Source organism: Alexandromys fortis, unplaced genomic scaffold (assembly GCF_014885135.2).
Source record: "Alexandromys fortis isolate MF-2015 unplaced genomic scaffold, M_Fortis_MF-2015_v1.1 scaffold_171, whole genome shotgun sequence".
NCBI lineage: Eukaryota > Metazoa > Chordata > Mammalia > Rodentia > Cricetidae > Alexandromys > Alexandromys fortis.
The window spans coordinates 3,353,488-3,419,884 of NW_026068066.1; the positions used below are offsets into that span (position 1 = coordinate 3,353,488).

General features: G+C 44.8%; 4 protein-coding genes across 9 annotated transcripts in view; 3 read left to right on the forward strand and 1 right to left on the reverse strand.

Moving 5' to 3' along the window:
- Window positions 1–10,832, reverse strand: part of Mre11 (MRE11 homolog, double strand break repair nuclease) — a 51,102-nt gene extending 40,270 nt beyond the window's left edge. Inside the window, exons 1-4 of one of the 5 annotated variants that reach the window (XM_050120596.1) lie at window positions 10,686–10,832; window positions 9,953–10,065; window positions 8,405–8,537; window positions 3,985–4,145 (exon numbers count right to left, since the gene is read on the reverse strand). In XM_050120596.1, coding sequence (XP_049976553.1) covers window positions 3,985–4,145; window positions 8,405–8,537; window positions 9,953–9,972 — 314 coding nt within the window. In that variant the 5' untranslated portion in view covers window positions 9,973–10,065; window positions 10,686–10,832. Of the gene's footprint in view, window positions 1–3,984; window positions 4,146–8,404; window positions 8,538–9,239; window positions 9,743–9,768; window positions 9,930–9,952; window positions 10,066–10,679 lie in introns of those variants that run through there. The other 4 variants (XM_050120597.1, XM_050120595.1, XM_050120598.1 and 1 more) reach the window with 4 other exon arrangements.
- Window positions 10,833–10,899: 67 nt separating this feature from the next.
- Window positions 10,900–15,952, forward strand: Ankrd49 (ankyrin repeat domain 49). 2 transcript variants are annotated; one of them, XM_050120620.1, is made up of 3 exons: window positions 10,900–10,966; window positions 12,583–12,929; window positions 13,938–15,952. In XM_050120620.1, the coding sequence occupies exons 2-3, from the start codon at window positions 12,672–12,674 to the stop codon at window positions 14,397–14,399; spliced, it is 720 nt and encodes a 239-aa protein (XP_049976577.1). In that variant the 5' UTR covers window positions 10,900–10,966; window positions 12,583–12,671; the 3' UTR covers window positions 14,400–15,952. The 2 variants fall into 2 exon arrangements, with proteins under 2 accessions (XP_049976577.1, XP_049976576.1); XM_050120619.1 differs by lacking the exon at window positions 10,900–10,966 and adding an exon at window positions 10,979–11,396.
- A 6,840-nt stretch (window positions 15,953–22,792) lies between these two features.
- Window positions 22,793–40,290, forward strand: CUNH11orf97 (chromosome unknown C11orf97 homolog). Its single transcript, XM_050120609.1, has 4 exons — window positions 22,793–23,118; window positions 26,774–26,878; window positions 38,440–38,565; window positions 40,055–40,290. Exons 1-4 carry the CDS (start codon window positions 22,995–22,997, stop codon window positions 40,057–40,059), a joined length of 360 nt encoding a protein of 119 aa, XP_049976566.1. The 5' UTR covers window positions 22,793–22,994; the 3' UTR covers window positions 40,060–40,290.
- Window positions 40,291–51,668: 11,378 nt separating this feature from the next.
- Window positions 51,669–55,694, forward strand: Fut4 (fucosyltransferase 4). Its single transcript, XM_050120578.1, has one exon. The coding sequence runs from the start codon at window positions 52,071–52,073 to the stop codon at window positions 53,394–53,396; it is 1,326 nt and encodes a 441-aa protein (XP_049976535.1). The 5' UTR covers window positions 51,669–52,070; the 3' UTR covers window positions 53,397–55,694.
- The last annotated feature ends 10,703 nt before the right edge of the window (window positions 55,695–66,397 follow it).

Sequence of the window (66,397 nt, forward strand, 5' to 3'; positions counted from 1 at the left end):
AAGAGACTCAGCAGTTGGCATGGAGACTGGAATGAGTACCTGGGAGTCCTAGGTAACTGCAATGTGCACTGAGGAACGAGAACTGTCTGCCTATCCAGTGTCCATGAGAAAACACTTCAGCCAGCTCATCTGATGCCTTAGAAATGAGACAGCCGCTCTCGGACAGGCATTAGCGCTGTTCCCATTTCTGTGCAGTATGTATACTCTCTGTCTACATTTTATAAACTAATGGACTTTATTAATCAACAGAAGGAAATATTCGTTTAAAAATCAGCCTTAATTTCTGTTGAGTTGTAAGTATTCTTCCTTCGTGACTATGACATTTAAGTTTGCTCTGAAATTCTTTTGGTGTAAATATATTTATTTTTAAGAAGACAAATGTATCAATCTCTTTTTTTCTATCTCCTGTGATTTTTACATGACATCTCAAATAAATTCAAATCACAAACAGTTGGTATGAATTGTATGAAAGAGTATGAAAGTAGTTGATTAGTGGGAAGTTAACAGGTCTCTAAGATTTAAAATCTTTGTAGAAGTCAATCTTTACAGCAAGGAAAGAGATCCTTTTACAAAGTCCTCTACCTAAAGACTTTCTTTCATACTTAATAATTCCTCATTGAACTTTCATTGAAACACAGGTATGTCCCCAAGTGTGAACTCTCACCTCCATCGAAGACTGCCTGTCTTTTATACGAGGCTCTTTCTGGAGTTCCTAGTCTGTGCCACCTCTCTGCCAGTTCATGAGTCACATGTTTAATTACTTATAAACTGATCAGGCTACTCGATCTTTCCTTATTTCAGAATTTCCCTTATGTGTCTGTCCATTTTTCCCATATGACTTAAGAAAACCATAACAGGAAAGTAACCAGAATGCAATGGAAAGAGATGACGTAAAGTTAGTGTTCATATCAAAATAGAAAGTAAAAAGATGAAAGCATTGAGGAAAAGAAAATGGGAAACTATTGTTTGAAAAAGTAACAGAGTCTGGCAGGGGTGGCGTAGGCCTTTAATCCCAGCACTCAGGAGGAGAGGCAGGCAGATCTCTGAGTTCAAGACCAGCCTGTTTACAGAGTGAGTTCCAGGACAGGCTCCAGACAGGCTCCTGTCTCGGGGGAAAAAAAAAAAACAATTTCTCAAAATATCAATTTTCCTTTCACAGAACAGAAAAAGTCAGAAAAGTCAAGGAAGGACCTAAAAATAAAAGCTCAAAAGTAGTTTGAACCAGGTAGTAGTGGCACACACCTTTAATCCCACCACACAGGATGCAGAGGAAGTCAGATCTCTGTGAGTTCAAATCCAGCCTGGTCTACATAGTGAGATATCCAGGCCAGCCAAAAGTATATAGTGAGACCCTGTCTCAAACGGGGGGGAGGGGGGGAGAAATGAATGTCCTGAAATTACTAAAAAAACAATTCTTAGATTAAAACAGAGGAGGAAGGACTGGGGACACAGCTCAGCAGTAAAGTGAGCCTGGCATAGGAGGTCATGGACCAACCCCAGCACCACTGCAGGAACAAGTGGACAGTAAAGTGTATGATGAAACCCAAGCAGATAAAGAATTCAACCCGCAGCTAATGGCTGAGGTAACAAATGCCTCAGTCCCCCGAGTGCTTTCCTAAGGCTGAAGACTACTCTAGGCAGTTTTCTCGCTAGCTCAATCTCCGTAACTTATGTGCCTAGCACGAGTAAGGAAACGACGTAGCCGTGTGACCATTAAATGGCAGAGCCATGCTCTAAACCGACACCATCCAGAATTTATGCTCTTTGGGAACTGGAGAGACCGGCTAGACAGTGCCTGGGTTGATGCCTGCCCACACAATCCTCCTGCCTCTGTCTCCAGACAGTGCCTGGGTTGATGCACACCCACACAATCCTCCTGCCTCTGTCTCCAGACAGTGCCTGGGTTGATGCAAGCCCACACAATCCTCCTGCCTGTCTCCAAGGTGATGAAATCATGTGTGAGCATAACCACATACAAGGAATCCATGTTCTTAACCACATGCTTCACTGGCTTTCCAACAATTAAACTAACAACAGATTCAACAGCAGTATTAATTAATTAATTAATAAGTAGGAACTCATCACTCACATATAACGACTTCAGGCTGGGCAGTGGTGGCACATGCCTTTAATCCCAGCAGAGGCAGGCAGATCTATGAGTTCGAGGCCAGCCTGGTCTATAAGACCTAGTTCCAGGAAAGGCTCCAAAGCTATAGAAACCCTGTCTCGAAAAGCAAAAAAAAAAAAAAAAAAAAAAAAAAAAAGGAGGGAGAGAGAGAGCAAGAGAGAGAGAGAAATGACTTCAGAGAGCAGGTGGTCTTGCACGGTAGTGCACACCTGTAATCATAGCTAACAGAGGCAATGAGGCAAGAAATCATAAGTCTGAGGCCAACAGGGATATGTAGAAAGAAGCTATGGAAAATAAAGGGGCTAAGGAAGGAGCTCAGTGACAAATACCCGTGAATACTCGGACATTCATCTCTCCAGAGGTAGATTTTAACCCTCTCCCATCGAGTATGGGCTGGCTTAGGGACCCACTCCTAACCAAGGGCAATGGAAAGAAAAACAGCTTTGCCTCGGAGAAACCTGAAGACATCTTAGCCTAATGACCAAGGTCAACAACATCAGTGAAGTCTTGGAGAGGTCACATACATCTAACACAAGGCTATCAGAAAAGCCCTTCGCTTCAGTGATAGTCTTCCCTAGCCCACAATCCCTGTCCAAAAGAAACAAGAGAGACAAGCAAATGAGAGGTGGTCTACAAACACTAGCCAGTCGGTACCAGGGCCATCAAAGACAAGGAAAGAAGAGAATCTGGCACCATGGTGACAAAGAACACATTTCACTAAAATATACTGTGGTGTCCATACAGTACCGAAAAGAAGACAACGGCTTGGGCTGGGGACATAGCTCAGAGGTAGAGTATTTGCTTAATACATACAAGGCCTGGAGTTCCATCCCCAACGTAGGCAGGTTAAAAAAAATAAACAAAAGATATCTTTACTATATAATGTTGTAGATTAATATAAGGCCTACATCAAAACTGTATCTGGCCACAACAACAAACCATAAGCACAGCCAAAAGAAAATGACTGAGGAAAAGCCTAAGCCTTTTACTAAGCCAAAAAAAATGGCTTAGTAGCTAGCATATATAAGTAACTTTCACAAATCATGTCAAAAAAAGATTTAAAAAAAAAAAAAAAAAACACTACCGGGCAGTGGTGGCACACACCTTAAAATAAATTTTAGCACCTGGGACTCTTCAAGTTCAAGGCCAGCCTGATCTACAAAACAAGTTTAGGACAGCCTGGGCTATTCCAGAGAAACTTGTCTGGGAGGGAGGAAGGGAGGACGGAGGGAGGAAAGGAGGGAGGGAGGAAAGGAGGGAGGGAGGGAGGGAAGCCTGGTCTACAAGAGTTAGTTCCAGGACAGGCTCCAAAGCTACACAGAGAAACCCTGCCTCAAAAAAAAAAAAAAGAAAAAAAGAAAAAAAAAAGAAATACAAATTAATAATATACAGAAAATTCAGAGAACTGCATTTGCTATGAAAACTTGCTAGAATAATGGCAAAAGAGCTAATTAATAGATAATGTGTTGGTTTCCTCAACATGACACAATCTAGAGTCACCTGGGAAGTCTCAGTGAAGGACTGTCTACTGGCCTACGAGCATGAACAAGGAAACGTTCTTGTTCATGGTAACTGATAAGGGAAGCCAGACCACTCTGACTAGCTAAGCAGTAAGCACGCATGTATTCATTCTCTCTCTGCTTTTGATTGTGGAAGCAACTAACTGCTTGAAGTTCCTGCCTTGGTGTTCCCAGAACGGTTGGCTGTAACCTGGAATTATAAGTCAAATAAACCCTTTTCTCTTCTAGTTTCTTTGTGGGGTATTCTGTCACAGCAATAAGAAAGAGAACACAGACTTATCTATTATACAGAAACCATGCCCAAGGAAACCTTTCCTTAAACGTAAGTGTACTTACCTACTGAAACCAAAGTTGACTGATTGGTCACTGATGATCTCAAACTGCACGGGCCGATCACCCATACAATACTTCCTAAGCAACTCCAAGCAGCTGTGCAGGGTTTTCCTCGAGGGCTTGTTTTCATGGAAAAGATCACCACCTAACAAAATAAAATCCACCTAATCAACAGAAAACGATGTTATAATTGGTAAGTTTAAGGTAAAAATTGTATAAAGCAAAGAAGAGATAGAAAAACAGATTTCATAGCCTGATGTGGTCACTTAAGGCCTCTCCTTTCAGAGACCAGCCTTGGCAACATAACTGCTCGATTTTTAAAATGGGAGAGAACAGCCTAGTGGTGTAGTCTGGCCTGCCATAGATGAAACCCATGGTTCAATCACAGCACAAAGACATGGAGATAAACAGAAAGGAACAAAGATTGCTAGCTTTTAATAGTTCAGAAGAATTATTAAAGAAACATAGATCTCTATGGCTGCACTAGTCAAAGGAACTTTATTAAATCAGATTCAGGTTCAGGTTTAATGAGAGACTCCCTCTGCATGGACACATGAACACATATACCAACATGCAATGTGCCTTGGCACGTGTGAGCACACACCCCCCAAGCCTCTCTCCCACCCCCCACTCCACCACAGAGCTATAAAATATCAAAGAATGTTGGGCAGTGGTGGCTCGTGCCTCTAATCCCAACACTCAGGAGGCAGGGGCAGGCAGATCTGAGTTCAAGGCCAGCCTGGTCTACAGAATAAATTCCAGGACAGCCAGGCCTAGTAGAGAAACCCTGTCTTGAGGGGTGGGAGAGGTGGGGAATCAAGGAACAAAGAAACAAAATAAAAATAGCTGGATAACAAGGGTCCGTATACAATAAAACTTAAAAGAATTTAGATTTTAAAATAATAAATACAGAAAAAAATTCTGAAAGACAAATATAATACACACTTGGACAGGCCTCCAGAAGTTTCTCTCACCTCAGGGAAAGAATCAGCTAAAACCAGCACATTCATCCAATTTCTAAGAGTCCCACAGCTGCCTATATCCTTTCAAGGTGCAAATTACAGAGTTTGAATCCACTGGGGAAGACCAAAGACTTAATCTAAACTTAGATTAAAATTCAATGACTTTCTTACTGCTAGCAGGACAACTGACAACCTTAGAACCAAACTGAGAGCATGTCACAGCATAAAGGGTTAGAGGAAGGGCACCTAATGGTGAGCATTACAGCACCTCTCTTCAGTGGACTTAAAGGCAGGCATTACAGCACCTCTCTTCAGTGGACTTAAAGGCGGGCATTACATCACCTCTCTTCAGTGGACTTAAAGGCGGGCATTACAGCACCTCTCTTCAGTGGACTTAAAGGCAGGCATTACATCACCTCTCTTCAGTGGACTTAAAGGTGGGCATTACATCACCTCTCTTCAGTGGACTTAAAGGCAGGCATTACATCACCTCTCTTCAGTGGACTTAAAGGTGGGCATTACATCACCTCTCTTCAGTGGACTTAAAGGCAGGCATTACATCACCTCTCTTCAGTGGACTTAAAGGTGGGCATTACATCACCTCTCTTCAGTGGACTTAAAGGCAGGCATTACATCACCTCTCTTCAGTGGACTTAAAGGTGGGCATTACATCACCTCTCTTCAGTGGACTTAAAGGCAGGCATTACATCACCTCTCTTCAGTGGACTTAAAGGTGGGCATTACATCACCTCTCTTCAGTGGACTTAAAGGCAGGCATTACATCACCTCTCTTCAGTGGACTTAAAGGTGGGCATTACATCACCTCTCTTCAGTGGACTTAAAGGCAGGCATTACATCACCTCTCTTCAGTGGACTTAAAGGTGGGCATTACATCACCTCTCTTCAGTGGACTTAAAGGCAGGCATTACAGCACCTCTCTTCAGTGGACTTAAAGGTGGGCATTACATCACCTCTCTTCAGTGGACTTAAAGGCAGGCATTACATCACCTCTCTTCAGTGGACTTAAAGGTGGGCATTACATCACCTCTCTTCAGAGGACTTAAAGGCAGGCATTACAGCACCTCTCTTCAGTGGACTTAAAGGTGGGCATTACAGCACCTCTCTGCAGTGGACTTAAAGGTGGGCATTACATCACCTCTCTGCAGTGGACTTAAAGGTGGGCATTACATCACCTCTCTGCAGCAGGCTCCAAAGCTGCTTGGAACAACTGCTTTCCTCCCCTTCACTGTCTCTCACTCCCATCACACAGGACAGAGGACACTGCTTTGCCCTTTTCCAACAGTGAGTGGCTTACAAAAGCCGGAGCAAGCACGCGATTATCTCGGCAGGCACACTGCTCTTTCACTCTTATGTCACAACTGGAGCATCATTCTGGGGAGGACACAGGCGCTAGGAGCCCCTGGGAATTTTAGGGCAAAGATCAACAGCCAGGGGTGACTGGTACAGAGTTCAGCTTTCTTAGGTATTACTAAGCAACAGAAAGACTTCACTGTCACAGAATCTCTCCCATAGGGGAACACAAGTAAGCGATGGGTAAACAACTTAATCATTCTACATGAGATCATTACAAAAAAGCAGCATAATGTCACGGAGTGCTCGGAGGTATAAAGGAAAGCCTCTTCAAAAAGGTAAAATATGGTGACAAGTGTCTATAAGTCAGCATTTAGGAGGGGGAGGACCAGAATTTCAAGGTTGCCCTTAGCTACATTATGAGTTCAAAGGCAATATCAGCTATGAGATCACCTCAATAAACCCCCATCCTACTCCTCCCCAAAAAATTAAGATGTGAAGTGAGAAGTCAACCCTGCCTTAATCCAGTTGGTAAATCAGAAAAGTTGACCTATAAGGTCCCAGAGAACACATTGGTGTGGAGCAGGCAGGGCAACCAAAGATCCTGAACCCTGGGAGGACCAGTGTCAAGTTACAAAGATCCAGACACTTAGGAGGAACCTGCAGCATTCATTGTAAGGATCCAGAGCCCTGGAGGGGCCAAGGTCAAGGTACAGCATTATATGTGAGTCTGAATCTAAATTCAGAGGAAGGCTATTAAGATTTTGAGGACAGTGACAGGATCTACTTATGGTATCAAGTTTGCTTTGGCTGTGATGCTGACAACACACAGGAGGCGAAGTGTGAAGTAGAAAGACCCCTAGGAGCTACTGCACTGCAGGACAACTGAGACAGAAGCTACACGGGTACTGTTATGGGCCTACCAGGACAGCAGAAGGTGGTAGACAGTCAGGGGCTGAAGGGAAACTGCTGGGCAGGCAGGGCACCCTCCTGGACTCGGGGAACACTCCCCACTCCAATCTCCACCTCTATCCTGGTGTTATGTCGGAGTTCCAACACCCTCCCATATGACAGACTCCCCTTCAGTAAGGCGGTTTAAGAAATGCCACCATCATCCACCCAGGTTCATCAGATTTGATTCATTTCCAAACCCTGCAAATTAACATATGTACACCTTCTCTTTGTAACTTCTCACATATTGACTTTGTCTTTTCCAGTTTTTAAAAGCATTAAATGCTCTCCAGTGTCAGCTGCCAGAAGACATTCCACTGCACAGAACAAGAGTCCGACATCTGCAGCTCCCCTCATCAATACAGTTCAAATGCTCAGTTCTAGCCTTTCAGCAATTTTTTTTTTAAAAATAAAGTTCTCATTCATGTAGTTTAAGCTGGTCTCAAAGTCACTGTAGTAATTGAGAATGACCTTGAACTTCCTGCTCAAGCCTCTCAGTGTTGGGATTAAGATGTGCCACCGCATTCAAGCTTTCTATGCTGCTGGGCATCAAACCCAGAGCCTTGTGCATGGTACACAGCACTTTACCAACTGAGTTACAGGCTCAGCTCTCTTCAGTGCACACATGGCCCACAAGCGAGCCAAACCAGTCACCTAACATACTCCATGCTGTCTTATACCTGTGCCTTCATTTCTGCTTCACACTGAAAGGCCATTCTGTGAACCTAGAATTAAAGGCTGCTTCTCCTTCAACACACATTAAATGTCACCTTCTTGACTCAGTTCATGTGACTAGTCTCATCTAAACTCCAATCTCCTCTACCTCTGAAGTCTTAGGAAATGGCGCTTCTACGGGCCTCTTTCTACAAATAATGTTGTACTTGAATGTTTGGGATATTTGCCTCAAATTCCGGTTGGTTATATGTTCTTTGAACACCAACAGCCATCTTTTTATTAAAGGTAGGAATCACGACAGCTTGGTGCATCGTTAAATACCCCTTGTTTCTAAATGTGAAGGTTATTTGTCAAGGCAATTTCTGCTCAAATTATGAACACAAAGTACTCGAATTTTTAAGTATATTGACATTTAGCCAGAAAATGTGAGTGTATGAAGTTTGGCAATCAACTCTAACTCAACAGAAAAGAGGCTGTTACTGAGGAAGTACAGAAGAGCACACACAAATGTAACCCGAGCTCACTTCATTTTCCAGGCCAAGTCTTAAAATTTCATCAAACGTCACAAACGTGTCATTTCCTCTAACTGCATCCTTCTCCATAAACCCAAGGTGGATATCAGTGGCAACCAGGATTTTAAATGTGTCTTCATCGTCACTGTATGAAAAAACAAAATTCAATGCTATGCATTAAAAGGACAGTCAAGCAAATGGAGACCTAAACATAAAATAATAACTAATAGCAACTATAAAGCAAATCATTTTCTAGCATCAGACTTGGCATGAAAGTTTGCAGTACTCAACAGATCTTTAACACCATGGCTCTCCGTTTCGATTAAACACATAGCAAAGGTGAGTGACATTTGTAGGTGTTTGCTATGAAAATTCATAGCCTTGATACAAACAGTTTTATACACTCTCAGATCTGTTCCCCACTTTGCTAAACAAAAACCCAAAAGGCTTTGCTCCCTTGCTATTATATGACTGTACACTTTTCTGAAAAAGTCATTTAAAAGTCTTCCTCTATATTTAAGAGCAGATTTTATACGCATATAGTAGTTGCTTACATTCCAAACCCTGAAAATATCTGCCTGACTCTGCTCTTTACAGAATTCTCCAATAATAAATTTGACCAAGTCACAAAACAGAGCTGTTCAAATCCAAATGAAATTTGATAAAGGTGTTTCCATGTGAACCAGCAGCTTAACTGTTATTAACACTCACTAAACTTAGCATTAAGTTTAGTTCTTTACGATACTTTCATAGTTAAGATGTAATCTCAGTCCCCACAGGGGAAAAGGCAGGCAAAGTCACTATCTCTGGAAAACAAGAAGGCCAGACACAGAGATAACCCACTCACCACACTAGCAGGAGAATCAAGACTAGAGGGCATAAAAAAGTCAGGCTCTCTTCGCTGGACCACTAGGAATTCAAAATGTATTCTGTACACAACTGCACAACCCAGAAGCTCCATCAGCTGCACGCATGGGGTCCTGGATGCCCCACAAACTTCTCAGATCACAGCCACACCCTTCCAGAGTGTGTGTATTTTCACATAAATTCTCTCAGACCTCAAAGGAGCATTATCATTCTAGCTAAGCAAACAAAAAAAAAACAAACAAACAAACAAGGCGAGTCCAGGGAATTGCTGACCTTCCTAACACCACACAGCTAGTTCTGATGGAGAACTTGAAACCAGAAGTGGAAGATTCCACTCATGTTCAAGCACCCCCACACACACACCTAACTTCTAAAGTTCTTTTATAGATTTCCATTTCGTTCAAATTCATTCTAATTTACTCAATATTAAAGCAACTTCCTCTAAAAGATTATTTATAGAGTTAACAGTTTAAAACAAATCAGAAGTGAGTTTTCTTGCATGGCCATACAATTGCTTAACACATTCCTCTTCAGCTCCCGACCATCTCTCTGCTAAGAAGCATAGAGGACGAGCTTTTAAGCACGGCAGGCATGTTTTTGGTGACATTCTATTCACTATCAAGTTTTGTTGCTGTTTTTGTTAAAGTGTCCAGTTTTCTCTTAAGATCATCACCGTCAATGAGTCAGTCTTACAGTGGATCTGTGGGGCTCATTTTTACGGTAGAGCTCTTCTGGGGCCAGGTTCCTCTCCAAGTACGCTGGGGGTCTGTGTTCAGGTATGTCAGGGAAGTCACCCGATTCAAATTCTAAAGATAAATATCAAAACACACATTTTATAAAGGTTGCACATATTTCACCAACGGGAGTTCAGCTGCAGGGTAGGCTTCTTAAACAAGCACCGGCAATTTTGACAAAGACTAGTTTTCATCTTACTGTAATTGTTTCACGACCTAAGGGTAAGTCACATCCTCGAATGAGGCCCTAACTGCACTATCATGACTACTTCTCTCCTGCCTTCCTCAGGAGATTGGTGGGTAGTAAATCCCTGGACAGAGAGGATCAGACGTAATTCTTTCCGTGCGTACATTTAAGCTACACTACCTAGGGTTTTGGAGAATAGGCCACCACATACATTCAACATTAACAGGGCTTTAATGGGGTAGCCCACATTTAAAGCCAGAATAAATAACCAAGCACGTGGTCTGCGTGGAACGACTCTCAGAGCCAAGGTGACAGAGTGGTGACTGCGAAGGCGGCGCAGCCACCGAGGACGACCCTCCACCCGAGGCACTCCGGGTCGGAACGCAGAGCCCGCACCCCTCCCGGTCCACCCGGCCCACCCGGCCCTTCTTCCTCAACGGGCCCAGGAGCTAGGGGCTTCCGCCGTGAACCTCCACGCAGAGAGTGAGGCCTAGGTTACCCCAACCTGGACTCGTCAGAGTCCACCGGCGAGACCACAGATCATCTCCAGCACGGGGCAAACAGAGCGGGAGTGCCCAGAACAAGAACACCGCGAGCAGAATCCTGAATTAGGCGCGGGACAGCCGCCGCCGTACTTCTCGCGAGATTCACTGGTGACGCCGGCGTCACATGTCCTCCTTGCTCTCTCATTGACTAAAGAATGGCTCCGCCCCTGCACGCAGCCAATCATCGTCAGCGGAGGGGCGAACCCGGAAGCGATGCTCTCGGCGAGGTTCTCGGTGGAAGGTGAGACGAGCGTCCGGAGCGGCGGGGCGGGCGACCGTGGGTGGCGGGCCACGTCTTAGGTAACGCCGAGGCAGCCTCTCCGGTGTGGGCATCGGAAGCCCTCCCGCTAGACCGGAGAGAGACCTTTCTTCCCTCTTCCCCTGACGATCGCCCCAGGATCCCCGGTCACCACTTGTGCCTTACTTTGTGTGCTGAGAGAACCGTGAAGAGAGTGGAGTAAAAATAATGTGGAGCGTTGAACTAAATCAGACCCCAGAAAGGTCCTGATGCTGATGCGGGGCAACTTGTCTTAAACTGTCAGAGTCTCAGCGCAGTCCTCTGAAATGGGACGTGGGGCTCCATCTCACTGAGATGAGAATTGGAACAGTTCGTATCTCTCTAAAATGGAGTGTTGCCTTTAAGTTAAGGAACGCCCTATTCCTCCATAATGGTATGCATAAAGTTTTATGCCTTAAAGCAGGAGATACATCTGGGTTTTACTTTTAAATATACCAAGACAGTTATATGTAGCTTACATCTGGAACGGTAAAGTCAGAGTTAATATGAGTTTTCGTAACGAAAGGTGTGGGAAGGGGGCTGAGATCTGTGCTGTGTTTTGGTATTGACATGTTAAGCGGTTAATGAATTGACGTGACATAGTAATTTTAGAAAATAGTTTTAAGATGAAAGAAAACCTTGAAAACTGCAAGAAAATAGTTCTGATCGCTCTCTTAAAAAATGACAGACCGATCAGACCTTAAAAACGTCAGTGGGATTTTTATATTTTACAATACAGCTATAGGCCCTAGGACGTTGCTGGTCATGATTTTGTTGCTCTTGTCACTAGTAATGAAGCTTACTAGGGCAACAGAATGGTGAACACATGAAATTAAGTAGAAAAACACCATAAGGAGTATGTATAACTGATAAGTTCTTAGAGGCCATTCAAAGGAAAGTTAAATGATAGGTCTTAAATTTAATGATACAAATAGTTCTTAATACAAGTTACATACAAACGGCACAAGAATCTGAGCTGAAGATGGCCTATTCTTCAAAGGTTGATGGAAGAACAATGTAAGACATAGCACCTAAAAGAATAGACAGAGAAATATAATCGGCTCAACAGAGAATGAAAGTTGTAACATTTGAAAATAGCAATGAAAAATGGCAGAGTTCAAAAAATATTGTTAAGAAACTGATAAATGGTTTTCAACGTAACTTCTTGTTTTCTTAATTGAGTCTTACATTCTGGTTAACTCTTCAAGCTGATGTCAGTTTATAAAGTAATATGGCAGGCTACCGGAGTAAACATCTCTGCCCACAGGAAAACTTTAATCTTTTAGTACTGGGTGAATCACAACCCTTCTGTGTACTGAATGTACCTATACTCCACCTGTCTTAACATACCTAAATTAATAGATTAAAATTAAGATAGTTATTACCATTTACATAGTAAAAGAAAACATTTTTTATAAAAGATAAAAACTATAAATGATCATAGAGAACAGAAACCTAATGGGTTATAGGAGAAAACACCAAAGACAGTATGGCAATTTATTTGTCTTGTTTGCAAGGTTGGTATCCTGTTGATGATGCCTAGTTACCAATGTCTAACATTGTTGTGTTTGTGTTTTCAGATTGGAATGACCAAACAATGCAGATGTAATCTGTCTCTAGAAAGACTGTCCCCTAGTGCTTGAAATGCTTTTTTAGAATAGTAGCAAAAATGGAAAAAGAAAAAGTAAGGGATGATGAAACACCAGACCCAGAAAACTCTTTGGACTTTTCTGAACAGTTTAATCAGCTCGAATTGTTGGAAACCCATGGACACCTGATTCCCACTGGTACTCAGAGTCTCTGGGTAGGCGATTCTGATGAAGAGGAGGAGCAAGAAGAAAAACACGAAGAATGGTATCAATTGCAAGAGAAAAAAATGGAAAAAGATCCAAGCAAATTGCTTCTTTGGGCTGCTGAAAAAAATCGGGTAAAAAAAAGAAACCATTATATAGTTGGAAAAGCATTTGGTTTGGAGCCCAGATACCTGGTCCTGACCTCTGTATCTCTGGGCATATTCCATCATTTCTGGTCCTTTTAATTTCTTGTCTTTAAAAATGGCAGCTTAATATTTGTCTCATTTATGTAGGAGTGTCAAATGAAATAGTATATATGAAAATGTACACTACATTATAAACCGACTAGATGTCGGGAGGTTTGGGGGTAATTATAAACAACCCTCTAATTAAATCATTAGGATCACTCCACAGGTGAGTATTGCTAAGGATGGGTAAGAAGGAAATTAACTTAGATGACCGGTCCATCAAGTGTCTAACTGCTCTATTTACTCCTCACAAAGTCCTACGAGGAAGGCCAGGCAGATTTGTCATCCAAACATAGTACCCAAAAATCAATTCTTCCCACTTGACCCATTTGTGCTTAGTTTACTAAGTCTTCCCATGTGTGTCGGTAAACTGAAAACTGAGAGGGTTTTACACTTTATGATTCTTTTCAATCCCAAAGCACAATGTATTCTGTCAGAGGTCCTTGATGCCCAGCAACATGACATGTCTCTGAGCTTGTCTGGAGGAACTGAGCTCTTTAGTCTCTAGGTTGCTTTAGCATTCACTTTATTCTACTGTTAAAAGGGTTTTTTTGGTTCCTATGCCGTGTAGATTGATATACTGTTACAGGAAAATTAGGTTTGCTTTACAGGTGAAATAGAAAATACAGTTAAACCCTTTATTCATCTAGGGTCAAAGCATTTGACAATAAGCGTTTATTAGAATGGGTTAAATGTGTGGTGTGATATTCAGAGAATCAGATTCTTTAGATGCACCAGAGAGTGATGGGCTGTAACTTGTTCAACGTTAATCATTACTGTCTCCTCCTTTAGGGAGAATCTTGAAGTCTAAAGCCACTGGATGATGTAATTGCCTTTGTCGATTGTTTTGCTTTGAGTTGGACTTTTTTTAAGTTCTCTTCCTTTTTTCCTTAGCTTGCTACAGTGCAGAGGCTACTTTCTGAGAAGGCCACTGAAGTGAACACTAGGGACGAAGATGAGTACACCCCTCTTCACCGAGCAGCCTACAGTGGACACTTAGATATTGTTCGTGAGCTGGTGGCTCAAGGGGCAGATGTTCATGCAGTGACTGTGGATGGCTGGACACCACTACACAGTGCTTGTAAGTGGAATAACACCAGGGTGGCCTCCTTCTTACTTCAGCACGATGCAGACATCAATGCCCAAACAAAAGGCCTCTTGACCCCTTTGCACCTTGCTGCTGGGAATAGAGACAGCAGGGACACCCTGGAACTCCTCCTGATGAATCGCTACATCAAACCAGGGCTGAAAAACAACTCACAAGAAACCGCTTCCGACATTGCCAGGAGGACAAGCGTCTATCACTACCTCTTTAAAATCGTGGAAGACTGTACCAACTCTTCACCTCCGTCTTAATGGCTCTAGTCATTTTCTTAAGCTTCAAAGTACCAGTGCCTCCTATGTATGAGATGTAAAATATCCCCATATACAGAGAGCAGATGTCTCACTACAGAAATTTTGTTGGATGAATCACAGTTTTCTTTTAAGTGACCTGCCTGACCTTGGTGTCAAAGTGTATTTGAGAGGTGTCTGGATGCAGCTGTGGTGAATGCTACAGATATTGTGATTTTTATCAGAGGTAATTTTAACTGGACATGGGTAATAGAGAAGCTAAGGATATTTTTTGGTGCTGATCCAAGAGAAAAGTATTTTTTAAATATCCCATACCCTGGGTCTTTGTTCAGTGTTCAGCATATTGACTTGTATTTTTATAAGCTAAGATAACTCCAAATTTTCATCTTCAACATACTGGTGCAGTTCCGCTGTCTTTTCTGCATCTCCAGTTGCTTTCATTCTAAACAAGAAACACTAACATATTCGTGACTTACATCTTCGTAAGTTCAAAAAATAGTGAAATATTTAGGTGTATTGTAAGATGTAGCCATTCTGAGGAAAGCAGTTAGGGAGATGTTTAATCCTGGAATGTTTTACACTGCCTCCCCCACCACATTCCTCATAATCCTGTGGACAGTCCTACCTCACCCTGGTCAACCCATGTGACCCTTATTGTTATGGCCAGTCAGTGTCACTTTGACATGCACAAAACTGTACCTTGGTCCAAGAGATTAAAACTGCCCTCTGAAGGGTTGACCCGTCTCTCTCTCCCTGCTGGTTTGGGCACTACTTACCTAGACTCAGTGAGTTCCAGGAAATGTCCACCGCTACCCCTCAGCCCTCATTTTCTACAAGCCATGACAAAGGCAAAGGCACACAGAATCGTAACAGTGAGGAGTGATTATCATATGGGACCAGAACAACAAGTGGCTCAGGCTTTCTTACAAAAACCAAACAAGAGACAAAATATGGGTAGTGACACAGCATAACTAGAAATAGAGTAGAAACTGACAGTGCAGAAGGCGTGAATTCTTCTTTAACTGGCACAGAACTTCACTGGATCTGGCACCTTTGTTCAAGTTCAAGCTGCATTAACTTTTCTCTTCCTGGTGCCTGCAACATAGTTTGTGATGGACTCCCTAGCCCCTCTGTATTCCCAAAGAGTCTTCTCACCACGAGAACTCGAGTCCAAGGGAAAGACCACGAGGGGCTCATTGTCCGCGTCAGCTTAGACTCACCCAGGAGTTGGCCTCTAGCGTGTCTGGAAGGGAATTAATAGAAAGGTTTAGCTGAAGAGAGACTGCGTGTCCAAATGTGTGTGGCACCGTCGCATGGGCTCAAGTCCCAGATTAAATAAAAAGGAGAAAGCAAGCTAAGAACCAGTGTTTGTGTCTGCTTTCTCACTGGGTACAGTGACAGCTACTTCACACACACTGCTTTGCCTTCCCTACCACAGTGACTGCCTCTTACACCATAACACTCAAGTGTTTGGTCACAGCGAGAAGAAAAACAGCTGTCCTTTCCAATGTCATTTTTAAATGTCGACCTAATTTCGTCTTTTGGGCCAACCCACATAAGTCAGTCGACTGAGATTCAATAGTGGTTTAATCGGGTGTGTGGAGCTGAAGGGAGGAGTCCTGTGAAGAGCATGGCTGCTCTTCCAGAAAATCCAGATTCAGTGTCCAGCACTCACAGCCATCTGTAACTCCAGTTTAGGAGTACATGCTTATTCATGACATTGTAGTTCCTGCTGCCACTATTTCAGGAAGACATGCCCTTCCCAGCCTGGGCATTTGTACCCTTGGAGACTGACAGTAGTTCTTTCCCGCTATAGTTTTCTCTCATACATTCCCAGTAAAATTAGCAACATAGAGCTTTTCTCAATAATTCAAGCAACTGGACATTTAAAAAATTCTACCCCAGTTTCAAAGGTTCCAGCTATGTATCAAAGGTTTCTTCAACAGAAAAATTGGAATAAGCAAAATAAGAAAAAATTAAAGGAAATAATTACAAGGACTGGAGAGAAATGAGATTCTGAGAGAAAATGCACCTATGGGGAAATGCCAGGTTGAATGGGTTATGGCTCATTCTGCTTACATCTTTCTGAAGCACCCCAATGCCTTATTTCCCCCCCTTTTTAGGATGGGTTCCTGTTAATACTGAGCAAATGAGAAAAAAAAATCCATAAAAGCATTCATTTCTGGTTCGTCATTTTATCCATTGAAAATTCGGGTTCATTTAGTGTCCTCATCGTGGACCTAATGACACGGGCGCTTCCTCCAGTCCGTCTCATCACTGCAGCAAGTTTTGTAGGTTCGAACCCGGCTTACTGAAAGGACTAGCTCTCACCGTCCAAAAGCAAGCTGCCACCTAAATTGTTTTACTTTCCTTCCTTTGTAAGTACAATGGGCTGGCTCAGCATTTCATCTGAGAGGCACTGTAGGTGAAACTGGAAACACTGGAGAATTATATTGAGCTCAGGAAGGACCCGGACCCTTTGAGATGCCATGAGCTACAATTTCACACACAACTACCCTAATGGAAGCGTTTTATAATGAAAACGGAGGGTCTGGGGAGGTGCTTCAGAGGGCACCTGCATCCCGTGCAAGCAAAAGGAGCCGAGTTTGGATCCCCAGAATCCGCATAAAAGTAGCATAATGGCACACACCTGTCACCCCACACTAGCAAGGCAGGGTCAGCAGGGGCCCGGAGCTCACCGTGGTCAGTCTAGCAGTGGCCCAGGGCTCACCGTGGCTAGTCTAGCAGAAAGGCTGTCTCTAGGTTAAGTGAGGCACTGCCTCAAAAAATAAGGTAGAACATGATACAAAGAATATATCCAAACTTGACTAATTGGACAAGGTCACATGCATGCACACATAAAATACAAAAGAGACCTTTCTTTCCTCGGTTGCTTTTTGTCAGGATATTTTGTCATGGCAACAGAAATAAACTTAAGACAACCATTATATACTTTAAAAATTAGTAATCATTTCTTATATTTCATTGCTTAACTCATTTAAATACATTCAAACACAAAGCTAAAATATATAGGAAAAGAGACCTGCCTAGTACGAGGTGTTATTGGGGAGAAAATATTCCCTACTCCTAATTTTGGTACCTGGAAATTTTAAGTCAAATGAGTTTAGTTTTAGAAAATTCTAATTTCTATGGTTCGGTGGAGGTCACAGCTACATATGATTTTTAATAGTTTGCATGATGGAAATGCCAATTTTACTATATAGCTGGACAAAGTTGCAATGAATTTTCCAGACTTGTCTTTTCAAAAAAGAAAGCTAAAATATTAACCGACTATAAGTATATGTTACTAGTTAGTCTGCTAGTACACAGAGTGGAATCTATACCCTTTAACATCATCTTACAGTAGGTTGAAGACATAGAAAATCAGGAAAAATGTATTTACTTGTAAAGGTTTAGTGGGTATATTTTAGGATTTAATTTTATTTCACAATTGTATATGTGTGTGTGAGGGTAAGTGCCCAAAGAGCCAGAAGAAGCCAGAAGAATGTGTCAGATTCCCTGGAGCTTTGGCAGTTGTGTCCTGCTGACTGAGGTGACTGCTGGGGACAGAGTAGCATATATTCTAAACACCCGAGCCCTCTCTCCCAGCACCTAGACTTTAAATATGTATGCCCCGGGACCATATGTGAAATATGCATTTTATGTAGGTCACAAACGTGTTGATTTTATCTCTTCTCTACTTCCGTGTAAAATGCCATGCTATTTATCTTCTATGTAAAAAATTCCCCTTTTGTCGTAGTTGTTATGAGGAGAACATTTATCATAAGGCTTGTAACTGTTTGCTCAATTTGGAAAATAACCAGGCCAGCTTAAAGACAAACAATTATATTTTTAATTGTTATAAGGGGAAACTCACACCACAAGAATGGGAAGTCCGAGTTTCGCTGTGTCTTGCGGGAATCACCCAGAGAGAGCGCACCTGGTCCACCCTAGTTTTCTTCCTGGGCTCCAGGTAGCCACGCCTTAACTAGGTTCCACTTCTTAAAGGTGATTGGTTAACAGAGCTTCCCCCCATCAAAGGCTAGCCCTCTTAAAATATCGAGTGCATGAACAGAACAGCGTCTCTATCCGCAGGCACAGTGCTGCCCAGTAGATATCCTGAATGCAGGCAGACATTTTCATAGCCGATGCATGATGCACAGTGAACATCTCTCCTCCCCATTCCCCTCTATGTCCCACCCTGGAAACTGCATTCCCACCCCGCACCAATGAGCTTACTTGTTTTAACCACCTCACATAAGTACAAGTACACAATAAGAAGCAATTTTCACTTTGTGGCATAGAAACACAAAGAAGTAAAAGTCATTGCAGTGAAAAACAGCTGGTGACTTACCGACCTGGTTTCAAGATTAGTAACAGAACAGCCCTGGGGTATTAGTGGGAGGCAGCCATCGACGTAATAAAGTCGGAATACATCCAGATGAGTTAACAAGTTGACTTTTTTCCTTCAAATGACTATTTCTCGGGGTTGGGGACGGTGGAAGAATTCACTTGTAGACAGCAGGACAAATCCTAGATTCGCCTAGCGACATGGTCAACAGTTGGGTTGCAGAATGGCTGGACAGGAATCTCAAGTCTGGTTGGAACTTTCTACCTGTTGATGATGGTGGTATTTAGGCAGGCTTGACTTTTGCTTCCACAGTCCTTTGAGCAGGATATAAGTCTTGCACAAAAAGCATATTGTAATTACATTTGTTTCTTTAAATGGTTTTGTGAGACAGACCCTCCTATAGGCCAGGTTGGTTTGACCGCATGGTTGTCTGCTTCTGCCCACAGAGAGGGCTGAAATTACAGGTATGGGCCACCAACCCCATTTTCAGTGAGGATGATTTCTGCAGGTAGACATCCAAGAATGACTAATTTTGTCCTTTTATTTTTCTATAGCAAGTAGGATACATGATGACCTCCTCCAAGTTCTAAAAAGTGTATTTTCTTGGAGGCTTTTTGGATCTTGTAAGTTACCAAATAACTGCATTTTACCAATTCACTGGAGTTTTAAAATACCAGACCAAAAAAAAAAAGCACTTCTAAGAAGAAGAGTCCCCATTAACAGACAGATGAGGACATTAAGACAATTGTCCCCCAAATTTAATCCACTTGGAAACATTCAATAAATTTGATATGATGGCTGCTTACTATAGAAGGAGTATTGGCGGAGTCTGAAACTAACTTAAGACTGTAGGAACTGAGCTGAGACCCTGAAGCAAGTATAGGATATACTTCTCTGAAGAAACGCAACAGCAGGAAGTTCCCCCCCCCATTACTTTGTCAGTGTTCAAAACCTAAGCAAACAGGTAAGAGCTCTTGAGATTTGTTGTAAAACTAAAGAATTAAACATACAATGTTAAATATATCACCTAGATTTATACTTAATACTACTGTCATGTGATTTAATATATTAACTTTGATAATACAATAGCTTTTTTTTTTTTTTTTTTTTGCTGTGCTAGTAGATCAGGTCTTTGATTTTGTCTCCACCTAGTGGACATTTTGGTCTTTTTCATTAAACTGCAAAGAGGATAAACCAAGTACCCCATTTTTACAGCTAAAATAACATATTGTATACTTTTTTAACCAATAATTTATACACAAAAGAATTTGAAGTGGCATACACATATTGTGATTGGAAATTTTAAGAGGCAAAGCCATAGAAGAGAAAAGAAATAAGCTACCTAAATTAATGCAGCTACTGCAACCAAAAATTTACCTCCAGGTTTTTGATGTTGGGGAAAAGAGGAAACAAGAATTGTGTGATTCCTTATTATTTAATCAAATAAATGACATTGTTTTTTATGAGTAAAATTTCAAACAAGCTTTTGTTTTATAACTAAAATATAAAATTAAAATATAAAATTATATATAAAATATAAAATGCTTGTTAGCTTGTGGAGATATACCATACACACAACAAAGTTTAGAAACCTTGACAAAATGTACAAACCTTGTAGCTACCCTCAGATCAAGGTGCAGAATACAGCTGGGGTCCCTAAAACCTGCTTTACACCCCTCAGTGTTTCCTCAAAGCTAGCCACTATTTTTACCTCATCATCTTAATTTTTACTACGCCATTGAATAATTTAAAATGTACAACATCATATCTGTGGAATTCTCCCACGTTTCTACATAAAAAAGTTTGTGCTTTTTCCTTGTGATATTCTAAGAACACATGATTAACGGGTCACCTTGTTTCTAATTCCTTTACGAGTCTTTGGGGCTTTGGTGAATGGTGTCACTGGGAGCACTCTACTGTGTGGCTTTGGTGCCCTGCTCCATAGTTTAGTACATGTCTGATGTCTGTGATATTAGAACATTCCTCTTTAGTAAAAGCAGTAAAAACAGCTCTTCAAATTAGTCACATAAATTTACACTTTCGTTTTTGACAGACTCTCACTGTGCTGCCCCAGCTGGTCACAAACACTCCTGCCTAAACCTCCCTGGCCAGCTCAGGAGGCACTCAACAGTAAAGGATGAGAACCCAGCTGCCATGTGCCCTCCAACCATTGCCACTGCTCCGGAAACTGTTTCCTGTTTGTTGGTTTAGCAACCAGGCTAGCGTGGGGGAGGTAACAGCTCCTTGCCGCTTCCATTGCTTGGCCTGGTGACAAATGTGTGGGACAGTGTCTCAGTGTCCGTCAGCTGTTGGGATCTCTTCTGTCGTGTGTTCATTTGTGTGTCTTCCCCCCATGCTCTACTGAGTTCCATACCCTACTCACACTGATCTGTGAGACTTCTTTATGGGTCCTGATTATTTATTTATGGGTCCTAATGTGGTTCGAAAATGTTCTCCCAGTCTGTGACTTAACCCCTACATTCTTTTTTTTAATTAATTAAGTTATTTATTAAAGATTTCTGCCTCCTCCCCTCCACCGCCTCCCATATCCCTCCCCCTCCCCCATCAAGTCCCCCTCCCTCGTCAGCCAGAAGAGCAATCAGGGTTCCCTGCCTTGTGGGAAGTCCAGGGACCACCCACCTCCATCCAGGTCTAGTAAGGTGAGCATCCAAACTGCCTAGGCCCCTACAAAGCCAGTACGTGTAGTAGGATCAAAACACATTGTCATTGTTCTTGACTTCTCAGCAGTCCTCATTGTCTGCTATGTTCAGCCAGTCCGGTTTTATCCCATGCTTTTTCAGACCCAGTCCAGTGACTTTAATCAAGAGATTATCTTAATTTTTATGTTCTCTAACTTAATGTTTTCTTTTGATTTATGCCTTTTATTGCTTACATAGGAAATTGTTCCCAACACCCAGGTCGTGACCATGTTCAACGGATACCACCTAGAAGCCTTGGCCTTCCCTTTATGACTACGACCATCTAATCTGCTGCTTGTGTTTACTATACGCCAGAAGTCAAGGTTCAGGGTTTTCTTCCAGATGCACATCCAATTTATATAACACCCGTGCCCAGAAGGTTCTTCTCTCTCAGTCGCACCCCACGCCCACACCCACTTTTGTTTATATCTGGTGCTAGTACATGATTAAGTCAGTTTCGAGACTATTCTATCCCACCAATGTGGTTTAATGGCTACAAACACGAAATTAACAACCAAGAATAAAAGCGGGGGCTGGGCGTTGGTGGCGCACAAACTCGGGAGGCAGAGGCAAGTGAATGTCTGGGCGCAAGAAATGGCAGGTGTGCAGGGCACTCGTGGCAAAGGTTTGTTTTGGAATTTAAAGATCGAAGACGGGCATGGTGGCACACGTCCTTAATTAACCACAACGCAAGGGAGGAAGGTGGACCTCTTGTGAGTTCAAGGTCAACCTAGTCTACAAAGAGAGTTCCTAGACGGCTAGGACTGCACAGAATCCCTGTCTCAAACAAACAAACAAAGAAGAAAACAACAACAAAAACCGGAAGAATAAAAGTGGTTGCAACTGGGATTCAGTGAAGACAGACATATTGGGGGGGGGGGGAGGAATATCCTGAATTTGTTAAAAGTCTTATCGAATTGTTTAACTTTCTAAAAAAGTAATGCAACTTTTTAATGACTTAAAAAAAACGAAGATAACCGCTGCTTCAAACAAACTCGATTTTCTGACTCATTTTTCCAATTCTGTAGGTTCGTCACCTGTAAAATCGGTGACTTTGTGCGCTGACATAGACAGTGGGTATCGAAGTCGTAAACTACAGTTGTTTAGTAATTTACAGCTCCTAAATTGTGAATTTATAGTAGGGAATCACCGGTCCCGGGCCTGTGGCCCATCCCAGCACTCAGACCTTCCCTGTCCCAGCTGGTGACCAATTCTTGGGGCTTTGGAGCAGACTTTGCTGAGTCATACCCCAGTTTTGTGGCCTTGGACACTTTCCCAAAACTTTGTGACTCTCGGTTTCCCAGTCACACAACGGAAGCACCTCTCTTGAGAAGCTGGGTCCTTTGAGTGGGTCTGTATCTAAGGAGTCGCAGCGCCTGACTGCACGCGGTGCGTCGCCGTCACTCGGGTCCTAGGAGAAGTTAGCAGAGCCCTGGAGGCCCGGAGCATCCGCGGTCACTATGGCAACCCCAGACGCCTCGCGTTCCAGAGCAGCCGGTGGCGGAGTTGAGAGGCCTGGTGGGCCTGGGCCCGAGAGACCCCAGTGGCATGAGGCGGCAGGAGGCGCTGGTGGGGACGGCAGGGACGGCAGCGGAGGCGGGCCGCGACGGGGAGCAGCCTAGGCCCCCAGGGCTGGGTCGTACTGGCGGCCCCCAAGAGCCCCGCCAACCATGTAAGTTCAGCTCCAGTTTTAGGCTGTGGCCGTGGGGCCCTGGGGCTGTGGGGCTGTGGGGATCAGTGGCAAGGCTGAGGACCCCAGGGAGGAACTGGATGGAGACCTGAAGATTTCTAGGGAAGGGGCGGAGAGCCGCTATTTGGCAAAGACAGAGATAAAGAAACTGGCAGAAAGCACCCCTGATCTCTTCAGGCCAAGGGTATAGAAGGAAGTCTTTTCCCCTTCACCACGGACTCCTGAACCCAAGCACTGGATATCACCTTCACCTGAGATGGTTCATGAAGGCATTGATTTTTAAAGGGACCGAGAGCGCCCTAACACAGCTGTCAGGAAGATGGGTGAAAACAGGGCCAAGGAGGAATGCCAGCAGCTTCCCAGGTGCTGCTCAGAGCTTCTTTGATTGCCTCTCTGGTGAGGGAGCCTCCACCAGATGCTCTAGCTAATCCCCAGAGGCAATCAAGGAGGGGGGTGTCATTCCCCAGGTTCCATCCAAGTTTTATTGCTGATCTGGAAGTTTTTCTGCAGGACAGGCTAGACTGGCTGAACTACTGGCTGACTGGCTGGCCAGTGAGCTCCAGGGATCAATATGCATGCCGCCACACCAGGCTTTTCTTAACATAAAACATAAACAGTTATTCTCACCCACAGGTAACTGTGAGAAAAAGAAACACAAGTAAGATGCTTAGGTTAAAAAAAAAAAATCAGTATCAACTGTTGTTAGAAGTCAACAAGCCTGCCAAACCTTACTCCAAAACAAAGCCCAGAGCTACAGAGGTCTCTGCAGCCCTTCCCCCCTGCCCGGCTGTCCTGCACATGACAGCTTGTTAACCAAATCAGTGGAGCAGCTCAGGCACAGTGAGTGGACTTCTCTGCCTTATTCTTCTTTTCTCTGTCTCCTGTCCCTCTCCCTCCCACCTGCCCTTTCTCCTTCCACAGTTTGCTCTGTGGATTCCCTGACTGCCACACCGCAGTCTGCCAAGGGGCAGGCAGTTCTCTCTGTGCTACAGTATGGACTTAGCCTCCTTCCCTGTCAAGCCATTTCCTGTGAAGGTCATGATTATTCAGAGAAAGTCTAAAACAGGATAAAGTAAGGCTGCTTTCTACTCCCATGAACCCCAACTTTTAGGAAACAAGAATAAGAACCCAGACGTGTCTGGTTGTACCTTTTCTGAGTCTTCACCATCAGAAGTGGGGCAAGGTTACTACCCAAAGAGCTTGTCACCTTTGGGCCAGTCTGCACTCAGGACAAGTACACTTCTGCTCTCTGTTGGTAAACTGGGAACAAGAGGAGATGCCTGCCATATCTTTGTGAGATTAACATCAAATCTTAAATATCTAAAGACTTGGCTTGAGTTCCTCATGGCTCCTTGAGTTGTGACAGGAAGCCCTTGTTCTCTGGTGGTTGAAAGGCTGTGTGGACAGACAGGTATGCAGCAGCTCTTCTACCTCAGCACACCTCTGCTGCCCATCCCTTACGCCAAACTCGGCTCTAATAATCCAACGGGTGGAACAGAAGGACTTCTGCCTTTATGTATTGATGGCTGCCTTTACGAGACAGATATTAAGCCACCATTAAACAGTAATTGTATGCAAATATGCAAATGAAACAAATGAGGAGAGAAAGGCTACTAGGCAAAAAAGAAAGAAAGAAAGAAAGAAAGAAAGAAAGAAAGAAAGAAAGAGAAAGAGAGAGAGAAAGGAAGAAAGAAAGAGACAGTCCTAGGCTGCAGAGCAGGGACTGCTTCTCCAGGAACTGAATGCAGTAAAGCAAGAGGGGCAGTTACTTCAGCAAAAACTCAGAAGAGAGACTGGTCAGGGAGAGGGGACATGCAAAGGTGGGGTCAGGTGGCAATGGGGCACTGAGCACAGAGAAGCCAACAGTGAAGTCAGTCTGAAGACACATCCCAGGTGCTTTTAGGGTTCTGTTCTCTGGAGAGAGCAGAAAGAATGCTGCAAGGCACCGGGGACAAAGACCAGTCCTGGGCTGGGGCAGCAGTGAGAGATGGGGCTAGCCTTAGAGGCCACAGAAAATCCTGGACCTTAATCTGTGGTTAATGTCTATGGATCTAATCTCTTGTTTATTTTCAGATTAATTTTATTATTTGTTAGTGTGTGTACATGTGTGTGTGTGTGCGTGTATGTGTGTGAGAGAGACCACAGTGTCCAGAAAAGGGCATTGGGTCCTCAGGAGCTAAAGTTCCAGGCTGCTGTAAGCCTCCCTGTTGGTGTCAGAAGCAGAATTCCAGTTTTCTGCAGGAGCATCAAGCACTTGGTTGATGAGTCATCAGTTGTAATCTTAGGGAAGGAAAGCTAGGGATGCCACGGAGGTGAGACTGGGGAGGGTGGCCTAAACACTTGCTGTGCAAGCATGGGAAGACTGAAATCTGAGTGTCCTCTCACCTCCACATACATGCTGGAGCATATTGATGTTATACACACACACTCACGCATGCATGTGTGCACACACACACGCATGTATGCATGTGCATGCACACAAACACACACATGCACACACACACACATCTGTACTGTTCTTGTTTTTTTTTTTTTTTTTTTTTTTTTTTTTTTTTTTTTTTTTTTTTGGTTTTTCTAGATAGGGTTTCTCTGTGGTTTTGGAGCCTGTCCTGGAACTAGCTCTTGTAGACCAGGCTGGTCTCGAACTCACAGAGATCTGCCTGCCTCTGCCTCCCAAGTGCTGGAATTAAAGGCATGCGCCACCACCGCCCGGCTCACACATCTGTACTGTAAGATCCAGACACAGATCTGTCTTACCCTTTGCTTTGTCCTCGTCTGATGGAGGAGGGTCATCTGTCTATGTGTTACTTTCATTGGTTAATAAAGAAACTGCCTTGGCTTTTTGATAGGACAGGATTTAGATAGGTGGAGTAGACAGAATAGAATGCTGGGAGGAAGAAGGCAATGAGGCAGTCGCCATGATTCTCCAATCTGAGATGGACGTAGGCTAGAATCTTTCCCGGTAAGCTACCACCTCATGGTGCTACTCAGATTATTAGAAATGGGTTAAGCAAGATATGAGAATTAGCCATTAAGAGGCTGGAACTAATGTGCCAGGCAGTGTTTAAATGAATACAATTTGTGTGTTGTTATTTCGGGTGTAAAGCTAGCCGTGTGAGAGCCAGGACAAAAAGCAGGCCTGCTCGCCTCATCACTACACTCATCCCCAAAGGAAATGTCAGGAACAGAGTAGGTCTTTAACCAGCAGTCACATGGTGGTGCATGCCTGTAATTGCAACACCAGGAGGCTGAGGCAAGATGGTCTCAGGTTCTACAGCAGGCTGGGAAACACAGGAGGACTTTGTCCCAAAACAAAGCCAACATCCAGCCCCAGACCCTTTCCTTATTGATAATTGAAAGTTCACAGAGGTCATGAGGATGTTTTATATATTTCCTCATTATACCTAAGAGAGAGCCCTGAAGCTTATTCCACATCCTCAGGAATTACATGGAAGTATGAAGTCCTCCAAAGCAGAAGTTGTGACAAAAGAGATCATCTCAAGAAAAAGTCTGCAGGGCAAGCTGTCTGCTGTCTCTAAGGGATGACAGGCCAGTTTTCAGAAAGTTATTCATATAGGAACAAGTGCTGGAAGGCTGGGCAGGGTTGGTGATAAGTCAATTGTGAATACCTTTCCAGGGAAGACATTTTTATACTGCGAGCCCCATAAGAGAATCAAGGAGGTTTTGGAAGAAGAACTTTCCATCAAGAGGGATGAGTGCCACGTGAAAAGCCCACCTGCAGGTAATCTTAGCCACAAGGAAGTACGTTTGATAAATGACTCTGAGTTTGTTTATTTGATGGCAGGGTGGTTAATTTATTTGTGATGAAATGCTAACTTACATCCAGAGAAGAATGTTCCTGGGAAATCATAAAACTTTATTTTGCCTTTGTCCAAATATAGCACTGTGTAGTGGAAAGTGTATTAGATCTTCAATACATGTTTTGTTGTCCATACTTGTGAATGGCGTTCTTTCTCATTAATAGTAAGTAAGTAGAACGTTTGCACAAGCCTGGGACACACAGTAACACTTCAGATCACCAACACTGATCTGCAGGAGGAACAGGGGTTCCCAAATGTTACATTGTTTCGCTTACCCAGGAGCGTGTTAAAGCAGCTTCCTGGCGGGGAAGCCTTGAGTTCCCAGGTGATTGGCATTACTCCTCAGAGACCCTCCCTGCCAACACTGTTCCGGCACTGTGAGCCACTGAACTAGGTCAGATCTCCCAGGGATTTCATTTTAGAAAAACACAGTTCATGAGTGACGCAACTGGTCACTGATAAGCTCTCGGGATAGTTCATGTGATGCCCACACTTCCTCACAGACATCATTCTCAGAAGACTGGCACCGTGTGTCTATGATTCCTTTTCAGCCAGGATCACTGAGAAACTGTTTCCAGCCTTTCAAATAACCAGGCTTTCATTCCAATGTTAATGGGGCCCTGAATTTGCTAGAGAAAATACGTAAGTCAGCAAGGTGGGGTAAAGCACCTGCTGTGAAAGAAAGCCTATTGACCTTGGAAGTTCAGTCCCTGGAACTCACAATCCCTAAAGTTCCTGCATGGTCCTGGTGTACAATACCCTGAGAAAAGTGACGTCAGCAGAGGAGGCTTACATAACTTTCAGTTCTGAGTCAGTTCACAGTGAGGACATTAAGACAGGAACTTGAAGCAGCTAGACAGATCCACAGTCAAGAGCAGAGAGAGAAAGCGCATGCATGTTAACCTGATTTTAACAATCCCTCATTGAGACTCTTCTAGGCGATTCTAGGTTGTGTAGAGTTGACAATTAGAGCTAATCATTACACCATATAAAGGTGGAGAGAGAACCAATTCCTCAAAGCTGTCCTGTGCTCCGCATGCTGCAGACATACACCCACCATGCACACATACCATACCAATAAAAAGTAAAATAAATGAAAGAATCATGAACCTCGGACTCCAGGGTTCAGAGACCTGGATGTCTTCTGGGTGGACTGTTCTGGGAGGTGGGGCCCAGTCCCTTTAGGAGTTTCTAAGAAGAGATGCTGGCAACCTCAAGGCGTATCATCCAGACTCCAGCCCATTTAAGTTTCTAAGTAGCCGTAGTGTTTACTTTGGGACTGACTGTATCACCAATGACACAGCGCATCTTCAAGAAAAGCTTGGCGTCTACTCTCCACGCTGTGAATAGATGTAGAACAGCCTGCCCAGCCTATGTGCACTATGTTCTTGGTGATTAAGCAACTTTTTCCTGAGTTATTATAATAGTTTGGATTCAGCTTCATAGGTTTTTAAGGACCACATAGAAGCTAAATAACATATTTGCCATTCTCTGATGAGGAACAAGTGTTGTATCTTTCTTACTGAGTGCATTTGACTGTGAGACGGCCTAAAAGAAAAGGAAATAAATATTCATTTTTCTCAGTATTTTCAAATATTCACTTAGCATTCTGCTGTCTGGGTTGCATTTTTATAGCACCCAACAGAGGGCACCCAAAGGGATTATTTTACCTAGAGAAATTTCTGAATGTTTTAAAGGGTGTCCAGGATAGGGAACTAGCACCCAGAGAGAATGACAAACTCTTCCTGCCTGGCAGCAGTGTGGGCAGCCCCTAATTAGCCACTGGGCCTTCTAGCAGGGAGTGCAGGGTCACTGGTCTTTAAATTCCCGACAACAGCCATAGCTACTCCTTTCCAAAGACACACATCGTCACAGCAGCCCAGATTCTGCATCCAGCTTCCATATGCAGTAGCTCTCTGTGGACACTAAGAGTGAGTGCACATGGCGGGTTGCCTCAAGCCGGCACTCATCCTTTGGTCCTCCTCCTCCCTGTTGTCAGTACACTGTGGTCCCCGAGAGTTTGGAAACATTTCCAGATAGCAGATAACTTCTGACGGCCAAGGCCTGTGGCTCCTCACGATGTAGCCATTTAGTGGTGTGTGGCACATGTGTCTCCTTTTTTCCTCTGAAAGCTCCAAGATGGCCTTGAGGACAACAAGCCCCACTCCCCTGGCTCTGCTTCTTTCTCTTTGGCCACCTTTTCTCCCTAACTTCCTGCCTCCAACTGGCCTCCAAAATATGAATAACTCACCCACCCACACTCCTTTTTTTCAAGGTAGGTTCTCTTTATGTAATTCTGGCTGTCCTGGAACTCTCTGTGTAGCCCAGGCCTGGCCTCAAGCTCACTGAGATCCTCCTGCCGCTGCCTCTTGTGTGAGCCACTTCTCTCATCGTTCCGGTCTTTTTCTCCGTCTATTACATATGACCCTACAATGATAACCACCCCAAAACGTGCCATTTCCAGCTTTTCTCTTTCCCTTCTCATACCTTGGCCTGCTTGACTTTGCAAATGGCTGCCTGGTTGCCCTGGTGGGATAGTGGTGGACGTGACTGTCTTCCAGGTCTGACTGACCTCCCTGAGTTAACACGCCCTGAAGAGGGCTCTCATTTTGTACGCAGACATCTTATTAACCCACGCTTCAGGGGCTTCCCACATCAAGAAATATCTCACAGTCCACCTACCTGATTAGGGCAGCATTTAGAAGCCAGGTCCTCAAGCCCCATTCCAGACGGCCGGCTGAATCTGCTCACTCTGGTGTGAAAGAACCCCAAGTTTCCCCATCTGTGCCCGTCACGCCTCCATCTTCCTCCTCCCCATCTCGAGCTCAGCAACAGCATTTGTAGCTACCTCCACTGTGGTCTCCTCAGTCTGTTCTCCAAGAAGAAGCATGTCACCTACGCACTCAAACCTCTCCTGTGTCTTTTTACTGTTTAAAATTAAATTCTATCAATAGGGAGGTAGAGGCAGGAGGATCAGCAGGTGAAGGGCATCTTTGGCTATATCACAAGTTCAAGGCCAACCTGGACTACAGAATACCCATCTCAAAAAGCTGAAACAAGCAAACACTGAAGTAAATCACATTCTCCTGCTCACGGGGTCCTGAGAGATTTTTAGGAGGTCTAGATTTATGCAATGAGTGGCAGACTCGGACTCCAAATTCGAGTCTGACTCCAAACCCATTTTCTTTCTACTCAGGATGGTGTCTCTGGTGACACACAGTCAAGCCCAGCAGGGAGTGGGCCATTCTCACTGACTGAGAGTTCTCCCTGGAACACCTTGTTGTTGTTGTTGTTCCTTAAGAACTCTTGCTCCCCACTTTGCCCAACCTTTGAGTTATACAGGATGATGCCTACCATCTTCGAATCTTGTCCCATTAGCATTAGCTCTCTCTGAGTTCCTCCACCGACATCTTACTAGAACACACCTGACCTTCGTGTCTCTAGGACACACCTGACCTTCATGTCTCTAGGCTCACTGTATGCTGAGTGTCTCTTAAACATTCAGGATTAGCCAAGTCTAGAACAAAACTCTTCCCCTTAACCCCACCCCACCTGACCATTTTACTCCTCCCCCTGCATCAGCATTCACCAAATGACAGGGCCGCTCCAAAATCTCCTCTCTCTGCAGGCAGCCAGAACTTATATCTAACAAGGCTTAGTTTGGATTAAGATCTCAAATCATTGAACATATGCCAAGTTTACCCTTCAAATATTCTATTTTTTTCTGTAGCATATACTTTATCAGTACCAGTTGTCAACATTAAAAAAGCCAGGCCCATGCCTGTAATCCAAATACTTTATTTTATTGATATTTATTGAGCTCTGTATTTTTTCTCTGCTCCCCTCCCTGCCTCCCCCCCCCCCCCCGCTTCAATCCTCCCCCAAGGTCCCCATGCTCCCAATTTACTCAGGAGATCTTGTCTTCTCTACTTTCTATTTCCCATGTAGATTAGATCTATGTGAGTCTCTCTCAGTGTCCGCATTGTTGTCTAAGTTCTCTGGGATTGTGGTGTGTAGGCTGGCTTTTTTTTTTTTTTTTTTTTTTTGCTTCATGTTTAAAAACCACCTATGAGTGAGTACATGTGGTGATAATTGTCTTTCTGTGTCTGGGTTACCTAACTCAAAATAATGTTTTCTAGCTCCATCCATTTTCCTGCAAAATTCAAGCTGTCATTATTTTTTTCTGCTGTGTAATACTCCATTGTGTAAATGTACCACATTTTTCTTATCCATTCTTCGATCAAGGGGCATTTAGGTTGTTTCCAGATTCTGGCTATGACAAACAAAGCTGCTATGAACATAGTTAAGCACATGTTCTTGTGGCACGATTGAGCATCCTTTGGATATATATACCCAAAAGTGGTATTACTGGGTCTTGAGGAAGGTTGTTTCCTAATTTTCTGAGAAATCGCCACACTGACATCCAAAGGCGTTGTACCAGCTTGCATTCCCACCAGCAATGCAGACGTGTTCTCTTTTCCCCACAACCTCTCCAGCATAAGTTGTCATCAGTGTTTTTGATCTTGGCCATTCTTACAGGTATAAGATGGAATCTCAGAGTTGTTTTGATTTGCATTTCTCTGATGACTAAGGATGTTGAACATTTCCTTAAGTGTCTTTCAGCCATTTTAGATTCCTCTGTTGAGAGTTCTCTGTTTAGGTCTGTACTCCATTTTTTTTTATTGGATTATGTGATCTTTTGTTGTCCAATTTCTTGAGTTCTTTGTATATTTTGGAGATTAGACCTCTGTCTGATGTGGAGTTAATAAAGATCTTTTCCCATTTTGTGGGCTGTTGTTTTGTCTTGTTGACCGTGTCCTTTGCTTTACAGAAGCTTTTCAGTTTCAGGAGGTCCCATTTATTTGTTTCTCTCAGTGTCTGTGTTACTGGGGTTATATTTAGGAAGTGGTTCCCTGTGCCAATGCGTTCAAGTGTACTTCCCACTTTCTCTTCTATGAGGTTCAGTGTGGCTGGCTTTATGTTGAGGTCTTTGATCCATTTGGACTTGAGTTTTGTGCATGGTGATAGATATGGGTCTATTTTCATTTTTCTACATGTTGATATCCAGTTACGCCAGCACCACTTGTTAAATATGCTTTCTTTTTTCCATTTGAATTTTTTTTTTTTGCTTCTTTATCAAAGGTAAGGTGTTTGAAGATGTATGGATTGATATCCAGGTCTTTTATTCAGTTCCATTGGTCCTCCTGTCCATTCTTATGCCAATACCAGGCTGTTTTCAGTACTGTAGCTCTGTAGTAGTTTGAAGTTAGGGATTGTGATGCCTCCAGAAGTTCTTTTATTGCACAGGATTTTTTGGGCTATTCTGGGTTTTTTGCTTTTCCAAATAAAGTTGAGTACCATTCTTTTGAGGTCTTTGAAGAATTTTGCTGGGATTTTGATGGGCATTGTGTTGAATCTGTAGATTGCTTTTGGTAAGATTGCCATTTTTACTATGTTAATTCTGCCTACCCAAGAGCATGGAAGGTCTTTCCACTTTCTGGTGTCTTTTTCAATTTCTTTCTTCAAAGATTTAAAGTTCTTGTCATACAAGTCTTCCACTTGTTTGGTTAGAGTTACTGTGAGACATTTATGCTATTTGTGGCTATTGTGAAGGGTGTTGATTCTCTGATTTCTTCCCCAGCCCTTTTATCATCTGTGTACAGAAGGGATACTGATTTTTTTGAGTTAATCTTGTATTCTGCTACATTGCTGAAAGTGTTTATGAGTTGTAGAAGTTCCTTGGTAGAACTTTTGGGATCACTTATGTAAACTATCATATCATCAGCAAATAGTGAGAGTTTGATTTTTTTTCTTTTCCGATTTGTATCCAAACAGAAAAGAATATACCTCTTCTCAGCACCTCATGGAACCTTCTCAAAAATTGACTACATACTCGGTAACAAAACAAGCCTCAACAAATATAAAAAAATTGGAATAACCCAATGTACCTTATCAGATCACTATGCTTTAAAACTAGAAGTCAACAGCAATACTAATTCCAGAAAACCCACAAACACATGGAAATTAAACAATGCTCACCTGAATCATCAATGAGTCAAGAAAGAAATAAAGGGGGAGATTAAAGACTTCCTAAAATTCAATGAAATGACCACACAACAGTGTCCCATAATTTTGGGTAGTATTGTTCCATGAGGTGCTGAGAAGAGGTATATTCTTTTCTGTTTGGATGGAATATTCTATAGGTGTCTGTTAAGTCCATTTGATTCATAACATCTGTTAGTGCCCTTATTTCACTGTTGATTTTTTGTCTGATTGACCTGCCCAGTGGTGAGAGGGAAGTGTTGAAGATTCCCACTACTAGTGTGTGGGGTTTAATATATGATTTAAGTTTTAGAAGTATTTCTTTGACATATGAGGGCGCTCTTGTATTTGGAGCCTAGATGTTCAGTATTGAAATTTCCTCTTGATGGATTTTTCCTGTGACTAATATGAAATGTCCTTCTTTGTCTCTTTTGACTGATTTTAGCTTGAAGTCTATTTTGTTAGATATTAGCATGGCCACATCCACTTGTATCTTAGGTCCAGTTGATTGGTATTTTTTTCCCAACTTTTTACTCTGAGACGATGTCTGTCTTTGAGGTTGAGATGCATTTCTTATATGCAGAGGAATGATGGACTCTGTTTTTGTATCCAATCTGTTAGCCTGTGCCTTTTTATAGGTGAGTTGAGTCCATTTATATTAAGGGATATTGGTTGCTATGTCCTGCTAATTTAGTTTTCATCATTGGTGATGTTAATTTGTGCATTTTTTTTCTTCTTCAGGATTTGCTGTAATGAGATCATCAATTGTGTGTGTTTTTGTTGGTGTAGCCATCTTCCTTGGGTTGGAGTTTACCTTCTAGTATTTTGTGTAGGGCTGGGTTTGTGACTAGGTATTGGTGAAATCTAGATTTGTCATGGAGTATCTTTTTTGTCCTTCTTTGGTAATTGACAGTTTTGCTGGGTATAGTCGTCTGGTCTGGCATCTGTGGTCTCTTAATATCTGTATAATGCTTGACCATGACCCTCTGGCTTTTATTGTCTCCAATGAGAAGTCAGGTGTAATTCTGATGGGTATACCTTTATATGTTACTTGGCCTTTTTCCTTTGCAGCTCTTAATATTCTTTCTTTACTCTGTTATTTGGTGTTCTGTAAGCTTCTTGCGTCTTCACAGGCATATCTTTCTTTAGGTAGGGAAAGTTTTCTTCTATGATTTTGTTAAATATATTTTCTGTGCCTTTGAGTTGAACTTCTCCTTCTTCTATACCTATTTTTCTAAGATTTGGCCTTTTTATGGTGTCCCATATTTCATTAATATTTTGGGTTAAGCTTTTATTAGATTTGTTTTCTTTAACTGATGAGTTCATTTCCTTTATTGTATCTTCAGCGCTTGAGATTCTCTCTTCTATTTCTTGTACTCTGTTGTTCATGCTTACATTTGTGGTTCCTGATCTTTTTCTCATGATTTCTGTTTCTAAATTCCTTCAGCTTGTGTTTTTTTTTATTTTTTCCTATCTCAGTTTTCAAGTCCTGAATAGTTTCTTTTATATGTTTGAGTTCTTTTTCCTGGTTTTCTTTAAGTGATTTGCTGATATCTTCCAATTTTTTGTTTGTTTTTTTCTTCCATTTCTTTAAGGGAATTTCTCATTTCATCTTTAAGAATTTCAAACATTCTCTTGAGATTATTTTTTAGATCACTTTCTTCTGGTTCATCCATATTTGGTTGTTCAGGTCTTGCTTTTGTAGGGTCTTTAGGTTTTACCGGTATTGTGTTGCTCTTTGTGGTGTAGCATGTGATTTTACCTTTTCTACTCATCTTTTCCTCTAATAGGTGTGGGTGGGGCTGTCTGAGATTCTGTGGAATAATCTTCTAGGTGTCAGTGAATCCAAAGCTCAGATGGTTGTTCCTCGTGGAACAGTTCTAGTTACCCCATTGGTTATTCCTGTTCCTGGAGGTAGCTCAGTGCTCCTGTGCTTTGGTCTGCTCCCTTGGAGTTTGCTGTCTCAGGCCTACTTTGGCCTAGGCTGCTGGCTTTGATCTGTTTCTGTAAATCTTGGTCTGGATCTCCTCCTGAAGAAGTCCCTGGCTTGGAGTTGGACCTGTTGTGGTGGAGATCACTGACTTTGGATATGGTCACTGGCTCAGTCCTGATCTGTCAATGTCCTGGGACTGGGTCTGCTCCTGGTGGAGCTTGTTCTAATCCAAATACTTGAGTGGAAGCCATGCTAATCAAGGAGTTCAAAGTCATCCTTGGCTACACATAGGGTTTGAGGCCAGCTTGTGTTATATTAGACACAATATATATTTTATTGTCTTAAGTAACCAGAAAAGGTGGGCTGGAGAGATGGCTCAGCTGATAAGAGCATTGACTTGTTTTCCTGACCACCAGGATTCAATTCTCGATACCCACATGGCAGCTCACAGCTGTCTGTTACTCCTGTTCCAGGGAATCTGGACCCTGTAGGCAAAATACCAATACATATGAAGTAAAAATAAATACTTTTTAAAAAACAGAAGAAAAAGAACTAAAAAGGGGGCTGGGGATACAACTCAGTCATAGAGAACTTGCCTAAAATACACAAGGTCCTGCCTGGGTTTGATCCTCTGCCCCCCAAAGTCCTGTCAGATCTGTGTATCTACAATGTATACAATGTAACCCCTTGGGTTATTACCTACCAACTGGCAGGCCAAGGGCCTAGAAGTCACTAAGTAGAAATTACAGTCACTTGAAGTTTTGCTTTCCCTGGTCTAAGCTCTGAACATGTTACACAGGGAAGTATGGCTCCACTGCCTTCCAGGCCCTCCCACTCCTCACTCAGTCCACACAGCCAAGAGGATCAAAAACAAAATCAACCCGGGGAGATTGGCTAGATTCTCTAGGGGTTATGGAAAGCATGTGTGGTCTTATAATGTTTAAATTTAGAATAAAAATGCACAGAAAAAGGTCTCTGAATTGGAATGATCAAGGACCCAAGGAAAGAAAAGATCTCTAGGAGGTTCTAGGACAGGATTTGGGTCTCTAGTGCCTGCTGCTCTTTTCCCTTCCTATCTGATATGCCAACTCTGAGGCCTTCCTGGCTCCGCCCCTGCCTTGTCATCCTGCTACCTTCTTAAAGGTGCCTGCATGCCTGGAACACAAAGAGGTCACTTCCCCCAAGAGGGGAGCTGCCTCTCAGGCCTTCAGTGCCTTGTTCTTCTCGAGTATTTCAGCTCTGGTAACCTCTTCACCCAAGTGTCTCATCAAATAGACACAGTGTTGTCGATAGCTTCTCTCTCAGCCCTCATCATTGAAAGCAGTGATCACTTATGCACAACTGTATTTCACTTTGAGGTTTTAACTACTTCACATCTGTGTGTATATTCTGAGTGTTTTCTGTTCAGCTGTAACCTTCAGCACTCCTCTAGGTGGATCAGGAAGACCAGAGCAAAAGCTGGCTGGTGAACACTTTGACATCCAGTTCGCTGTGGCTGTCTGCAGAAGCCTGGCTCTAGAGTCTACACTGATTTCTGCCTGCTAGGGCTTTGCCGATGCATAGGGCAAATCTCCAGCTGTTTTATTGATCTCTCTACAGGCTGTCTTCACCTGCATTTGGGAGCAGCAGCTGGAAGGGCAGCTCTCCCTAGACAGGACAGAAGAGGAAACTGGAGAAGAGAAGGGAGGAGAGATTTAGGTTAGATGCGAAGAACTGTTTTAGTTTTGTAAGATCTCAACAGGAGGCGATTGTGATGTCTTCCTTTAAGGACCTAGAGAAAGGATGACATCTTGATTGGCGGCTTCAGCTACACACACACACACACACACACACACACACACACACACACCCTACCAACTGTAGCACTCAGCTTGGCAAGCCCTCCCGCGGCAGCCCTGGAGTCTGAGGTCTGAGTTCACCCTCAGACAGCAAAGTCACTGTCCTTGTGAAGACTATAGCCACTGTTAATTGAACACAAAGCACTCTGCGTCTGTTTCATCCACATCCGAGAGGAGCCTTCCAAGGTGGGATTATTAGGCCCACTACAGATCTAAGGAACTAGACACAGTGGGTTAAAACAATTTGCCCAGGGCTTACGGCTGGTGATGGGCGAGCTGGGCCTGAAGCCCCACTCTGTTCTGAGCCCAGAGATTGCGCTCCTTCCTAGGCATTACTTAGAGCAGAATCTTTTATGGAGGGACCAAGTGTCACGAGAGTGTCAGTGAGACTGCTCTGGGTGGGAAGCCCTGGGTCTGTGAAGAGTATTCAGCAATACAATTTACATGCTCAAAATCAGACCAAGAAGTCATAGTGGCTCACCTGAGCTCACTAACTCAGTCAGCGTGGGTTGTGCCTTCCTCTATAGTTAAATTGTCTTGCTCAGGGTTGCTGTCGCTGTGATAAATTCCATGACCAAAGCAACCTGAGGAGGAAAGGGTTATCTATATAACTCTCAAGTCACACTTCATCAGCAGGGGACGGCAGTGCTGGCTTACTCAGTGTGCTTTCCCATAACCCCCAGCGCCACCTGCTCAAGTTTGGCATCACCCACAGTGAGCTGGGCCCTCCCTCACCTATCACCACTCAAGAAAATTCCCCCACAGGCCAACCTAGTGGTGGCATCTTTTCGGCTGAGATTCCACTTCCCAGATGACAGGCTGTGTCACACTGACATAGAAGTAGCCAGCACAGAGGTTAAGGAAATCCCTAAACAGACAATTTAGGATGGATTCAAGCACAAAGCACTGATAATGCTTTGGCACGTGCTGAAGGCAGACATCCTCCTGCCACCTGCCAGGTGACAGTGCAGACCCCATTTCCCAGGGGCTCAACACTCAAACAGCAGGAGCCAGTGAGTGGCCATGGAATTTTAAGACACACCTGGAACTTTAAGATACACCTGGCTCATGGCTTTTAAGAGATTCTTCAGTCTTGTAAATAATTTTCTTTTTTTTTTCTTTCTTTTTTTGGTTTCTCAAGTGGCTTTCTCTGTGTAGCCCTGGCTGTTCTAGAACTCGCTCTGTAGACCAGCCTGGCCTTGAACTCACAGAGATCTGCCTGCCTCTACCTCCCCAGTGCTGGGATTAAAGGCGTGTGCCACTGCCTGGCTGTGAATGGTTTCCTCATCTGTGGAAATATTTCTTCTTATTGAAGGAATTAAATTAGAATCAGATGTGGAAAACCGAATAATATGCAGAATTTGTTTTTATTTATTCTTGATTTTTTTTGTTTTGCCATATATATTACTGTATTGACTTTTTATGTCTTTGTGGAGACTCGAGCTTAACAGCATATTGTGGTTTAATTCCACGCAGTAATAGATGGATGCATGAAATGTATTAAAGATTAAAAAGATGAGAAAGTCCTAGGGTGGCTTGATTAAGCCAAATATACCTTTATCCGATGAACTGGAAGCATAATCATCAAGGAAAAGATGTTTGAAACGCTTCGTGCTGGGAAGGGAATGCCCCGCTCACTCTCACTGCCTTGTTTTTAACATGTTCACAGTGGCCCTGGATGGGATTTGGAGCATCAAGAGGAACCTGCCTGTGGGAGGCATGATGCCAGGACAGCAGAGCAGAAATAGTTCACTCCCCCAAGCCAAGTACTACTCGAGGCATGGAGGGCTGAGAAGTAAGACCCTGGACCCTGGACTCCCACGGGCACCACAACAAGTGGCCCAGGGCTAAGAACCTCAGCTGAGTCGGCCTCCCCGGCTTGCTTCTGTCAGGTCACACTTTGTCATCCTGGGACTCAAGCAGTCCGGCTAAGCAGCACACCTCTACAGACACCAGAGAGTTCACACCTAGGCTTACACGTCTATTTTCTTTACTTCTTATGCACAAGAGATTCTTGTACACAGCCAGGCCCTCAGGGAGGAATCATGTGCTTTCCTTTCTTCTAAATGTGATGAAGGGAAGGTGAGGGCAAGTCTCCTGTCTGCGTCCCTTCGTGTCTCCTTATTCTTGGCACATGTCAATGTGGTGTGCTCTTCAGAAGACAAGCCGTGCTCATCCTCACTTTCCTAGTGTCGTGTGTCACATATCTGCCACAGAGTATGGAAGAGACAGGGCTCTTGACACGGGAGCAATGCACAGCTAGTGTGGGGACCACGGAGCTGGCACTTGAATTCTGAATATCTGTCTACACTTGGGAGGGGACCCCGGGGGAAAATAGCAGCACATAGAAGCCAAGCATGGTGTCCTTTTCTCCTTTTCTTTTCTTTTCTTTTCTTTTCTTTTCTTTTCTTTTCTTTTCTTTCTTTTAAAAGATATTTTAGAGGGGTGTGTGTGTGTGTTTGCTAAGTGCCCACAGAGGTCAGAGGTACACCTCACATGTGGAGCAGGACAGCAGGCACCCATAACTGTACAGCCCACGTGATCAAAAGTTGAGGATAATAAGCTCCACCTCCCTGGTAAAAAACTTGGTGATAGGAAGGACATGGTAATGCCTACTCTGAGAGCTAGTGGAGTGGAAATCACCAGCCTATGCTCCTCTGACTTCCAAGACTGCGCTGTAACCACTGGCCATCCTTACAGAGATTCTGGTCACTGGACGGCAGGGTGGAACCATCAAATCACACAGTTGTGGTTAGCCAGGCGCAAATGCCAGGGCTGTGGCAAGGCAGTATTAGATTCTGAGAGGTGAGTCCATTACAACCTGCAGAAAAATCAATGCTTTTAAGCAACCTGATTTAACCTATAATCCCCAGAGCTCACTGGACAGCTAGTCCAGTAAAATCAATGGGCTCCAGGTTCAGGGAGAGACCCTGTCTCAAAGAATAAGATGGGGTGATATGGGATTCCCCTCTGTATACTATGAATATGTTCTATTACCACTGGTTATTAAAGAAGCTGTTTTGGCCAGTGGCTTAGTAGAGTAAAGCTAAGCAGGAAATCTGAACAGAGGTATAGAGAGAAAGTAAGAGGAGTCAGGGAGATGCCAGGTAGCTGGTGAGCGGGCGTCAGGGGCTGAACTGTGGTTTCCTGGTTATAAGGACGCATGTGGCTTTCCCATTCTGCTCTGCATGTGAACCACTATGAGAATTCAGTCTACCCAAACTTAGAGTGAAATGGGGTTAGAATTAAACCCATTTGCTCACATGTTCTTTTCCTCACTCTAGGATGAGATGGACACATCCCTCCATGGAGATGGACCTGGAATTCTCCTAATGTCCAAAGACAGAAGAATCTCGAGCTTGTTTCTTAATTTAAGATGTATGCAAAAAAGTTTCTTACTCTGTAATACCAATATATAAATCAGTCCAAAGCCATAAAATACTATTGGGAAAATGTGCTAAGAAAAATATACTTGTTTTTAGATTTCACAGTTGCGATGTATTAGGCGTCTGTTCAGCGTATTCTATTAAATGAATGAAACAAAGGCACAGGTCTTCTTCATTTCAAATTAAACATTATAAAACTGAAACTTTACCTATAGTGTAATGGTTAACCCGGTTCCTGTTTGGTATAGAAGTGATCCGGACACGGGTGACACGGAGCAGAACACACAGTACCTCCTGAGTAGTTAATGAATGACCAATCAAAGAGCTTACGGCTCAGTAGAGGGTATTGTTTCTTTAGAATCTGCTTACTAAATGGTAAGGAGCCAGGCTACCTATTTATTACAGATACATGAATAGATTATATATTCTTATGAGTTTAAAAGGAGAAAAGAAGAAAAACCCTTCCACTCATTTCGTAGAAGCACACACATGGCATGGGAAATTGGAAGATAAATGTGAAGGAGGGCAGGAGAGATGGCACTTGCTGCTCTTACAGACAACCCAACACTCCCACAGTGGCTCATAACTGTAACTCCAGTTCCAGAGAATCTGACATCCTCTTCTGGCCTCTGAGGCCACTACAAGCATGCGATACACAAACATACATGTAAGGCATAACATTTACACACATGAAGTAAAAATAAATCTAAAAAACTAAGAAAAAAATGTAAGCTGGGTGGGGATGACACGTGCCTTTAATCCCATAAAGAGCTGCAAAGGAGGCCTGGGTTGTAGCTCGGGAGGTAGAGTCCTTGTCTTGCATGCCTGAGGCCCTTGTTTTGTGGTACAGTGCTTGAGAGCTGGAGGCAGGAGAGCCAGAAGCTAAAGGTCACCCTTGCCTACATAGTGGGTTTGAGGACAGCATGAGCTACATGAGATTAACCCAAACCACAACAGCACAGACACAAAGGAAAATGTAATTGAGCTGTTAGGTTACGAGCAGCACACTGATATGTCTTATTCCTTTTCTTGTATGCTTATTTCCTTACTTGTCTGATGTCAGTCTGTACAGCAGTGATTCTCAACCTGTGGGTCATGACCCCTTTGGGGATCGAATGACCCTTCCCCAGGAGTCCCACATCAGGTAGCCTGCATGTCAGATACCTATGTTATGATTCACTACAGTAGCAAATTTAGAGTTATGAAGTAGCAACAAAGATAATTTTATGGTTGGAAGTCACCACAACAGGAGGAGCTGCACCAAAGGGCTGCAGTGTTCGGAAGGCTGAGAGTCGCTATGCAGCAGTGCTCAACTTCCAACTTGTGTTGTGAGTAACTGCACAAGAACGCGTATAAGGCTGGATGTGGTTATTGCAGCCTGTAATCTTAGGACTTGGGGGCTAAGGTAGGAGGGCTGCCAAGAACTGCAGGCTTGCTTAGCCTCCGTGGTGAACTCTAGCCCAGTGCAGCTACTGAGGGAGACCTCTCAAAACGACAGCACATTGTACTTAATTTATTCATGTGTTAGACTGTTTGCTAGGTATTTGGACTTTCCTAGTTTTTAAATCGGGTATCATTGTACTTTGTCTGACAGTAAAGATTCTGTCTCTCTGTTTTCCAGGATTAGCTGCTGTGGTCTCTCCCGCCCCCTCCCACCCAAACATAAGCTAACTTAAGCCCACTCGGTTCCCATTCTCCAGTTCAGCTCTGTTTCTGGTGGAATGAAGTGAACTCACTGGTGTGCCCTGCCCCTGCTGAAAAATCCACACTGTGTCTCGAGTCAAGAACCAACCTTTCCCAGACTTAATACAAAATTTTCCATTTAGTTAAAACATCCTGAATGAGGTATGTGTGTGAGAGAGACAGGGGGTGGGTGTGGGTGTTTGCAGCCACCACCATGTTCCGGAACTCTCCATCACTCATTACTTCAAAAACAGCACTGTGAGCCAGAAGCTGAAACCCAGAGACTGCATCTTACAGTCAAGAAACCCCAGAAACTGCTTAGACTTAGGGTAAAGCACTGACTAACCCTACAGGTATAAAATCTCCAGCTGCCAACTTTCTTCCCATCCATCTCCCTCTCTGTGAGCGTGTGCACGGAGAGAGAAGACATGCCAACTCAGTCACCCAGTAGGATTGACACCCTGCTCCTGCTTAGGTTCCCAAAGTGACTTTATAAACACGTTCAGAGATTTCCGTTCTCACTGCACACTTACTAATAAACAAGCCACCCCACCTTACCCCACACCATGAGTTTGAGTTTCCAGGTTTGTTGCCTGCCCTGATCTGCCTCTAAAGCTGGCAACCCAGAGCTCCAGGCATTGCCCTCTGTCTTCTGTCCTTATGACTCCAGGGCCAGACTGCTTTTGCAACCAAATACTGGACTTATGCCACTGTCTCATTTCTCAGGCAGACACACAAGCTTTCCATATGACCATCATTTATAATATCAAGTTACAAAGTCACCCCAATGCCCAGCACTTGGATGAGTTTAAGAATTATGATTTGAGCTGGGTGGTGGTGGCTCATGCCTTTAATCCTAGTACTCAGAAGGCAGAGATAGGCGAATCTCTGAGTTTGAGGCCAGAGCAAGTTCCGGGACAGGCTCCAAAGCTACAGAGAGAAACACTGTCTCAAAAAATCAAAAAGAAAAAAAGATGATTTGATGCAGGCTGGTTTCTAACACATACACACACAGACACACACACACACACACACACACACACACCCCACACAGGGAAGTGGAGGTCAAACAAATGCTTAGTGGACACAATGGTACACGAAACAAGCCCATTCCTGGAGTGACCAGTTTGTCAGGATTCTAGCTCTATTAAGAATTTAAATGGCCAAACACGGAAAAAAAGACTGACATTTGGCTATACCAGGTGCCAGAGGTGGGAGTGGGAGGAGCCTAGCTAATCAACGGGAACTAGGGATATGACTCAGACAATAAACTGTTTGCTTTGTAAGCACAGGAATCTGACTGAGTTCAGATGGTAGGTACCTACGTAAGAACTGGTCGCTGAAGTATGTGTCTGTAACACTAGTGGAGACAGGAGGATTCCGGGGACTCACTGGCTAGTCAGACTAATTAATCTATGAGTTCTAGGTCCAGTGAGAGACTCTGTCTCAATAACTAAGGTGGAGAGAGACCCGGGAAGACACTTGTTACACCCTTTTGTCTCTGCACACTCATACATGTGCACCTGCACACACACATGCACAGACCACAGACATACACTGTCGTCACCACCACCAAAGTTAAAGCTTTGCGCGTGCAGGGACAGTTAGTTTTGTAGAGCCATTGAGTACAGATAGCCATAGACAGCACTATTGTCTCATACGCTTAAAAGCCTGTACAAGTGAAAACTTCTTGTTAAGTGTTCTCACCACAATAAGAATAAACCTGGAAAAAATCACAAGGGACAAAAATTCTGATTCAACCTCATTGTGTGAGGACAGGGTTCATTGGCTGGTGGACTTGCCTTTGTTTTGAAACTGAAGGACTTCTCAGCTGCCTTTAGCTTTGCCTATTTTAATTACGGTTCTTGCCTACAGCCTGTGCATAGCCAAAGAGCTTTCTTCTAATTTACAGTTCCTCATTCCCTCTCTGTAACTAAAGCAGAGAAAAGTGGCTCTGGCCTACTGCCTCCTGCATATGGAATTTGCTTTCTTTTGTCCCGGAAGTATTGTCTGACCATCTGACAACCCTTGCAGAGACGGCTGGAATGGAAGATGAGGACACATTGAGATGGGTACCAAATAAATATCTAGCCAGGCAAAAGGGCATGCCTGTACCCCGCTACACGGGAGGGTGGGGTGAGAGGGTGGTGTGGGCAGCAATAGGAAGACACCCCATTTCAAATCAAGTTCAAATCACAAAACAATATTGATCAGTGTGGAAGTAATGCAAGAGTAAGGGTAACCAAGGAAATTCCCAGGGTGGCAGAGTTACTGAGGAGTAAGCCACGCACGGCTTCTGAGGTCAATCCTTCAGACTCCTACATGAAATTTTCTCTATGAATGAGGCGACACCATGTGCTGGGAGGGCAGAGATTTCTGTGTTTAGTTACACCCATGTGCTTGGCACCTAGCTGGCTTATGCAAGTTTGCAAGCTGAATGTTTAGAAAACGTTTTTCACGCTTGCCAAGGAGCTGTCTGCATTTATTCTGCCATTTTCTGTATCATACAATACAATTTATAGGTCTGTCATCTTGTTCACTTTAATCCAACAGGGACTTGTTGATATCTAAGTGGCCCGAGCCCCTTTCAGAGGAAGGACCACAGGAGTGGGTGTGATGGAGCCTGAGAGGGTTACATTCATCAAAGAGAATCATCTGACTTAGTGGAGGGCGTATTGTCCCATTCTCTTCCCTGATGTATGCTCTGGGTCTGTGGGGAGCTGGAGGTCTGATTACAAGAAGAGGAGGCTAACTGAGACCCAAATTCCCATCTGCAGAGCACGAGACAGGTGGGTGTCCAGGTTAGGCACTAGCCATCTTGTGGGACAATACAAGATCCGATGAGGGACAGATACCACAGTAAGACCAAGTCAGGTTGGTCTGCATTCTTGAAATAGAATTTGTGCCAACTCAAGAAGACTTGGGTTGAACAAACACTGCTGATTATTAGAGTTTGCCAGTCATTATCATTTTTATCCATCATGTAGGAGGCACACGTGTAATCTTAGTCAACACCTTATAGTTTAAAGCCTTTCACATTATCTGAACACCTGCAGAAATCGAACCACTTAACTAGTACCTCATGCAGTACAAAATTAATAGCAATATTATGAGTTCAAGGTCAGCGTGGTCTACAAGAGCTAGTTCTAGGACAGGCTCCAAAACTACAGAGAAATCCTGTCTCAAAAAAAACAAAGGCCAGGTGGTGGTGGTGCACGCCTTTAATCCCAGCACTCGGGAGGCAGAGGCAGGCGGATCTCTGTGAGTTCGAGGCCAGCCTGGACTACAAGAGCTAGTTCCAGGACAGGAACCAAAAGCTACGAAGAAACCCTGTCTTGAAAATAAAAAAAAAATAAAAAAAAACAAAGAAAGAAAATTAATAGCAATGCTCATTCATTTATTTGATAAGTATTTGTTAGGGCCAAGCCATGTGCTGTACTGTGTGACAGTAACATGTACACAGTATCCATGGGTGTTTATAATGTTAAAATAATTTTTTTAAAGATTTATTTATTTATTATGTATTCAGTGTCCTGCCTGCATGTATCATTGCAGGTCAGAAGAAGGCACCAAATCTTATTACAGATGGTTGTGAGCCACCATGTGGTGGCTGGGAATTGAACTCAGGACCTTTGGAAGAGCAGGCAAAGCTCTCAACCACTGAGCCATCTCTCCAGCCCCTAATTTTATTTTTTTATTAAGAATTTCATGACATTACATACTACATAGTATATGTTACAGAATTGCATGACATTACATACTACATAATATGTTATAGAATTTCATGACATTGCATATTACATAATCTATGTTACAGTTGGCTAACAGAGATAGATGCTCATTATAGAATTACTTTCCCATCAATCAGGAAAATGCTTCTTAATCTATATTCTCCAAGTCCTTGTATATATCGTGTGGTGTTTTAAATAAAATGTCTCTCCATAGGCTCATGTAATTGAACACTCGAGTCCCAGTTGGTGGCACCATTTGGAGAGGTTTAGGAGGTGTGACTTGTTGGAGAAGTATGTCTCTGAAGGTGACTTTGACCATTTAAAGGCTCTGGTCATTTCCGGTTTTCTCTCTCCTTCACACTTGTGCTTGAAGGTGTGAGCTATCAGCCTCCACTCCTGCTGCCACAGTGAGCTCTTCTCCCTCTGGATCCTAAACCCATAGAAGCCCTTCTTTTAAAAGATGCCTTTAAAAAGCTTTTACAAAAAAAGTAACTAAGATTCCCAGTAGTGATGAGCTTCAGAGATATTCTCGTCTGTCCCCACCAAAGTGCACTGACATGGAAGGTACACCCCCTTTCTCCTTGCCCTGCCATCACTGAACTCGAGGGTGTATACAGCCAGGCATGGGCAAGCACAGGCCCACCTTGCTGAGTCCGGGAGAATCTCAACACATCTCTGTGTGGCGCCTTCCCAGGACTCTGGTTCCTCAAAGATGGCTGGGCTTCTGCTCCCTTCCCAGTCAGAACAACTTTGCTCTGAGTGAGTCCTATATCCCACAACCCATTGTGATTGCAAAGGAGCTGTGTGGAAGAACACAGAGGCAAATGGTTGGGATGGTGAGAACTCTGCAAGTATTTCTGATTTAGCCTCAAATTTCCCTATCTCCATTGTTCTAACACTCTAAATCCTTGCAAGGCTGGTTAGTCAAGAAGAGTACACTTAGAACATGTGTGCATAAAGCTGGAAACTAGGAGTTAAAGGCAACAAATTCTTATATTGACTGTAACAACTTAAGACTAGTGAAATGGTTCATTTGAATAAAAAAGAAAAGTACACGTGTTCATTTTATTTTCCTATGAAGAATGTAATGGGGCAGGGGCTAGATGGCTCAGTGGGTGGATAAGGGCCTGCTACTCAAGTATGCAAAGTTCAGATTGCTGTGTAGGATTGCAGGACCGATGTAGAGCCAAAGTAAGCAGATGTATCTGCAATCCCAGTATGCACGATTCAAGATGGTAGAAGAAGGGCTCCTGGGAGCCTTGCAGGTCAGCTGGCCTGATGCATATATGAGGTGAGGAACAAAAGATCCACTTCAAACAAGGTGGAAAGCAAAGGCCTGTACCCAGGGTTGCCCTCTGGCCTGTCATATGCATGCCTGCATACGTACGTACACACACATAGACCACACTCACATGTGCACACACACACATCATACACACCTATAAGCACACATACCACGATGACCACCACCACCAGCAATAGAGGATTTAATAGGACAGAGGAGAGTAAGCTGTGGGTTGATGCTCATCCTAAGCAGTTCCTATCAACCTTAACCAATTTTCTTTCCATACCCACTTCCCCAGTTAGATAAATAAAAAATGTGTGCTTGAAACAGGAAACAACCCTGATTGATTGCCTCTCCTGCCACACCTGCTCACGGGCCCTTCCCCTTTAGGATAAGCACACTTACAACATAATCACGGATATAAAACTGGACTTTGAACTGCCTCTTTCTCCCTTCAGGAAAGCAACTCAAGGTGCCTTTCAGAGCTCTGCATTCGGTACCAGAAACCTTACATCCAACCGACGAATATCAGCACCTTTGAGAGCAGCCCGACTCTCAGAGTTTAGGAACAGACTGAGGCGTCAGAACATATTCTGGGGCTTCCCCAGGAAATGCCATCTCTCTCTGGTGGGTTTACACTAAAGTAGTCTTAGAAGAACTAGGTTGGTCTTAGCTCAAAGTATCTCCCAATGGGCATGGTGTCATCCACCTGTAACCCCAGCACTTGTAGGTGGAGGAAGGAGAATCAGGCTTGGCTACCCAGTGAATTGAGACCAGCCTGGGCTCTATGGGACCCTGCCTCAAAATTCAAAACAGAAACAAACAGGAAAGTCCAGTGAACTATTTCCATGAAGGAAAAACAGAAGAACGAATTTGAACTTAGGACTTAGAGTTGCTGGTGCCTTTCCCGCAGAGGCTGGTCCTATGTGACACCGGATGCAAGCAGCAGGCAGCCCTCGCATGCTCTGAACTGATTCCCTCCACTTGACCATTGACCCAGGATATAAAACCAAAAGCCCTCTTCTGTAGCTGATCTGGCTGCTGTCTTCATGCAGACAATGGAAAGGTGTTCCTTGTACAAGTCGCTCCTTGTTTCTGAATCAGAACCATTCCCAGGGAGATTGAGCTCATTTAGTCTAGTCTCTTCATCTAGTAAAGTCTCTCACATCCGGGAGAAGGCACATTTTTGTCTGACTCGTATCCCTTCCCTCTTATTGTCTTTTAAGAAACTACTTTCTACCCATTTTTGTTCCATGTAATTTGAGATGGGGTCATTTCTAGCTCTTCTGTCTTAAGAAGGTTCTAGAAGGAGTCCACATCTCCTGGCCATTGATGGATGAACGTACATTTGGTCTGGGCTACATCAGTCTTAGTGACCTAATTGAGTGAGTTTGAATTCTAATTAGCACACGTCTATTGTTTTCCACTGAAAGCTTATGGCGGGTCTTAAGGTCACAGTAAGCCATTCCCACAGCCCCTTTCTCACAGAGGACGGATGCTGACATGATTTCAGCCATACACTAAGAGCCCCGATTCACCCATTTGTCCATCGGTAGTCACTGAGGTGATGCCGACTGCTAGGTGATTAGTTTGGTGCTGTGGCTATGATTGAAGCAGTCACCATCCCGTCCCCATAGAACAGCACACATATGGGCAGACCAAGGGGTAATTTACACTGGACAGGTATCCAGAAAGGCTTCCCAAGAAGTACAGAGAGTACCTTCCTAGACTACCGCTTAAGTGCCTTCTCTATGCTCTGCCTCATCCTCACAGCTATTGCCATGGTCTAGACCCTCTTTGGCTCACATTTGAATGCCAACAGTAGTTTTTGTTGCATACAGAGAAAAAAGAATAGCAGTGGCTAAACCGGAAAGGCAGCTGACATATAACTCTCAGGAGACGCTGTTCTTTAGAGAAATGACCTCCAGGTCATGAGCAGGCACCAAGGTGGCAGAAAAAGCATTAGACAGAAGCAGTACAACATAGGGGACTATATGTGATAGCATCGCACAAAGAGGCAAAAGCTTCCATTTAAGACCTGCAGAGTAGCCCACAGTGGTAGTGCACCCTTTTAAACCCAGCACGCGGACGCAGAGGCAGGGGGATCTCTTAGTGTGAGGTCAGCCTGCTCTACAGAGGAAGTTCCAGGACAGTGAAACCAACCAAGCAACCAAACAAATCTAGAGAGGATCTTCATTGAAAGAGGTGAGGGGAGAGGAGAGGACACTGCCAGGAAAGGATGGCAGAGGAACCTCTACCGAGAGCAACAAAATAAACGTCAGACTTTTGTGTGTGTGTGTGTGTGTGTGTGTGTGTGTGTGTGTGTGTGTGGTGCTACCAGGAAGCTTCACATCACATGATTTAATTCAGTATAGCATATGTGAGCAAGAGCACGGAAGAGCCAGATGCCATGAATTGAAAACTGTCAAGTCATATTGCACAGACTGCTCTCTTCCAGAGAGAGAGAGAGAGAGAGAGCTGCCGGGAGGCGTGGCCTGACCCTCCAGCCTATGGGATCTGGTCTAGAGGGCTGGCGCAGGGTCTGACCGCCTTCCTGCTGTGCCCCCTTCCACTCCAGCTCTGCTCATCTCAACCCTTACTGATGGCATAGTGATATTCTAGTATACATAAGAGGACAACTGAAGCGAAAAGCTTGTTGTCTTTCCTGAACCAACACGCCTGTTCACCAGAGTCTACACGTGCAAGCAGGCCAGCTTAGCAGGAACCCTTACGTCCATATATTTACCCTCACATGTGACAAAATTTCACTTTCAGTTATGAATCTCACATCACTTTCTTGCCTCCAGGTTGGACACACACCTGCACAAACCTCTCACTCTTTTCCCTCATGTTAACTGTTCTGAATTATTCCAGTGGTCCTCTTCCCCGGGCTTCAGTGATCTCTTTCCCCAAACTGTCTGTGGCATAAGAGGAAAACCAACACACAATTAACACATGTGGTCTGTGCCTTCATAGCTTTTATGTTAATAAAAACCAAAAGCAAGCTAGGCTTAGCGGTTCATACCTATAATCCCAGGATTTAGGAGGTGAAGTCAGGAAGATCGGAAATTCAAAGCTAGTATCCAGCTGTGTAGTCAACTCAAGAACAGCTTGGGCTACAAGAGGCCCTGACTCCCAAACAGTGGGAAATTACTGAAACTTCTATTTTCGAATAAAAATTGTTGAATTTCATTTTTTTATTTAAAACATTACCCTAGAAATACTATAAAATGTTGTAGGGTATGGGAAGACCAGTCTAAACAGTAGGAGCTCCCACCCTGTTCCTGAGTGCTGGTAGGAAGAGCCACCAGAAGACACTTCAAAAAGCTTCTACATTCTACTCTTGATATCCCAGGACCCATATGGTAGGAGGAGGGACTCCCTTTCTGCCAGTTGTCCTCTGCACCAACACAAAACAAATGAATAATGATGTAACAAACATTTTAAAAAATTAAAACAAACCAATGAAAACACATCCAAGGGGCAAGTTCAGGTGTGACAGCCTCTCCCTAGCTTATGTGGACACACTGCAGGCAGGAGCTAAAACTCTTCTCAAAATTGCTTTCTCTAATTAAATCAGCACCCCCCCCACCCTCCCACCTCCGCTTTTAGAATTCCAGCCAATAACAACTGAATGACTCAATAAGAGAGGGTCTAGCCCTAGGGTTAAGCTTCCCATGTGATCGCAGATGCAGATACCTAGCTGTAACCATCTGGGTACACGTGATGAATTAGCGCAGCCGTAACTTGGGCGCAAGAACATTTATCACGAACATAGAACATTTATTCATCATTTTATAGTCCCGAGTATTTTGCATTACCTTCCTGGGAGTAGAAATTATTTCTTAAGTGCTTAAAAACAGTGAATCTTCATTCATGCAGCTATTCATCCTCAGCTCTGTAGCACAAGGAATGCTATTGGCCTGCAATTGGGGGGGGCGGGGCGGGGGGGGGACAGGGTGGGGTGAGGGAGGAGAACCGAGTTCCTGTAGCTCACCAGGTTCCGCGTGATTGAAGTTCCATGACTCAAGGGCTATACAAAAGCTGTCCAGTCAACTCACATTAGTGGGCATCAAACTTCTTATGCAAATCAGAGTATCTGAAGTTAGAACTGACCTGGGGGTGTCTCCCTGCAGCAGTGTGCTCCACACACGTTTGTGACTTGTCTGCTCATATTTAAAAGTTCTTATGTGTCATCCTTACATTGAATATTCACGTTCAGAAATCTGTCTGTTTGGGGGGGGGATGGAGAGATGGGTGGCTCAATGCTTAAGGTCTCTTGTTTCTTTCACAGAGTACTGATATGGTGGCTCACAATCTTGGGGATCCCACGCTCCCTTCTGACCTCCGTAGCACCAGGCATGTGTGCAGTACACATACAGGCAAAGCATCTATAAACACAGAATTAAATAAACCTAAAAAAAAATCAGACTGCAAATATATGGGGTGGAGAAACTGAGGCAAACTTAGATGGTTTATTGGGTAAGGTTGTGTGCATGATCCGTCAGTGAAATAAACGCCTTAAAACCTTTTCCCCTTTGTCTTTTTTTGGTGGGGAGTCAAGGATAGAATGTATTTCCATAACTCAGATAACACTTTTGCCTTCTGTACTGTGATGTCTCCACGAGCTCCCTTTGGGACCTGTCACACTGCTCTGAGTCCGAGCCTGACTCCACAGCTGGCCTGTCTTGCAGGTCTACAGTCCATTTTCTAGGGCTTGAGTCCTGCTTCACCACCACCCCCACTCCCATCCTCACCCCCACCCCCCGCCCGGGGCGTCACTGGCCAAGCACCGGGCAATACGGAAGGAAGCTGTTTCTGCTCTGAGCTCTGGAGTGCAATCGCATCCTCACACCCCACCCCATCCACCCACACCACCGCCTAGAGACTTCTGGGGACCTCTCAAGTCCACTACTCTGAAAGGTGAGGGCTCAGGCCACCTAGGCGCGGGGACAGCGGACACACTCGCACAGAGGCGCGACCGCGACCCGGGGTGAGGCTCCAACCAGGAGCAATCGAGGAGCCCAGGAGCCCTTGCTGTACAAGGGAACCAGCGCAGGCGCAGCAGAAAACGCCCCAGGCCGGGCCCGGCCCGGCCCTGCAGGTCTGAGGGTGAAGTGTCTGGGAGGGACAGGGTGGCGCCGGGCCAGGCTGTCCGCGGGGCTCACCTCACGCTGGACCTGGGAGGGGCGCGGCACCGCCCGCGGGCCTACGGATGCCCCGCCCGTCCCCCTCCGTGGCCCGGGCCGGTCGTGAGCTGCTGCAGTATGAGAGCCGGTGCCGCCCCTCGCGGTCGGTGGACGCGTGGCGAACCGAGGCTGCGGCTCCTGGGCTCTGCATGGGGACACCAGGGGCCAGGCGACGCGCACGGCGCGGAGGCTGGGGATTACCCTTGAGCTCCTCTGCGCTGGCTGCAACAGGACTGCTGTGCACCGCTTTGACCGCCTGCATCTGCTGGGGACAGCTGCCGCAGCTGCCCTGGGCGTCCCCAGCTCCGCCGCGCCCAGTTAGCGTGCTGCTCTGGTGGGAACCTTTTGCGGGGCGCGGCGGCTACTCTAGGCCTCCCCCTGATTGCAGCCTGCGCTTCAACATCAGCGGCTGCCGCTTGCTCACCGACCGCGCGGCCTACGGGGAAGCTCAAGCAGTGCTGTTCCACCACCGCGATCTGGTGAAGGAACCTCCCGACTGGCCCCCGCCCTGGGGCGCCCAAGTGCGCACCGACGAGGCTCTGGAGCTACGCGTATTCGACGACCATGAGGGAGCGGCGATGCTAGCAGGCGAAGCCCTGGAGACCGCAGGCTCTAGACCTCCGGGTCAGCGCTGGGTGTGGATGAACTTCGAATCACCCTCCCACTCCCCTGGGCTGCGAGGCTTGGCTAAGAACCTTTTCAATTGGACCTTGTCCTATCGGGCCGATTCGGATGTCTTCGTGCCCTATGGCTTCCTCTACCCCAGAAGCCACCCAACTGACCAGCCACCAGGCCTGGCCCCCCAGCTGGCACGCAAGCGGGGCCTGGTGGCCTGGGTTGTGAGCCACTGGAATGAACGCCATGCACGGGTCCGTTATTACCACCAGCTGAGCCGGCATGTGCCTGTGGACGTGTTTGGTCGGGCGGGACCCGGACAGCCGGTGCCAGCTAGCGGACTGCTGCACACTGTGGCCCGCTACAAGTTTTACCTGGCCTTTGAGAACTCGCAGCACGTGGATTACATCACTGAGAAGCTGTGGCGGAATGCCTTCCTGGCCGGGGCCGTGCCAGTGGTGCTAGGTCCTGACCGTGCCAACTATGAGCGCTTTGTGCCTCGTGGTGCCTTCATCCACGTGGATGATTTCCCTAATGCTGCCTCCCTGGCAGCCTACCTGCTCTTTCTTGACCGAAACGTGGCTGTCTATCGCCGCTACTTCCACTGGCGCCGGAGCTATGCTGTGCACATTACCTCCTTCTGGGATGAGCCGTGGTGCCGGACTTGCCAAGCTGTGCAGACCTCTGGGGACCAGCCCAAGAGTATCCGCAACTTGGCAGGCTGGTTTGAGCGGTGAGGCCACTCTGCTGTGAATTGACTACATCTCTTAGGCTGAAGTTTTAAAATACCCAATTCTGCTTGATGGGAAAAAGATGAGATACCGATTATTATTTGGCACAAAGATAGGATGGGAACATTCCCAGGCCCGCGCGACTTTTTACGGAGAGCTGGGTTGGCTCTCTGTTAAGGGGCAGTGGTATCCAGAGTGAGGATGGAGGCTCTCTTCCTTACCTGCCATCCATGAGAAGAAGTGGCTTTTCCTTCTGGCCATCGGCCTCTAAATTCTCTAGCCCACGGTCGCTTGGACCAGTGAGGAGAAGACCACTGGTGTGAGATGTGGGAGGACTGTGACCAGAGTGGGTTTTTCTTTGGTGATTGATTTTTTCAAACCATCCAATCCTGGAAAATAGAAGCCATTGATTTCCTTCACCAGCTGTTGGTGTCCCCAGCCTGTGAATAGAAACAGGAGGCAAAGTTATCCTCAGCGGAAAGTCAAGGTGAAGATGTGGGGGCACCTCACTTTGCACTAGAAACCTGTTCCTGACAAGCTGCATTTAAGCAACACGTCAAACTCGGGCCCTAGGAGAGGACGGTATTTAATGGAAATAAATGGAAAATCCCTTCACAATGTGAACGATCACCTCCTAAGTGTTTCTTCTGCCTTCATATGTCCCTATAAGCTGGATTAAGAAAGCATTAAAAATACAGATATGAAAAAGCACACATATCTTCTTGCCCTTTTCCTAACCAGTGTTTACAGTGGAAGAGACATCAATGATAGTGTCACGTCCACAGTTGTTTATCTCGTGTCTCTGCTGGACCTGAAGTTTAAACTGCAATGTTAGTCCTTAAACAGAGAACAGTAAAAGAGACTTTGATGAACTATGGGTCTGTGCAAAAGGAAAAACAATCTTTTGTGTGTCTGTTATATGGTTGTTCTGTTTCTGTCCTTTTTGTTGTTGTTAAATGGAACTGAACTAGTGCCTTCAAATTAGTTGTCTGTTCTTTTTTAAACGCTGAAATCTCCAGGTTCTCCTCTGAATCTGTATCTCAGTACACTGATTCTAGTGCCTTTGAGCCTATCTGTGGACCAATCTTGAAAATACACTCCTGGACTTTCCAAGTTCAACAGAAGTCAGGGAGTGCCTGCTTGTGCCAAACACTGGGCTTGAGCTCCAGGGAGGCACAGAAAGGTGTGAGAAGTGCCTTCTCTAATCTACCACTGCCACAGTGAATAGGGATTTTGGTCACAAAAATAAAGCATCATTCATAAATCAGAAGGCTTCATGCTGTCAATCAGAAGGCTTCACACTGTCACGCTAGGACCTTCGGTCACTGTTATGGGCAGGTTCCAAGATTAGAGTTCTGCTGCTGTTCGGTTAGGAGAGAGTCTTAGGTCAGGTTCTCGTCCAAGAGCTTAGGTCCAGGTGTTTCTGTTCATTCTCTTCCCTAAAGGCGACAATTAAAAGCTGTGAATAAGGTTTTCTCCCTCAAGTGTTATAGTGTGGGCAGAACCGCAATTACAGAGCACCAGCCATCCAGCAAAGGCAAAACAAAAGTTCTGGGTTCTCTTTGTTTTGCTTTTTCAAGACAGGGTTTCTCTGTAGAGTCCTAGAACTCTCTCCTTCTCCTCCTCCTCCTCCTCCTCCTCCTCCTCCTCCTNCCCCCCCCCCCTCCTCCTCCTCCACCAGGCTGGCCTTAAACTCAGAGACCCACCCTTCCCTGCCTTCCAAGGGCCAGGATTAAAGGTGTGCATCACCACACCCAGCCTAAAAGTTCTGTTTTTAAAATGAGTATTGATGAAATGTTGACCGGAGTCTCGGTGTTGTTAGAGATCCACACTGGGCAGTAGGAGAGAGTTTAGGATTTGGTAATCTGGTAAACTCTGCCTTCTAGCTGGGGGAACACTGGGATGAGGGGTGACGCTGGGCATAGAGTCCCTCTTCTGTGAAGTGTGGAGAGAGAACACCTGACTTTTCCCTGGGCTAAGGAAGTAATGATGCCTCCCATGATTTAGGCAGCTGATTAAATATATATTTCCTTCTTTGCAGTGAGTTTAAGTTGCCCTCAGATGCATTTTACATTTCTTGAAATTAAATATCAAAATCTATTACAGAACCAACCTGAAAAAGGAAGGTTAGTCATATCATATTGTGTATTCCAAGTAAGTTCTTAAAGCTAAGCCATATTTCAGAATCATACAATTTTTTTTCTAAGCTTGTATTTTCAGACTAGAAGTGCCTATGGTTTTTTTTCCTGAAAAAAATTATTTTGGTAATGCTTTGAAATTAAATTGTTGTGGATTGTTTCACCTATACCCTTTGCATTAAATTTCTGTAAAACTAGCCTATGTTTGCGGAATGATTATTATGGGGAAGAGTGCTTCTGAATGTGTTATGTATGTTAAATGTATTTTCTGTGATTGTCATGACTTTGTTTAAAGCATAACCTTCCCTTTCAAGTTGATCCCAAATGTAACATTTTTACCCTTGGATGACCCTCCTTCCATTGAGGGACTCGGGAAGGATCGTCTCCAAAGCCAGGAGAACTTGCTGGCAGTGCTTAGATTCTTTTGTGTTCCCAAGCCCTCGCCTGACAGTAAGAGGAAGACACTTAGGGAGCCAGGGTGACTTCAGGAAAGAGTTTGTTGTTGGGAGCCAGAACCTGAGACGTGGCTTGGCCACCTTCTGCTTCTGTGGCCTAAATCAGGCAAGTCATTTAAGTTCTTGAGTTGTAGCTTCCTTTTTATCACATGAATGACTGTAAGGAACCATCCTGAAGAATGACATGTGCCTAGGCAAAGTGTAAGCTGCTGTACCATTGCAAAAGCAAGTCTTTGAAGGCTCTGGACAGAGCTTAGCAGACAGTTTCTGTATAGCCAGAGTAACTAGTTTCCACTCTGTGGGCTGGACAGTCTATGTCTGTGCTCTGCAGGCTGGACAGTCTATGTCTGTGCTCTGCAGGCTGGACAGTCTGTGCCTGTATCCCCCTCTGCTATAGGAGAGCAGTAGAAGCCTGGAGGAGGCAGAACCAGCAGAGATACTAGCTGCTAGCTTTAGAGTTCACCAGCCGGGCGGTGGTGGCACACGCCTTTAATCCCAGCAGAGGCAGGTGGATCTCTGTGAGTTCGAGGCCAGCATGGTCTACAAGAGCTAGTTCCAGTACAGGCTCCAAAGCTACAGAGAAACCCTGTCTTGAAAAAACAAAACCAACCAACCAAACAAAAAAACCAAAAAACAAAAACCAGAGTTCACCAACTCAGCTCTTAGTTTATAGACAATTGAAGACATTTGGAAAACTTAACTGTTTTTAAAAAGTATAACATGATGGGCATTCCTTGATTTAATAATTAGGATTTAAGAATTCTGGAGGTGGATTTTAGTGGGTTCCTAGACCAGCTTTGCAACATTCCCTAGTTGCCGATCTTGGGCAAGTTATTGAGCTTTTCTGTGTTTTGGTAGTCTCATCTCTAATTGAAGGTAATCATATATGGAGGTACAGAGGTGGATGAGGTAACACCCTCAACATAGTCCTGGCCCGGAGGATGAGCCTAGAAACTGTTCAGTTAGCCCAGTCCCTCCCACAGAGGGAGGTGCCAAGGTCCATACCCTCTAAAGGACTTGCCTAAGGCCATGGTAATGTGCCTTGTGTGTGTCTCACTCCTTGAGCCTCTGCCACTTGAACTGCAAAATAAAGGGCTGGACAAAAGCTCTTGGGACCTTGTGGTTCCACTTGCTCTTATTCTGCTAATTGGCTCCCCAGAGTTTAGAGAGTTAATTGCCCTCTGGTGGATTCACACCTCTGAGCAGGAAACTGGCAGCAAACCAGGGGGTGGGTGGAGAAGGAGGGGGATAATGTGGGATTTAGCTTCAATTAGTGTGTGTGTGTGTGTGTGTGTGTGTGTGTGTGTGTATGTGTGTGTGTGATTGTGTGTTACACTTCCCAGATACCCAGGAGAGGAGAGAAGCCAAGTTCTTGGTGTTCAAGTGTTCAGTTTGGTGAGTAAGGACACAGTATACATTTCAGGTTACTCCTGCCTGTTCTCAGGGACTTTTAAGTTACAATGTCTCTTAACAAATTCAGCCTATCTTTCTTTCTTTCTTTCTTTCTTTCTTTCTTTCTTTCTTTCTTCCTCCCTCCCTCCCTCCCTCCCTCCCTCCCTCCCTCCCTCCCTTCCTTCCTTCCTTCCTTCCTTCTTTTTTGAGTTTTAGACACAGGGTTTCTCTGTGTAGCCCTGGCTGTCCTGGAACTTGTTCTGTAGACCAGGCTGGCCTTGAACTCACAGAGATCCGCCTGCTTCTGCCTCCCAAGTCCCAAGTGTACCACCACTGCCCGACTCAGCAAATTCGGTCTTCGGGAGGGTGGAGTTTATGAGTTCCCCGGTTCTGCACTGGTTTGCCAGTGTGGAGCTGCACCCAGGCTACCTTAGCTGGTCCTTTTTAATGGTGCTGGTTTGCAAGGGCACACACTTGTCTTTCAATTGGACGTGTTTCCCTACGCGTTCCTATGTTCTCAACAGTGTAGTTCCCAGCTTCTGTCCACCACACTAGGTAATATCAAGTTTGGGTAGAATAAAAAGACTGGGTACCTAATGGGGGAGTAGTAGGCTGGCAGCCGGAAAGGGAAGCTTTATTCTTTATAGAGGGCACCCGATCGCCAGGAGAGGAAGATGTGAGCATGAAACCAATATTAGGGATTCTCTTTTTCCTGTCCTCTTCGGTACACACATGGTGAGAGCTCATTTAAGCACTAAAGGAGAGAACAGAACCACAGTGAACATCTAACAGGAGCAGGGCTGCCAGGAAAGAAGATTCAATAACGTATGAGCTAGAAGTGCAAAGTTGGCTGGGGAGTGGAGAGTGGACATGGAGCCGGTGAGACCAAGTGAAGAGAGCCTGAGACAATGAGCCCGAAGAGCGGGCGAGTGGGGAGAGGAGGGGAAAAGAGGGAATGGAAGGTTGAAGGGCAAGAAGTGGAAGAAAACCAGAGTGAGGGCCGGTTTAAGAGAACTGTTCGCCGGTTTAAAGATTAGCACCATCCACCGGTGCGGATTTAAAGAGCACCATCCACTACGTCCGCTTAAAGATCAGCACCGTCCACTGTGCCAATTTAAAGATTAGCACCGTCCACCGTGCCAACGTAAAGAGCACCATCCACCTTGTCCACTTAAAGATCAGCGCCATTCACTACATCCACCGTCTACCGTGCCCACTTAAAGATTGGCACCGTCCACCGTGCGGGTTTAAAGAGCACCGTCCACCTCGTCCACTTAAAGATTGGCACCGTCCACCGTGCCGACGTAAAGAGTGCTGTCTACTGTACCCTTTGCTGAGAAGAAACCTGTGTGCAGCATGAAACAGCCTCTGTGGGCAGAGGGAAGTGAAATCAAAGTAGGAACTATCTGAATAAGGAATAAGTATCAAACCCAGGTTCATTATAGCAGATTCTCTTTTTTGAATTGTTTTTATTGTGCTATACATTTTCTCCACTCCCTACTCTCCTCTCCTCTCCCCTTCTGCCCTCTCCCATGACCCCCATGCTCCCAACTTACTCAGGAGATCCTGTCTTTTTCTCCTTTCTATTTAGATCCATGAATGTCTCTCTTAAGGTCCTCTTTGCTGTCTAGGCTCTCTGGGGTTGTGAATTGTAGGCTGCTTTTTTTGTTTGTTTGTTTTGTTTTATGTCTAAAGTCACTTATGAGTAAGTACATATATTTGTCTTTCTGGGTTTGAGTTACCTCACTCAATATGGATTTTTCCAGATCCATCCATTTGCCTACAAATTTCAAGATATCATTATTTTTTCCTGCTGAGTACTCCATTGTGTAAATGTACCACATTTTCTTTATCCAGTTTTTGGTTGAGAGGTATCTAGGTTGTTTTCAGGTTCTGGCTGTTACAAATAATGCTGCTATGAACATAGTTGAGCACATGTTCTTGTGGTATGAATGAACTTCCTTTGGTTATATATCCAAAAGTGGTATTGCTGGTTCTTGAGGAAGATTATTTCCTAATTTTCTGAGAAATTGCCATACTGATTTCCAAAGCTGCTGTACAAGTTTGTACTCCCACCAACAATGGAAGAGTGTTCCCCTTACCCCACATACTCTCCAGTATAACGCGGGTAGCCTCGAGGGAAAACCAGGAAGCCGCATCAATGCAATGGAGGTGGGGGAGTGGGGGGTGTGGGGGGGACCACAGGGGAACTTTCTGGGGAAGCAGTTTAAATAGACTGGGGGAGTGGTCAAGATTTTGGTGGGCTGTCTTGACACTCCTCGGGGAGGGGTCAAGGCTTGGTGGGCACAGGGACAGAGCCTCCAAAGATGGAGGCCAGAGACTGGGACTTGGGGACTTAACACTACTTTTTTTGTTTGTTATTTTCAAGACAGGGTTTCTCTGTTTAACAGTCCTAGCTGTCCTAGAGCTAGCTCTTGTAGACCGGGTTGTCCTTGAACTCACAGAGATCTACCTGCCTCTACCTCCCAGGTGCTAGGATTAAAGGTATGTGCCACCACTGCCCGGCTGAATACTACTTTTTTTATCTGGGAAAAAATCTCGTTTGTTGCCCTTTATTAAATTCTGGTTAGCATACTTCATTGATTCTCAATGTCTATTTTTAAAGATAGGGACTTTTGGAAGAAAACACCAACATTCTTCCAAAGAAAAGGGAGGATATAAAGTTCATTTTCATTGCTTGTGAGACAACTTCTAGTAATATGTATGAAATGGATTTTTATGACATTCATTTTGAGATCTTTAGTATTTTTTAAATTGCTGCGTCTTGGACCAATGAACTGGTTCAGAGGATGAAGGCACTGGCCACAGCCTGATGATCAGAGTTTGAGCTTCAGGTCCCACTTGGTGGAAGGAAGGAGCAAACTGACTCCCAAAAGTTGTCCTCTGGCTGCCAGATGTGTGTATGGCATGTGCTTGCCCCCACACGTCCACACACATATGCAATAGGTGAATAAGTGCATGCCGTTTGAGATGGCCGAGTCTCATCTAATACTGTGGCAACGAGAATCTTCCATTAGACCACATGCTACATATTTGTAAAGGATCTTTCCCAAAGCAGAAGAAGTGACTGCCAACAGCTAGCGTGTAGAGAAAGCCTTCTGTGCAGGCTCTACACTGGGACCGGGAGATGTGAGGACAGTGAGGACAAGAACGGTCAGACACGTTCACCAGGGAAATGGACGCCTAGATGATTGGCTGATCAGAATTTCAGGACTGTGCAGACTGGAAAGTTGCAGGCCCAGAGGCTAATGACCTTCGCTTGTGCTAAGTTCTGGCCCTCCAGAACAGCTGTTCCTTGCTCTCTTTACAACGAAACTGTCTCATGATAACAGAGAGCAGCTGAGTAGGAGCCATTGCCCTAGCAAGCAACTGGCTTCTACCAATCCACAAGCTAAGATGTCACTAGGTAGCACCTTGGTCCTATAGGAAAGCTTTCCCCATCTTGCTGTACCTGCCTCTCTAAAGTACTCATCAATGTGTTTGGATTTTTTGTTTTGGTTTGTTTTTCAAGACAGGGTTTCTCTGTGTAATAGTCCTGACTGTCCTGGAACTCACTCTGTAGACTAAAGTCTTCTAAGTGCTGGGATTAAAGGCATAGGGTAGCATGCCCATCTCACCAATGTGGGTTTTTTTTTTTTTTTTTTTTCTCTTCAAGACAGGATTTCTCTGTAGCTTTGGAGCCTGTCCTACAACTCACTCTGTAGCCCAGGCTGGCCTCAAACTCACAGAGATCCGCCTGTCTCTGCCTCCCGAGTGCTGGAATTAAAGGCGTGCGCCACCACCGCCCAGCTCACCAATGTGTTTTAAACTTGCCTTAATTTATGACTTTCTCTGTTCCTTAAAACTATAAAAACTGGGGGGCTGGAGACATGACTCAGCACTTAAGGGCACTGACTGCTCTTCCCGATGACTTGGGTTCAATTCCCAGCACCCACATGGCAGCTAACAACTGTCTCTAATCCCAAGATCTAACACCCTCACACAAATATATATGGAGGCAAAATATGAATGCAAATGAAATAGAAGTAAATAAATTATAGATAAGACAACTATAGGAAAGGAGTTGGTGCCTCCATTAGCTCAGGTAGACTGTTTCAGTGGGTGTCTTCATCATGGTCTAAGAGCAGAGCTGGTGAGCTCCCATTAGCTCAGGTAGACTGTTCCAGAGGGTGTCCCCGTTGTAGTCTTGACCTCTTTGCTAATATTCTCACTCCTCCCACTCTTCAACTAGACTTTGGGAAGCTCAGTCCAGTGCTCCACTGCAGGTCTCTATATCTGTTTCCATCAGTTGCTGGATGAAGGTTCTAAGGTGACATTTAAGATAGTCATCAATCTGACTACAGGGCAAGGCCAGTTCAGGCACCTTCTCGCCAATTGCTTAGGGTCTAAGCTGGGGTCATTTTTATAGATTCCTGGAAATTTTTCTAGTGGCAGGTTTCCTGCTAGCCACATGTTCCCTCAATCAAAATATCTCCTTCCTTGCTCTCATCTCTGTCCTTCCTCCATCTTGACTCTCCTGTTCCCTCAAGCTCTCCTCCCTCTTCTTCCCTCATCTTCCCCTTCCGCCTTCCCTTCTCCCCCCACCCCCATGCTCCCAATTTTGTCTTGCGATCTTATCTATTTTCCTTTACCAACTCTAGATGGGAAGGAACCATCATAGGACCAAACTAGACCCTCTGAATGTGAGTGACAGTTGTATGGCTGGGGCAGACTTCAGGGCCACTGGCAGTGGCACCAGGATTTATCCCTATTGCTTGTACTGTCTTTTTGGGATCCCATTCTCTTTGGATGGGTACCTTGCTCAGCCTAGATATAGTAGGGAGGGCCTTGGACCCTGCCCAAAGCAATGTGCCTTACCCTCTCTGGGAAGGTGGAGGGGATGGGGAAGGGGAGAGTGAAAACTGGGATTGGTATGTAAAATGAAAAAAGATAGTTTGTTTTCTTTTTTTTAAAAAAAAAAAACTATGAAAACTGTAAAGCTGCTTCCACACTAGAACCTGGGGTTTAGATAACCTAAGTCTGTGTTCCTGAGCCATGATCGCCCCACGTGGCTCTAGAATAACTCATCTCTTCTTTCTCTTAAGATGAGATCCGTAGCTTCTGTGTCCACAACAAATAACTCCAACATATGCTATTGCCACATAAATGTCTGTTCTAGGAGGAAATATCAGCATGTGTGGAACCAGTCTAGAGCACTCACAGAAACCCTGAAAATCAGAGCCCTGCAGTTTAGGGAAGCATCCCCCAACTACAGACTAAGTTCCTCTAATGCTATCCGGAAGAAGTCAGCATTGCTGCCTCTGGCCTTAGTATGTTGTCTACCTGAACGTTGTCACTAAAGTTATAGTTAAAATGAGAGCTGTGCTCAAGGAGAACCTTCAAAATGACTAATCTCCATGGGGATTTTGCTCTCCTAGTAACTAGACACAGCCATCCTACCCTCTGATTTTCTGGTTCCCCTGAGGTTAAATCAACATTTTAAAAGGCTTGTACTTCTACATTCTGTCTTGGTGATCAAATAAATACATCTCAAGATAATGCTGGAAGTCCTACAGTTTGTCAGGCCTTCTTGGGGAGGAACAAAGACACAGCTTTTGAACAAATACTCTTTGCCAGAGGTCTAGCTGACCTGGGATCTGCAAAACTCCTGGTCCACACAGGATACTTCAGGCTAATACTGCCTCTTGCCATTGCCATGATGACAACCATTGGTTCTGGCCTCCTGGCATCAACAGTCACGTGATTTGATCAGGATTGGGTGACCCACCACTGATATCAAGTACAGGAGAAGTGATGGTTGACTTTCCAAAATAAATTATAAACCCCTTTCCCTCTTTCTTCTACTGCCTGCCGATCTGCTGCAGTTTCTTTTGTGAATGGGGCCTCCTGAGAAGAATCTGTGTCTACAAATGCCAATTGAACTATAACATCTGAGGCCCGTGGTAGAGGCTCCTCCATCCTTCAGGAACCTGCCTCCCAAATGCTTGCACCAAGGTATGTCGAAAGTGCTGTTGTAGTGGCATTGCAGTTGTGTTTTAATAAATAAAGCCTGCCTGAAGATCTGAGAGTATAACAGTCCCACTGGTCAGCCTTACAGACCAGAGTATGGTAACTGACACACACCTGTAATCCCAGTAGCCACACTAGTTACCATGGAAATTGGGTGGTGCATGCCTTTAATCCCAATGGTGCACGCCATTAATGTCAGCCCTAGAGAAGAATATAAGATGAGAGGGGGGAGGGAGAGGTGTGTGGGTGGGGGGGGAAGACAGCTCTCAGGACAGTCTCATTCTGAGATCCCTGGAGGCAGGATCGCCATTTCAGACTGAGGTTGAGGTGTCAGTGGCTGGCTGTTTTGCTTTTTGGATCTTCAGATTGAATCCCAATTTCTGACCCTGAGATTTTATTAATCGCGCTTCATGCTGTGAATTGTAACTTTCTTTATTCTGTTACCATAGAAAATGCCATGAACCTGTTTCCGCATTGGAACCAGGGGTAACCTAGCCCCATGTTCACAAGCCATGGCCCCCCGTAATTTGGTTCCAGAATAAACTAGCTCTTTTTCCCTGGGAACTGAGAAGTGTGTTTTTTTTTTTTAAGATTTATTTATTTATTATGTATACAGTATTCTGTCTGCAGGTCAGAAAAGGGCACCAGATCTCATTACAGATGGTTGTGAGTCACCATGTGGTTGCCGGGAATCGAACTCAGGACCTTTGGAAGAGCAGCCAGTGCTCTTAACCTCTGAGCCATCTCTCCAGCCCGAGAAGTGTGTTTTTGCATCATTTTCCTGTCATTTCCTTCCTCCCTTCCTTCTTCTTCACCTCTCTCTTTCTCCCCTCCCACTTCCCCCTCCTCTCTCTTCCCTTTCCTCCCCTTTTTTCTTTCCAATGATATATAAGATAAGACTATAAATGAGTGGTTTTCCTTAAATAATAATCATTTTTCTCCAGACTCTGGGCTTTAATCCATACTGTTATATGGAAAACCTAGTGTGCTAAGAGAGTTATTGTTTTTTACATTTATGCCCTCAACTGCACACTTGACTTTACTGTCCCAGCTTCTGAAGGTTCTAAGACACCGGAGGAATTAAATTTTGCTGCTTTCAAATTTGTTGCTTCTAATCCCTGCTTCCCATGTCCTTTTTCTTTATTGTTTAGACACCTGGCAGTTCTTTCCTGTCGCTGGAAGGAAATGGTTCAGACTGTTCCTATCCAAGAGGCTGTATCACCAGAAAAATCCACTCCAGGATGAGTGACCATTCATGGAAGCCGGAAACACAGAACTTGCAGGCAGCTCAGCCGGCGGGGCCCCTTCAGCTGATTAGTCTCTTCCAGGTAGCTCACCTGGTTTGAAGGTACCTTTCAGCTCTCCTTACAGCTTCTATATGGTCGAGAAAGAGAGGCCTAGTGTATGGGCAGGTGTAGGAACCTTGTGAAGCCTTTGAGTTATTTCCTGAGCCCAAGAACTTGTCTGCGGGATGGCATATTCACCCCTCAGAACACCCAGGAGTTCACATACTTTCTCGATCCTCTGTCGGTTATCCAGACGCTGCTGATGGAGCACTTGGAGCTTCATCCAAAACACAAGGTTTTTGTCCCAGAGAAAAGTGCTACACAGCAGTCAGCACACTTAGGGAGCCTGCACGGACCTCCAAACACAGTGCACTCAGGCCACGCTGAGGGAGCCCGCATGGACCTCCAAACTCAGTGCATGCAGTCAGCACACCTAGGGAGCCTGCACGGACCTCCAAACACAGTGTATGCAGTCAGCACACTTAGGGAGCCTGCACGGACCTCCAAACACAGTGCACGCAGGCCACACTGAGGGAACCCACGCAGACCTCCAAACAGAGTGCATGCAGTCAGCACACTTAGGGAGCCCACACAGACCTCCAAACACAGTGCATGCATTCAGCACACCTCTAGGGAGCCCGCACGGACCTCCAAACACAGAGCACGCAGGTACATACTGCTCTTCACAGACTGAGGCAGATCATCCATGGTCACACAAGCAGCTTTGTCCCCAGTGAAGTCACCCTGGAAGCGCTCCCTTCCACCAGCTGTGCATCTCTTAGAGTTTTCAAGACTCTGGCCTCAATTAGACTTTTAAAACACGTTTTTATTGGTGTGTCTTTATATGCACTGGAGCCTAAGGAGGCCAGAAGAGGGTGCCAGATCTTTGGAACCTGGAGTTCCAGACAGTTGTGAATCACTGTGTGGGTGCTGGGAACCAAGCCTAGGTCCTCTGAAAGAGCAACAAGTACTCTTAGCCACTAAGCCCAGCCTGATTTCTTTAGGATCGATTAACATTGCTCCATCCATTTCTAGGGCACCATTAGTCTAATCATCCATCTTCTAACGTTCCACACGTGGCTCTCCCCTCTTCTCAGGGTACACCCTAACAGCACCCAGATGAATACATTTTATAACCTCTGCACAAGCTTGCCATCAGGTCCAGAGTGGTATGACATGCAGCTCTATAAAATATATATATGATTGGGGTAATTTCTAAAATCCAGGAGCAGAGAGATGCATTCTAAAATGATAAAGACTGTAAGTTGGGCATTTATAGCAAATGAGGAGGCAGGGAGAAGAAAAAAATGGGAGAGATGGAAAGAATGAGAGAGAGAGAGAGGAAGGGGAGGAGAGGGACAGAGATAGATTTCCCGCCATGTGACTCGGGACCCACCGCCGCCCTTCTGCTCCTGCGCAGTCTGGGGGTCCACATGCGCCACACGCCCACGCTCTGCTTGCTGTTTACCGCCAGGGTCTCAGGAGCAACTTCTGAGTCAGAGCCTCGCTGTCTCCTCACCAAGGAGAAGACAGCTCTGTAGAGGCTCAGGAGCTCAGGAAAGCCTCTGCACACTCAGGAACATGAGTGGTCGGGCTCGAGTGAGGGCACGGGGCATGGCCCCCAGTCATGTTGCCAGGGAAGTGGGGAGCACCCCAGGAAATCTCATGGTGAGTGTCTCTCCCTGTGGCCATCCTACAGTAACACC

Bases quoted from the DNA above. Each gene is read 5' to 3' on its own strand.
- CUNH11orf97 (XM_050120609.1), top strand. From the start codon at position 22,995: ATGAGGCGGCAGGAGGCGCTGGTGGGGACGGCAGGGACGGCAGCGGAG. The intron at 23,119-26,773 runs GTAAGTTCAGCT...ATACCTTTCCAG, and splicing joins CCAAGAGCCCCGCCAACCAT to GGAAGACATTTTTATACTGC. The intron at 26,879-38,439 runs GTAATCTTAGCC...ACATGTTCACAG, and splicing joins CGTGAAAAGCCCACCTGCAG to TGGCCCTGGATGGGATTTGG.
- Ankrd49 (XM_050120620.1), top strand. From the start codon at position 12,672: ATGGAAAAAGAAAAAGTAAGGGATGATGAAACACCAGACCCAGAAAAC. The intron at 12,930-13,937 runs GTAAAAAAAAGA...TTTTTTCCTTAG, and splicing joins GGGCTGCTGAAAAAAATCGG to CTTGCTACAGTGCAGAGGCT.
- Fut4 (XM_050120578.1), top strand. From the start codon at position 52,071: ATGCCCCGCCCGTCCCCCTCCGTGGCCCGGGCCGGTCGTGAGCTGCTG.